This window comes from Anomalospiza imberbis, chromosome 2, assembly GCF_031753505.1.
Source record: "Anomalospiza imberbis isolate Cuckoo-Finch-1a 21T00152 chromosome 2, ASM3175350v1, whole genome shotgun sequence".
Classification (NCBI taxonomy): domain Eukaryota; kingdom Metazoa; phylum Chordata; class Aves; order Passeriformes; family Viduidae; genus Anomalospiza; species Anomalospiza imberbis.
Genome location: NC_089682.1, coordinates 6,634,191 through 6,704,575, shown reverse-complemented (window position 1 = coordinate 6,704,575; position 70,385 = coordinate 6,634,191). Strand labels below are relative to the sequence as shown.

The 70,385-nt window shown below is 44.9% G+C and overlaps 2 protein-coding genes and 2 long non-coding RNA genes across 22 annotated transcripts in view; 2 read left to right on the top strand and 2 right to left on the bottom strand.

Moving 5' to 3' along the window:
• The window catches only part of KDM6A (lysine demethylase 6A), a 150,648-nt gene extending 142,965 nt beyond the window's left edge, over positions 1-7,683 (top strand). For 8 of the 17 annotated variants that reach the window (XM_068179689.1, XM_068179685.1, XM_068179693.1 and 5 more), the window contains 2 exons: positions 1,909-2,035; positions 2,989-3,489. In XM_068179689.1, coding sequence (XP_068035790.1) covers positions 1,909-2,035; positions 2,989-3,285 — 424 coding nt within the window. In that variant the 3' untranslated portion in view covers positions 3,286-3,489. Of the gene's footprint in view, positions 1-1,908; positions 2,036-2,988; positions 3,538-5,425 lie in introns of those variants that run through there. The other 9 variants (XM_068179688.1, XM_068179696.1, XM_068179692.1 and 6 more) reach the window with 4 other exon arrangements.
• A 17,019-nt stretch (positions 7,684-24,702) lies between these two features.
• On the bottom strand, positions 24,703-41,150 carry DIPK2B (divergent protein kinase domain 2B). Its single transcript, XM_068179701.1, has 5 exons — positions 40,380-41,150; positions 35,334-35,598; positions 28,518-28,691; positions 26,631-26,919; positions 24,703-25,422 (listed from the first exon to the last, which is right to left on the bottom strand). The coding sequence occupies exons 1-5, from the start codon at positions 40,601-40,603 to the stop codon at positions 25,082-25,084; spliced, it is 1,293 nt and encodes a 430-aa protein (XP_068035802.1). The 5' UTR covers positions 40,604-41,150; the 3' UTR covers positions 24,703-25,081.
• A 3,788-nt stretch (positions 41,151-44,938) lies between these two features.
• On the bottom strand, positions 44,939-57,612 carry LOC137468216 (uncharacterized). Of its 3 annotated transcripts, XR_010995805.1 has the most exons (6): positions 56,458-57,612; positions 55,023-55,145; positions 53,862-53,963; positions 53,390-53,539; positions 48,069-48,170; positions 44,939-45,025 (listed from the first exon to the last, which is right to left on the bottom strand). It is a non-coding gene; the product is annotated as an uncharacterized lncRNA (long non-coding RNA). The 3 variants fall into 3 exon arrangements; XR_010995806.1 differs by lacking the exon at positions 56,458-57,612 and having other exon boundaries at positions 54,922-55,031; XR_010995807.1 differs by lacking the exons at positions 44,939-45,025; positions 48,069-48,170 and adding an exon at positions 52,583-52,938.
• Positions 57,613-65,546: 7,934 nt separating this feature from the next.
• Positions 65,547-69,327, top strand: LOC137468215 (uncharacterized). The gene is made up of 3 exons (XR_010995804.1): positions 65,547-65,912; positions 66,381-66,468; positions 68,194-69,327. It is a non-coding gene; the product is annotated as an uncharacterized lncRNA (long non-coding RNA).
• The last annotated feature ends 1,058 nt before the right edge of the window (positions 69,328-70,385 follow it).

Below are 70,385 nucleotides of genomic sequence, written 5' to 3'. Positions count from 1 at the left end.
TTGGCTTTTGTAAGGCTTCCCAGACTTCAGGAAATTGTGCTGCATATTCACAGTTTGTATCTTTTCTCTCATATTTAAATGCATGAAATAGTTAAAATTTACATTTTCAAGGTCCATTACTTGGACCTGAATTTTATCCAAGGAGGGAGAGTTCACCTTCAAGCTATTGTTTTCTGCTTTGTTTGCAAATTTGGCAAACATTGTAGCAGTGGGTTACATTCTGGGCAGGTTTTTTTTCACAACTGTAGCTTTGAAAATAACACTTTGGAAAGTCTTTGGAAGTCAGGAGTGGAGAACAATGGTGGCAGGTGTGCAGGTGTACTTGCAATTGCTCTTTGGGATGCCCAGAGACTTTTCCAGGTAACAACAGAAGAGAAGAATGGTACCTTTTAAGTTTATTTAAAATAATCAGGCTGTATTGTATAAACGAATGCTTTTCCAAAATTACTGAGCTTGTCAGGAGCACAATAACCTAACAGTCAAATGAATTAATACTTCATCTATCACCTATGGTTAGCCTTAACATCATAACTCACATTCACATCAAACTTCAAAAGAGTTAAAGGAGTTACAGCTTAATGAGCTGCATAATTTTCTTGAAATTGGGTACATGAAAATAAGATGTTGAACAGTGAAACACACTTTCAGTTTTGTGTTACCCTTACAGTGAGGGTGTTAGTGAAGCCATAGTGAAACCACTGTTTTTAGTGAAGATGAACAGTATGAGTGTAAAACAAAAGGAGAGTATTTCAGAATCCTGAGATTCTACCAACTACTTGGAAGCACATGAAAGAAATGTGATGGTTTTTTTTTTTTTTAAATAAAGAATGTATGTATTACATGTCTCAAGCTCTAATGGGAGAAGGTTCAAGTTAAAAACACTTGATAGAACTCTTGAGCACTTCATTTTCTGTCCAATGTTTGTTTTTACCCTTAATTTTTTTCAATCTTCCTTCTGCTTCTAATGAGCATGTAACAGAACCACCCTGTGGAGGAGAAAATTGAAGGCTGCAAAAGCTGCAGCTCAAATAAATAGGGTAGCTGAGAGCTAAAATTATTGTAAATAACATTGTAATTTAGAAATTCAGTGACCTATTTTGCCAGCTTTTTTTAAAGAACATACGTAGCTCATAAAATGCTGGAAAACAAGTTACATTTTCTTATAAGGAAGAGAACTGTATAAAATTGTGATGTAAAATTTTTTAGGTATTTTTTACCTTTACAGTGGGTATGACAGGGAAATGTGGGTTTTAAGTAGACATTTCAACAGTTATTCTCTTCATTCATAAAATAAGTGCTAGAAATATTTTTTGTGTCAATTTTTTTTTTTTTTCTTAATACCAACCTGTCTGTTCTTTTTCCTTCTGCCTGGGAGAAGATACATGTTCATAAATTCTATACCCACTGTGTATAAAGTGATTCCTGGCAGAATTTGGAGTTTGAGAAAATTCGGGATAATAAAGTTTAATACTGCCAAGAAAGTAACAGGAGTTTTAGGATGTTAAAAGAGTCCTTTGGATTAGGCTATGGTCACACAAAGTGTAAACAGCTATGCTGAACTTGGCAGTTCAAACTAACTTTTTGCTGACAAAATTATGGTTCAAAATGAAATACGTGAATTGCTTTTGAAAACGCATTGTTCTGTTGTACTTAAAAGAGCATTCATGTGTTTCAGTCAAAAATGAAGGGTGCAGCGTGTTTGCAGGGCAAGGGGCAGTCCTGAAAGAAGTCCATAAGCCAAGGTCTGACTTCACCCTAAGCCATGAGTCCAGTGATTGATTCTAGGCAGCTGTTTCTGAAATCCCAGAGGAAGAGCAAGCTCCAAGTACAGGGAAGAAACTGAAGCCTTCTTGAGTTTTGCCATCCAGTTGAACGTTGAACTGAACACACAACTGCTTTTGGTTGCAGGTACTGCCTGTTAAGAACTCTCAAACAGTGTCAGACACTGAGGGAAGCTCTGATTGCTGCAGGAAAGGAGATTGTCTGGCATGGACGAGCAAAGGATGAGCCAGCTCATTACTGTAGCATTTGTGAGGTCAGTAAAAATGTGTTGGGTCATCTACTCTTGTAATATTTGTTCAAATTTTGCCCTGTCTTTTGTTGTTGGTGATGTTTAAATTTTGCCTCTAAGCTGCGGCATCTGCTCTGTGCTATAAGCACATCTGTGTGATGCAGTACTGCCTCCCAGGAGCTCATCCAGATGTTTTTCTAGACATGGCTGTGTTTTGCTGAAGGCTCTCCCACAGCACTACTACACTTTTTTTTTTTTTCACTAGGTCAATTTTCAATTCTCAATTATTATAAAATGTTGTTATCCCTTCATGCATAAAATTTGATCTGCTAAGCTTCATTTTAAAGGAATATTGGTCTTCGTTTCAGAAGTCACCAACACACCCAGAAGAGGGAGAACTTAAGTCCTTTTTTCCTGCAGGATATACCTTTTTTCTGAATTTTTTCATTCTACTTACTGTTAATAGCTGGATAATAGCTGGATAATAGTTAGATAATAGTTGGATAATATTGGATAATAGTTTTCATGAAGCTTAAAAGAAAATAACATTTTCCTACCTCCTGAAAATGAGTTTCTAGTTATCCTCTGATGGAGCCTCTTGGGCAGGATGAGCAGGTGGCTCAGTAGTAAGGAAATAACTAACAAACGTCTTTAGCAGACAGTAAAAAGGAAAAATAAGTATAATTTTTTGAAATCATCACCTTACTATTCAGCAAATGAATCCTGCTTCAGTACTGACCCAAAGCTTTCCCGTGGTGCTGTTCATGCAGACATCCTAAGTGTAATATTAGTGATTTTACACTGCTTCACTTCTCTGCCCAAGCCTTAGGAGAATAGATTTCCCCTGAACAAATCTAATTTTTCTCTTTGCGTGCACAGGGTAAGCTTGTAAATCCTGAAGAAAACGCCGTTTTCATGGTTTTAAGTTTTTAAAAAATGAAATTGTAACGCTTGGCTTTCTGTTTCCTGTCTAATAGGTGGAAGTCTTTGATCTGCTTTTTGTCACTAGTGAGAGCAATTCTCGAAAGACCTATGTTGTACATTGCCAAGACTGTGCACGAAAGATAAGCACGAACCTGGAAAACTTTGTGGTGCTAGAACAGTACAAAATGGAGGACTTGATGCAAGTCTATGATCAATTTACATTAGTAAGTCAAATTAATAAGTGGGTGCATAAATACATTATTTGTAAAGCAGTGGTAGACTGTCTTGGTGCTCCGTTGTACGAGTACCATGGACTTTCTGATTCAAATGGAGGTTTGGGTTGTGTGTGATATTTGCAGAACAAAACCTGAAGAGTCAGAATTGTGTGAAATACTACAGTAACTTACTGCAGAACATAACCACTGAGTTTTCAGGAAAAGTATGATGTTACAATTCATAAAGTTGTGGCTTTAAAAATCCAATAGAGATCACCTGAAGACCATAACTGGATCAGATGGAGATGGGAAGAATCAGGACAGTGAAGCTTGGAGAAACTAGCACCAGGTTCAAGAGCATCTCTAATACATTGGTTGTGGTATGAAGTCAGTATAGCAGCAGAGCATCCTATGCACTCAGACCCTTCCTTCCCCTTCCCCACCCATCCCCTCCCAAATCAGCACTGTCCTTCTGCTTAGCAAGTGGATGCTCTCAAACAGTTCTGTCTCTTGGCTTGGGGCCTCCTTTGCATTTCAATTTAAAGCAAAAAGCCTCTTTGCCATTATAGCTCTGTGCTATATATGGCAGCCTGCTGCTTTGAACTGCGTCAGCACAACTGTCCTAACATTTCACCCAGGTTTCATTGTTCCAGGCAAAGATGGCTTTTTTGTAACCACAATGAAAGCGATGCTGGATGTATTTATAAGCCTTGGCTTTCTGTCGAAGGAGACAAACATTGGACTAAGTGTTATGGGAATTTCATGTTGGATTTAATATGACAGCCCAGTAAGGGCTGTGCCTTTTGATTCATTTCCAGGTGCTGCAGAAAATGTGTGTTTAGTTATTTAATGTATTGGTAGCATGCCAAGTTGTGACCTTCTGAGTTAAGGCCTCAAAGTTTGTCAGTAGAGGCTGGCGAGTGTGTTGGGACCATGTCCTCTGAATTTAATTCTCTTCATTAGTCCCACAGAGCCTGGGTTGGTTAAACTTCAGTTCATGCTTCTAGAAGGTCACTGTCATTATAGTTTGTGAAATGCTGCAATTTCAAAGTGATGATCTGTTACAGAAAAACATACAAATAAACACCTGTTCTCAGATACTTCATCCAGTTGAGTGGAAATGGGGAAGAATGTTTCTGTATGGAGATGAGAGGGAGGGAGGGATGTTTTGTTGTCTGTGCTTATACATTATATAGGTTACAAGTGATGATACTGTCTCTAGAACAAGGGTTCTCAACCTGCAATTAGCTCCTTCCCCCACCAAAACCTAAGGCTGGGGCCCTAAAGGACATTGATAATTGTTCTTCTAGGAAGTTGCTGTGCCATTCATTTCTTTCAAAGGGGATACACGCTCAGTTGGGAAGAGTCATAGCCCAGAAGTGACATCTGTCAGATGTAGGAGGAGAGTTAAGGTTTTTTGTAAATCACAGGATGAAGATAATCTCAACTGGCAAAGGTGAATTAGGCCAAAGAGAGACTGGGGTAAAGTGCCAGGAGCAGACATAGGGATGAGCCATGTTAGAGTTCCATAGCTGGGTACTCTGATATGATCTAAAGTGTCTTTAACTACTGGGAGGAGCTTTTTGAAGGGGTTCCACAGATAGCAGGAAAAGAAAAGGAAATGCCATCAGAAACTCAGTACTTTGATGGAAGGCCACAAAGTGCAATACTGGGAAGCAGTTAGGTCATTTTCTGGATCACGTCTCCTGGCAGGAACAAGACACCTCACTTCTTTCTTGAGGCACTTAGTCCCCATGTCAGAGAATGTGAGACCCTTTCCACAGAATATCTTAACCTCAGGGGGGTATGTTACTGCTCAGGTAGAGGGGAGGAGGGCAGATGAAGCCCTCAAAGACTTTGGAGAGCCACAAGTGGACCATCTCCCTATTGGTGAACAGGTTGAGAATCCCTGTTTCAGATTGTATACAGATATATCTACACTGAGGCCACATGGAGCTCTTTGCTGCCACAGTGGGTCTTGTGGCTGCTCACATCATATTAACACAGACATCCCCACAGAATACTCCAGTCTGCACTACAGGCAAAATCCTAATGCAGAATGTTCATAAAATACGTGTTGTCTTTCAGTAAAGTGGAAAAAACGTGCCACTCTTCTCTCAAAAAAGTCCTGAAGTGTAAAAAGGATAGCGTGTGTGACTTTTGAACTCTCATGGTTACAGTTTGTACAGAACTCCTGTACAGTTTGTACAGGTCTTAGTTAAACACAGAGTTTTGCACCCTTGTAGAAAAGGTAATTTAATGTTTTCTCTTTCAGGCTCCTCCATTGCCATCCTCCTCATCTTGACATTTTTTCATGGACATTAAATGAAAACTTTTCTGATATTCAGGAAGTGACCCAGTTCTGCACCACTGATTTTTGTAGCTATCCCGTAAGGCTGCTGGCTGAAAGCTGTGTCTATGCAACCTTCCAAGTGCGGAGTGTCAACCAACTGGACAGGAGAGAGCACTGCCTCCTACTCCAGAACTCAAAACAAATAAAGCTCATCCAGCTGTACTTCAAAAAAATAATTCCATGTTTTGTATATATCTGACAAAACTGGCAACATTATACAGACTACTGACTTGAAGACCACCTCTTTTGTATTTCTCTGTTTCTGGGCTGATGAGTTGGTTTCATCCATTTTTCCCCCTTCAGAATTTCCCTTGGAAAAAGTACTAGCTTAGCTGGTCATTTCTTTGTAAGGTAGTTAGAAATTTTAAGTCTTTCTTTGGGCAACTTTTTTTTCTTTTTTTTTCTTTTTTTTTTTTTTTTAATGTGAAGAGTTAGGTGATATAAATTTTTTACTGCTTTTATGTTTTTCTGTCTTGTTTTGAAACCATGACGGTTACACTTTTGGTTCCTAAATAAAATTTAAAACAATTAACAGCCAAGTCACAAAGATAAATGGGTTGCACATAGACTAAGGAATAAACTTCAGATTTGTGATTTTTGTTTCTAATCTTGATGTAAATTTACACTATTTATAAATACATATTTATTGCTTGAAAATATTTGTGAATGGAATGCTGTTATTTTTTCCAGATTACCTGCCATTGAAATTTTAAGGAGTTCTGTAATTTCAAACACTACTCCTATTACATTTTCTATATGTAAATAAAACTGCTTAGCATTGTACAGAAACTTTTATTAAAATTGTTTAATGTTTAAAGTTTTTCTATTGTTTGAGTTTTAAAAAGATTTTATGTACAGTGCCCAGTTTTTGTTCTTTTTTGAATCTGATTATATATATTTTATATATACTCTTGTGCTTGTGTATATATATAATATATATAGAAACTCAAATATAAATATGTGTATAAAGATTTAGAGACTAAATTTTTCTCGTTTTAAGTTTTACATCTATGGTAGATTTGAGGTGTCTACTGTAAAGTATTGCTTACAAAAGTATGATTATTTTTAAAGAAATATATGGTATGTATCCTCAAGACATAGAATGACCTTCAGACTGGTTTATTGTTAAATTGCACTTTTTGCAATAACAGACCAATAAATAGTTGCTGCCAAAATGTAGTAGTAGAAAATAAGTAACGGCTACATTTTAAAGCTCTTGAAGAAAATACCAACTTTGACAGGAAGTTTGGCACTAGTTTTAGAGGAGGAATGAAGAAGATTGAGTTTTGGTGGGGATGTTCTCTAGATTTCAACCAAATTGCAACTTATATATTACATTATGTTCTATTAACAATTTTAAAAGTTAAGACTGAATCATCTTGGCGTCATTGTTGACCCCTAAAAAAGACGTTGTTTTGTGGTATTCTATTGTATTTTCACATATTTTGTAATACGAATTCACTGGTAAATTTTTGAAGCACTAGGTTTATTTAGGACAAGTTTATAATATATCATTGTAACAGTTTGCAGTTTTAATGATGGTATTTATTTTAAGTTGCTCCTTTCTCATTAGCTTCTTGAAAATGCATTAAATCTAAATTTCAAAATTGATAGCTTTCTTATCGATCAGAGTTGACTGATGCGGAAGGTTCTGCATCGAACAGTTTCTCATAATTTCTCATTAGTGGGGTATGTTAGTGGTTGCATTGTTAAATTTTTTGTAATCAGTGTGAAGTGTTACAGGCACAGAGCATGCGGATAGTTCCTTTTGAACAAAAAGAATCGCCTCTTATGTTGTAGCTTCAAACGAAGGGTGTTTCAATGAAGAATCAGCACAGTTTATCTAACGCTGTTACAACAGTTTAACCACAGGTAGAGCTGACTTTCTTGCTAGTTCTTACTAGTTGGACAAAAGGGTGTAGAGATTAAAGAAAAACGTAAAAAAATGTTCTTGCCAGCAAAATTATCAACTAGCAGTTAGGAAGCCAGTATTTGCAGTTCTGTAAAGGTGTAAGTCTCAGCTCTTGATAACAAACTCTACAAATCCTTCTTTTTTTTTTTTACTTATGTATTTTATGCAGTCATAAATATTGTAATCTTGACAAACCATGCTGCAACTGAAAAGCTACTCCTTTAAAGTAGTCTTAAACCCAAATAAAAGCAAGATACACTTACCTCAACTAATGGTAAACAAAAGGTCCTCATTTCTCAGTGCTGTAAAAGAACATTGCTAATTAGGGAAACAGCTACTGTGCGCTAACCAGAAGGGCTTTGTACCTTTCCTCCCCCTTGGAAAAGAGGATATGGCATTACCAAGGAAGAATATTCATATTTTGCCAATGAGCAAGTAGACCAAAACAGTAGAGCATCAGGCAGCATTCCTTGTGCTGTGGGAAGGGTTGTCATGAATTGGAATTGCTGCAGGGCTTTAATATTTTGCAGTTTCCACACTTCTTAATCACACTCTGCTCCCAAGCGCTGGACAGTTTGGATCTATAAGCTGCTATGATTTAGAATGCTTTTGTTTCACTTTATTAAAAAAGCACAAGTTAATATTTCGTCAGTTGTACTTCTTAAGAAGCACTTTCTGCTTCTTCAGTTACGAAGCACATGATGCCAAGTGAAGCATTTGTAATCTGGGTGTTTCCAAGCATTAGGAGTTGGGCAGGGTGGGGGGAGGCTGGAGTCTGGAGCTGAACTTTCCAAGGAATCTTGGTCTTGGGGCCTTTCAGCTCCACAGCTGAGCCCTACTGCAAGTGATTCTGATCTGCTTGTAGCTACTAATTGTAGTAATAGTCAGATTTAAGATGAAAATGGCTAAAGATGTGGCATTTGTTGCAAGAGTTTTCATTAAGTTACAGGCTGAGAGAAAAATGATACTGCTACAAAATGGATAAAGCAAGAGATAAAAATAGGTGTTTAAAAAAATAAAGTTGAATTACAGATAAGAAGGAATTAGAAAGTAAGAGCAACATTTGCTACTGAGTTGTGGGTCTGAGAACTGTCCTTGAGGAGCTTGACAAAAAGGGGTCCTTAAATGAGGAAATAGTGGTGTGTTTCTGAGCTTAATTAAGTCCTTCCATAAATATATTCAACAGCATTTGATTTTAAAGCTTTCTTCTGGATACATAACTTGGGAGCAGTTTATCTTTGCTTCTTTTGAGAAGTCCTACCAGTGGATACAGTTTGGAAGTAGTGATGTTGGTATCTGTATACAAAGTATTTAGATAAAAATCACTAGAAAGTGCAAAGTATCTACTGACAGGAAATCCCAAAGCTTCCTGAATTTGTGTGGCAGAGAACTTGTTGATCCTAAAGACAAAGTACCCTGAATCTGTGCCTTGCTGTATGGAAGGACTTTCCAAGTAGCATTAGAGTGATGATGCTTTGCTTAAATGAGCACAGCTTGGCTAAGTTGAGCTGATTCTTGGGTCAAAGGTGGGCAAGGCTTGGTGACTTCACAGCTGGTGATTTCCTGGCCACAAATACATTTATTGGTTAATAAAGAGAAGGAATATGCAGGGGTTCAGCCAAGACCACAGGGAAGACGATACTTGTCCTTGGTTGCTGCCCTGATCCTGGGAAGGGTTTCAAACGTGGTACTTAGTGCAGGGTTTAGAAGGGAGGAGGGTGTTTAAACCTGAGCTTACCTAGGTCAGAACCATTTTGTGTGGAGCCAGAGCAGAGAGCCGTGATGGGGCCAGCAGATGAGTGTGGTAGGAAAGCTTCATGTGACATGGACTTGGCCATAAGAAGGCCATGGAACTGTTGGAGCAGGTTCAGAGAAGGGCCATGAAGTTGACAAGGACAGGAGCACACCTCCTGTGAAGATAGGAAAAGTTGGGGCTGTTCATCCTGGAGAAGAGAAGGTTGTGTGGGGAGCTCAGAGCACCTTCCAGTGTCTGAAGGGGCTACAGAGAAGCTGGAGAGGAACTTTTCTGCCAGAAACTGTAGTGACAGGAAGCGGGGGAGTGGTTACAAACTGAAAAAGAGGAATTTTAGCTCCGATATTAGGAAGAAATTCTCTCTTGTCAGGGTGGTGAGGCCCTGGCACAGGTTGCCCAGAGAAGCTGTGAATGCCCCATCACTGGCAGTGTTCAAGGCCAGGTTGGCTAGAAGCCTTGAGGAGCCTGGTCTGGTGGGAGGTGTCCCTGCCCATGGCTGGGTGGTGGGACTAGATGAGCTCTAAAGTCTATGATTTGAGTCTAAATATGATTCTGTGATCTTCCATGGCTGCTTTAGCCAGTGTGGGGACAGGCAGAGGAATCACTCCAGCTGAGAGTGCATGGAGGCAAGGCTGATGAATGTGAGGATTTACCTCGGGGACAGGTCAAAGCCAACCAGTGCTGCCTGTTCCCATTGTGCTGGTGCTGAGTGCAGGAAGGAGGGGTGCAGGTGGTGCCCACACAAGTTCAAGCACAGAATGAAGCTGAAGCTCAGCCCCAGGCAAGCTCCATGCAGGGCTGCTGCCTGAGAGCCCTGTGGAGGGGGGCACAGGGTGCCAGGGACAAGGTGCCAGCAAGGCAGCAATGCAGGGGGAGGGCACAGGGCAGCCTCATTGCAGGAAAACAAAGGCATTCCTCCAAAAAGAGGAGAGAGCAGGACATCTGGGGGAGGTGGAACATGACATTCCCTTGTTGGTACTGGAAACTCCATGCAAAGCTGAGAATGGAGGAGAGGGAGAGCAGCTGCTGGGCAGAGCCCCTGCGGTGACAGGGACATGGGCAGGGGTGCAGCACAGCTGTGTGTCTGGACTAGGAGCACAGGGACCATCCCGAGCCCCACAGGAGCTGTCCCCTGTCACCACAGGAGGGAAGAGCTGTCCTGTCAGCTGCTGTGCCCAGGAGGAGCAGTGCTGGCCTCTCCCATTGCAGTGGGGTAAAGGGAGCAGGGATGAGTTGTAGAGATGAGGGGCGAGGTGCCTTTATCCATATTTATTTTGGGAAGCCATAGAAACATTAAAGGGTTGGAAGATAGGAAGAGGCACCTCGCCGTGGCAGCAGCAGGGAGGGCTCAGCTCCCAGCCTCACTAGGGCAGCAGTGTCAGTGTTTTACTGCCAGTTCCTGCTGCCAGGGACCTTGTTCAAGAGTTAAAATGCAATTGCTGCTGCCCCTGCCTGGGGAACAGGCAGTGGGCATGCACAGCAGTTGGGGGACATGAAAATGGATTTATCATTGGAGTTCTCTGCCTCCCTCCTGTCCTGCCCCGAGCTCCTGACGGGCAGTGGTTGCTCTCTCACAGAAGGCAGCATACTCTGCTTTCTGTTAGGATGGAGTGCTGCTCTCAAATGACATCCCACAATTTTTTTCTCATAGAAGGTATTGTCAAGCCATAGGACAAAGCAATTTAAAAGTAACAAAATCCCAGGCAAAGGTTAATGGCTAATGGTTAAACAAATGGGCTAAAGCATTGACTCCCTAAATGCACAGAGCTGGAAGATTCTTGAAGGAGTCACACCCGAACAACTCAGCCATTGCCAGAGTCCATGGGAGCACTGAAACATGAGAGAGTTGGCTCCAAATACATGCAAAAACTTAAAATCATTGAAAGAGTCAGGAAGGGACACCACAAGAGAAGACTGAGAGAAGAAGTAGCCTAAGATGTGTGCAGTGATATGGCTGGGCTATCATTTAGTTCAGCCTTGTGGGCACAGAGAAGATGAACAGGCATAAAGGATGTTTTCACCCCTTTCTTCCTCTGTGCTTTTCATCACCAAATCAGTGGGAAACTGAGTAGTCCTTTGAGGAAAGTGGGCTTTTCTTGTGGCAGTGGTCAGTCAGCTGTGGCTGTCAATGCCATATGCTGAGTGCAACATGCAGTTCATGTCCTGGATGCTGCTGGAGCTTTAATCTGTTCAGTTTTAACATATATAAAATGTAGGGGCTTGGGGTTGTTTTGTTTCCCCAGGACATCACCACCAGTGGGCTGTCCTACAGACTGACCTTCAGAGCAGTAACTTGGAGGATTTTTGTGGCACCTGGAGAAGGCTGAGAGGTGGGCAGTGGGTGCAAACAGGGTTTGGTCACCTGTCTGCAAGCAAGGTTCAGGTGGGTGCAAAAATGACCTATTTAGGAACCAAAGTGGTCCTCAGGTAGGAGTGGACATTGGCTACTGGAGGGTAAGTGAGCCACCAGGAGCAGCCTCATTTGGGCTGTGATGAAATCCAAGGACAACAACTAGGAGCCAGTCACAGCTGCCACATGTTTGGGGTTTTTTTGGCGGTGCAGGGGGGAGTGAGTGTGAAGGACTTTTTAAGAGTAGCACGAGGCAGGGTACACAGTGCAATGTGGTAAGAGCATCTGCTGTGGTTCCAGTAGTTAAAGACCTCCTTAAAGGTCAAATGCCTTCGTAGCTGAAGATCTGCAACCATATTCCAGGGGCTCAGGAACTGCTGGCAGGCTCGGGGCAGACTTACAGCTTGGTATTTATGTATTTATGTGCAGGACTTGGTTTGGAGATGCCAGTGTTATCTCTGCTGTCCCAGATTAAATGGTGATTTAGGGATGTATCCATTGCAAACAGAGCAGCTCTCCCAGCTCCTGTGTTGGGCACCAGGAGGAAGGAGAAGCTGGGAGGAGCTGGCTCAGCTGGCACAGGAGAGCAAATTATTCCAGCCCTGCCACAGCACAGCAGCTGCTCGAGTCCCCTGGGCTGTGTGAACCTTTCAGGAGCACAGCAGCTCCTCACAGCTTTCCCTGAGGCCTGTTGGAGAGCCCAGGGCAGGGCTGGGTGCTCACCCACACCCCTTGGGAAGGGCAGACAGCAAGAGTTGGGAATGTGTTAAAGAGGGTTTAGGGTTGCTGCTCTTTAATACTCTGCCCATCTTGTTACCTCCTGAAGGTTCCCAGGCTGGTGCAACCCTGGAAGCCTCGTGAGAGCACCCAGAAAGGTTTGTTTTTAGGTGGCAAAGTGGTTGAAATTATGTTTGAGAAGGCAGAAGTGCCTGGGCAGCCCAGGGATGCTGATATGCAGCCATCAGATAAGGGTGAGGATACCAGATACCTGGCTGGGAGATTTAAAAATAAAAAATTGGTTTCAGTGACAGATTGATGGGGTATAATGTTACTGAGAAATAGCAGTGTGGGCTCAGCCCAGGGGTGCCCCATGGCACACATTTTGCATCAAAATACTGAGCTTTGGCTGAGAACCAGCCCACAACAGATCCTGGGCAGATGGACATCTTAGGAGAAAAATACCTCAGGTCCACATGGATTAGGTTTCCTTCACCATTATCCATTCCTTCACCATTCCATTCATTGCACTCAAATGCAATGAAATTTTGGTATTCCTAAACATGGATGAGGGAAATTGCTGTGTCTGTGTACACTGAACTCTGTGTTGTAAGCTCGTTATTCCAAGTCAAGTTGCAGCCTCACATTTAAACCCTGCTTCAGCATTGTCATTCTCAGGAGGAATTTCTTCACTGAAAGGGTTGTCAAGCAGTGGAAGGGGCTTCCCAGGATGGTGGTGGTGTCATCCTGAAGTGTTCAAGAAACAACATGGATGTGGCATTTAGGGCTGTGGTTTGATTGGTGTGGTGGTGTTGGGTCAAAAGTTGGACTTGATGATCTTGAAGGGCTTTTCCAACATTAATGATTCTGCAATTTTTTTTTGATCTTTCAGCTTCTACCCATGTGCTCCAGTCAGAAATTCTACAGAGTTGTCTCTGAGACAGATACAGACATTTCCCCTGTAAAAGAATAAAAAGATCGGGGGAAAAGTACCAGGTTTTGTGAGAACTGTCTCAGTGGTACAAGAATACCATTTTTTCAAAGGTAGCAAATGAAGAAGTAGAGAAGCAAATTCTGGCAGGGCAAAAGTTTGGGAAGGCAAAAAATTGTTTGACTGAGTGCTTGGTTAAGTCCCCTCAGTTCTGTTAACAGAGAAATGATGTGTGGGTCAGTAAGTGATGATACCTTTGAAAAGCTGCTTCAGCAGCTACAAAGTGAAAAGCAAAGGTGCAATGAGTTTTCCAGCACTGAGCAAAATGAGTTGGCAATTATCATAAGTGCAACTTCAGTTCCTAATTTTCAAAATCAGTGCAAAATGCTGTTTACAGAGCTCGATGGAGCCTCTAGCAATTAGGGCTGTGTTATGAAGAATGCCATGGCTAATGCTCTCTATGGCTTATTTACACAACCATGAGATGGGAGAACATAAGACAGCATATGAATGAAGTGCTGCTGTGTTTGAATAGGTATTTGATTGCCCTGTGTGTGCCAGGAGCTGCCTTTTTCAGCTCTCTCTGGTGTTTCTCCACCTCCCAGTCCTGCTGGCGCCTGCAGGGTAGGAGCCTCAGGCCCTGCCAGCACAGCCCATGGCTTCCTTCCCTCGGGTCGTGGCCACGAGATGTTTTGGGTGTGATGCTGGACCCCGCTGAGCTGTGCATTAATGTGGAAACTGCGCTAGAAAAATCAATTTGGCCTCCAGCACGGAAACATTCCCAGCCCCTGTGCTCGTGGGAAGGCTGGTCCCCTGCCCTCAAACCACCTCCGGTCCCCCAGCAGTCCATCCCAGGGGGCTGGGGGTCACAGGGGTGGCCACTGCAGAGGTGCTGGTTCCTGAAGGAGGGTGCTGGGCCAGCTCAGCACCTTCTTCCCTTGCTGCTCATCATCAGCCAGGACAATCGGTGCTGCCAGGAAAATGAGGAACGCGGTGTTTTCCCACACACGTCTCTGAGTTCTGCTGAGAAAGGGTCTTGGAAGGAATGAGGAGGTTTGTGCTGGTGGATTTTGGTACCTGGAGAGAGGATAGAGGGGTGGAGCACCTTGCTTCAGTGTTTCCTTTCCTCCCTGCCAGTGATTACCCACATTTGGTGTTTCTGCCCAGGGAGCCCCCGCACTGCAGGGACGGTGGGTGCAGGGCAGTAGTGGATAATGTGAGTTATAAAAGTGGGTTTTTCTGTGGCTGAGGAGAAGGGACGTGCATTTCTTCTCATCTTCCAGAAGCTGGGTGGTGTGACAGCTTTTGAAAAACTTGAATACACAGAAAAAAAAAATCTCACATAGAGAGGAAGTGCTGCTCACTGCTCTGTGTCTTTTTTTTTTTGCACCTCCTTCCTCTTCCAGTTTGTTTGGCAAGCTATCTTGCTTGAGATCTGCCAGAGAAGAAGCCCTCTTTCTCTCTATTCTGGCAAACCCCTTCACTTATTGAATGTCTCCTGTGCCTTATTTGTGTGCTCATTTTGGTGCTTTTCAGTGGCTGTGCTCATCCCTCCTTCTCAAAATACCTCTCTTTCTCTTCACATTTATCTCCATGCTGTCACTGGCAAACATCCCTAGTACAGCCTTTCTATTTCATTGACACACTCCTTGTGTCTCAGCCACGCTCGTCACCTCCTCTTGGTCGATTTAATGCTCAAAGGGGAGGAAAAATTTGGGTTTGAAGAATAGGTTGGCATTAGGAGAAACTTCCAGACCAAAGGATATCATAAAGCAATTAGCTCAATACTGTAGGTAAGCCTGTGCCTGTCACTGATAATGGCAAATCCACCACAAAAGATACAAGAAAAATAGTTCCTTTCAAAACAAGCTTTTATTTGTCTTGTTGCAAGGTGATTCATTTGTTTGGGCTGTCTGAGAAACCATTAAATGTCTTTAAAGTTTTAAAAACTGAAGGCATAATGTCCCTCCAATGCTCCTCCACCTTAGTCCCCATAACGGAAATGCTATTTTAAATGTTGGTTTGACTTGAATTACTTTGTGGTTCTTTACTTGTTTTTTTTCACATTTGCCTCTTGCCATGCTAAAATGCTCTGGATCATCACTTCCCTGCCACACAGGGAAGTGTGGAAATCTTTCCCCCCTCTGCTTCTCTCCTTTATCCCCCAGGGTTATTGACCAGTGGTTATTGGGTCAGCAGAGGGAAAAAACTGGTCTAATTGATAGAAAATGAACTAGAAAGAGTTGCATTTACATTTCTTTTGCAGTGAAACCTCGTTCACAGTTTCTGTTTTCCTTAATAGATTTGTTATACCTGTTTGGATGGCAGGTTCCCCTGAGCATAGTTCATCTCATCTGATGTGCAGAAGCACAGAAAACCTCGTGCCTTGGGGTCCTCTGCCCTGCCATGCTCCCTAAATTAAGCTGGAATTGGAGGCCCCAGTGCTGGTTTGGGTGATAACAACATTTCCTTGTTTCTTCTCTTTGTAATTGCTTTCATCTTCTCCGGGTGCACCACAGGGAAGTTTTTCCTCTGGCACCTCTCCAGCTGCAGTGACTTTGAGGGAAGAGTTTCTCTTCCCTGTCCCAAGCAGCTGAAGCAGCTCTTGTCCAAGAGGTGCCCCTGGAAAGCTCCTCTGCAGCCAAACCCCTGGATAGGGCAGTGACCTGGCCCCTGGCAGTGGGGACATCCCTGGGAGCAAGCAGGGCTGGAGCTGCACCATCCCAGCGTGGGGAAAGGTGTCCTCCTCCCTGGCTGCCTGTCCCTGCACAGAGCCCCACTGGCTGCTCACCAGCCCTCTCTCATTTCAGGTCAGAAAACGCTTCTGTGTCCATTTCTGGAGTGAGGAATTTTCTCTTGGGAAGGAGCCTGGGGTCTCTCTGGTCCTCTGAGAGAAATGACTCAACTTCAGTAAACATGAGGGAGTGAGGATGGTTAGAAGGCGTCACCACAGGTCTCCAGCTGGGTAATAATTAGCACTGACTCCATGATTGCAGAAGGCTGATCAATTGCTTTATTATATCATCTTATACTATATTATCATTGTATGACCAGCAGGAGCAGGGAGGTCATCCTTCCCCTGTTCTTGGCACTGGTGAGGCCACACCTTGAGTGCTGTGTCCAGTTCTGGCCCCTCAGTTTGGGAAGGACGTTGAGACACTTGAGCATGTCCAGAGGAGGCAACGAGGCTGGAGAGGGTCTGGGAACACAAACCCCATGAGCAATGTTTGAAGGGGCTGGGGTTGTTTAGCCTGGAGAAGAGGAGGCTTAGAGGTGACCTTATTGCTCTCTACAACTTCCTGAAGGGAGGCTGTAGACAGGTGGGGGTCGGTCTCTTCCCCCGGGCAGCACTGACAGAGCAAGAGGACACAGCCTCAAGCTACATCAGGGGTGGTATAGGTTGGGTATTAGGAAAAAATTTTCACTGAAAGAATAATCAAGTACTGGAATTGTCTTCCCAGGGAGGTGGTAGAATCACGATCTCTGGCTGTGTTTAAAAAAAGACTGGATGTGGCACTTGGTGCTGTAGTCTAGTTGAGGTGTTAGGGCATGGGTTGGACTTGATGATCTTAGAGGTCTCTTCCAACCTCATTAATCTGTGATTCTGTGATCATCTTATACTTTATTATATCATCTTATACTATATTATATCATCTTATACTATATTACACTAACAAGAACTATCACGAACTAACTAGAAAACCCACGACTCTCCCCTTAGAGTCCTGACACAGCTGTGGATCCAATAGGTCCATGAATCCAAACAACCATCACCAGAATCCAATGAAGCAATCACCTTGGGTAAACAATCTTCATCCCACATTCCACATGGGCACAAACACCGAGCAGCAGCAAGTGAGATAAGAAATGTTTTGATCATTCTTTTCTCTGCTTCTCTCACAGCCTTCCCTGGGAAAATGCTTAGGAAAGTCTGTGCCTGCTCTCTGTGGCCAGAGAGCTCCTGCTGTAAAAAGGGAAAACAGAAAGAGCTGGTTTGGGTAACACATCAAGACAACTTGGTGATGGTAGTTAATTTCTCCAAAAACCCAAGAAGGACACGAGAAGACAGGAGGAGGGACAGTTTCCTGAGCTTTTTCCTCCCAGTTTCACCTGGGAGGAAAGCAAATTCTCTGAGCCCAAGGTTTCCAAACCCTAAAAAGCAAGCAAAGAGCAGAACAACTGTCTTGGACCATTCTGACTCTGTGAGAGGAGAGAAACCTGTATCAATCCATGTACAGCCACTGAAAGCTGTTTCAGATGTTGAAATAAAAAGTCTCTCGAGGGTACCAGCCCTTGAAAATTAAACCAGATGCATTTTTGCCTGATAACTTGCTTTTGATTATGATGAAAGTTTGTTCTGAATGAACATTTCCAGGCATGCAAAGTGGCTAATCTGGCAAACCAGCACTTTAATAGATCTGGGATCTCAAAGCCCCCATGTGCCATTACACAGTGTTCCCTCCCTCCTACTCACAACTCTGATGTTAAAATGGTTTCTTTGGATCAGGATAAGGTTATTTCCTTCAAGTTGGGTTTGGTTTGGGGTTTTTATTCCCCAAAAGGAGATATCAGTGAAAAATTAGGGTGTTTCCTTGAGAAGACAGTGAGTCATTAGTAGCCATGTCGCAATAGCTTTATTCATAAATATCGTAAAATTATTCACATCTTTAATTTTACAGACACTACAAAACTTAAGATTCCTTTTCAACTGAGACAGGTAATTCCTTGGTCATGACAAGTGGGCACCTGACCACAACCTGGGACATCACCCTGGGAGCCCCAGTCCTTGTTCCTGCCATTCCTGTGGCATTTGGAGTTCCCTTGGGCTGGCACACTGGGCCAAATCTCCAGTGTTGTGTTTGGGGAGGAGTGTAAGAAACAAGATGAAGAAGGATCCTTGTCCTGCTGTGTCCTTGCACTCCCTACACTCCCTGACGTGGGGGATTCCTTGGCAATCGCCTCTCCTCAGGCTCATGACATATTTCAAGGCTGACCTCTCCTGGGAAAACCCTCCCACGATTGTGCCCCTCCAGTTATCCTGTTTTCCTCTGCACTGTGCTGAAACCCCAGCTCTTCCCAGGCTCCCTTGGCTGCGTGAGCTTCCTGGAGCCTCTGCTCTGCTCCTGGTTTTCTCCCCATGAAGAGCATCTGCCCTGGATGGAATCACACACACCCTGAGCAGAGCTCCTCACTTGCACTCATTGGGTGCTATTTCCACCCATTTTTCACCATCTTTACTGCAAAACAGCACCAAAGTCTTAGTGCACGACCCCCACCCTCCCTCATGTGCTCCTTGCTCTCTCAGAGGGGAGGTTGGGGTGAGGTTTACGTGATTTTAGTCTTAACAGAGTCTCTCCTATTTCTTCTTTGAAACACCGCCTGCGACTTCATTGCAAAATACTGATTTCTTCATTCCTTGGGCTGCCTTGCACTGAGATTTCCTGCTGGCCTCAGCAGCTCTCCTGGCAGACTCTCTGCCTCTGATGTGTTTCAGAAAGGGTTCATTGTCAGCCTCCACGCTGTTAGCAAGTCGCTCCTTGGATTTCTCTTCTGGGGCTGCCTTACTGTAGCCTTGCATCTAATTTGCCTAATTTCTGCATCTGATTCCTCCTTTTTGAAGGGTGCCTGTTTGGTTAGAATCGCTCCCTTGTGCTGCTGTTTAGCCACCTGGGGGGTGTGTGTGTATTTTTTATTTATTGTCAGTACACATTTACTGTGAACTTCTAATGTGGTGTCTTTAAAGAGATCCCACTGTTGCAGGGCTCTTCAAGAAAATCTTGGGCAGAGATCACAGCAGATCCCACTTTCCCATTGGGCTCCATATATGGCTTAAAAAAGATACGAAGCAGCTCACAGCTGCTCCTGCAACCTGCAAATCCAGCCTCCAAAAGTTTCCCTCTGAGTGAGTTCACTCCTCTGCCAGGGAGCCATCCCTCCATCCTTGTCCAGAAGCAGGAGGGGATTTGGGGGACTGCATCTGAGGGCCTTTGCTCCCACCCGCCTCAGGAGAAGCTGGCCAGTGTCTCAGAGTGTGCTCGTGGATCTGGGTCTGCAGCAGGGAAAAGAGGGAACCCGTGGTCACAGCTTTTCCAATAATTCCTATTTTTTGCCTCTGTAGTACTGAGAGTCCTCTGTCCTTTAGCTCAGTCTGTGTTTCTATCAAATTTATGAACAGTTCCTCTCATGAAATCCCATGAACGTGGACACCTCTGGGAATGACAGTCTTTTGAAGGCTCTGATCCACTTAGAAAAGTCCTGGGTTTTCCATGCCTTTTGACCTTTTATACTTCCTCTTTGATCTGCCAGTGCTGAGGGGTTTGACTTTTTTTTTTTTTTTTTTTTTTGATAAACATACACATTTTTTGGTGGCACCTCAAGGTCATATTTGTACTCCTGTCCTCCATTCAGAAGCTCCTTTTTCCTGCCCTCCTTCCCCAGTAATTTTATCTTGCTACACATGCCATCCTCCAGTCATGCAAAAGCTGTATTTTTAGACATCTCTGCTTGGCTCCAGCCTAGGGACGTGCAAACATAAAGTTCAGCCCTGCTTGGCCAGCCCTTCCCTGGGGTTGGCAACCCCAGAACTCCTGTTGGAATAAAAGTCAAACTGCTCGACTTCGGGGAGATTTTCCCCAAGTACTTTGACAGAACAAGTCAGCAGCTGTTTTTTTAGGTTTTCCTGGTCATTTTACTCACAGAATGCAACACGACCACTTCCTGCAGGTTTGTTTTTTTCTTTCACACCTTGTAGACACAAACTCCTGTCAATATTTGTCCCCAGACATTGCAGCCATTTGATGGAAAGCCTCCATCACCTCTGGCCCTGTTCCTCAGGCAACTGCTCCTGTCCCCTGGCACCTGGGAGGTTTTGATCCTGTGCATCCCTCGTGCAACAAAGGCAACCCATGGGGACCTCTGCCTGGTGGAAAGGGACAGGCAGAACAAGCAGTGCTGTGAGTGGAAACAGGAAGGGATAAGTAATTGATTTCCTGAAATCTGGACAATTGTTCCCATCCCTTCTCCACCTGCTGAAGGGATTTCCATTTTGAAGCACCAGCACGGATGCAGTGGCTCCTTTCAGTGGTGCCTGAAATGGTGACAAGTGCCCTGAATGGGTGCAGGGATGTTTAATCCCAGCACTTGCCCCCAGCAGCATCATTGTTCCAGCACCCTTGTCCTTAGCAGTGCCTGAACTGTACACAAATCCCTGCTTTGTTCTGCTTTGTAGAAATAGTGCAAACACAGAAAGGCACTTTATTTTCTCTCCATTTTCATCTTCAGGTGTTGGGGAAAAAAATGAATAAATGTTTGCATCTGTTCCAGCCAGAGCAGAGTGAACACCCAGAGGTGATTTTCTCTCTTACTTTTTCTGCACCAAGAATGTGAACAGAGGGAGGTTTCAGTCCCTGAGAAAAGTCCCTGAAGTGTCTTGATAATTTTTTTCAAAGCAAGAAGACCCACTATTTTCAGGCATCACTAGAGGAATGAATCTGACAAGCCCTTATCCAAAAAAATGTTTAAATTTTGAAAGGGGAAAAAAAACCTCCCGTGTGACTGACAAGGTCCTTTTCAAACACACAATATGCTGAACCTTGCATGACATTTCTGTGGGTGTTAAGTCTAAAGAGCTGTCTTTGCATGCAATGTAGCAAATGAACTGTGTAAGGCGAGGGCTGTAGCTCTGTGCATCCTTGCTGAGTAGTACTAGAGCATTGTAAAACCTGACAAGCTACTTCTTTCAAACCTGCATGTCCCCAGGGAACAGGCTGGTGTATTCTTGTTCTTCAAACACCTGAAAAGCTTCTTCTAGACTAACTATTGTCATTTATACTCTATGTTGCAAGGAATATTGTGGGGTTTTGTGGAAAAGCAGAAAGGTAGAATGATGCAAGTAAAGCTATGACTGTAGCAAAACTGTTTGAAGATCTTTATCAGGTGTCCCTCCTTAGTTTTCCACCAGTCTTTTCTTTCCTCTTCACTTTTTCTGGACTTTTGGATCATCCTCACCCTTCCTTGGGGTCCCTCATCAGTTGTTCAGGTCATCCTAAAACCCCACTGTCCCACTCTCGCTGAGACCATTCCCCTGTGGAGGAGAGCAGATGTCTGCCCATATTCTGTAATCCACAGGGTAGAAACAGTGCATGCCTCTCCCATCCCCCCAGCCTGGAGTAGCTCTTTCATTTAATTTTCTTTTCCCTTAAATTCCTGTTTGTGTTTTTGTAGTTTCAGGATGGCTACCAAGCTCCTTTCAGCTCTGAATTAGGGGAACAGAGGGTACAGTAGCAGACAGACTCACCTATTAATCAAATTAATGTGTCTTGGTGAGCCAATTCAGAACACCACAGAGCTGGTTCTTGTGATTTCATAACATCTCATGACACTCAATATTTTTGTTAAAGCTCTGCTTTCCAGATTCATGGGATGATGGTAAAAACTGAGGAAGAATTAGCAATAAAGCATCTAGAGCACCTGGCTGTAGAGAGTAATTGGCAAATGGGACCCAAGTGCATCCTAAAGTCTCAGCAAACCAGAAAGCAAATAAAAAGCACCTGCAAACAACTGATGTTGGCCGAGTTTGCTGGAAAGATGCATGAAATGTGCTTGACTGGCTGCTCGTGTGGACTGGAGCTGTTGAGAGGTGGTTTCAGGTTCTCCAAAATGCCACAATGTGTTCTGGGTAACCCTCTGTGAGAAGCTGGGAGCTGGCAGGAAAGGGTGTGTGTGCAAAGTGTGGCAAGAAGTTACCACCCACAAAAGCTATGGAGTGGGAAATCTGAATCTCCAGTCCCCCAGGACGTGTAGCATCCTCAACCCCCTGAGAACTGACAGAGTCAAAATGTGCTGCGAGTCAAAATAAGGCCAAAAATACAGTTTTACAAACCTCTTGACATGAAATCTCTAAAAATATGTGGGACATAGGGCGCTAAGAGAGACACCTGAAAAACATCTGGGCGTAAAGGCAGCTGCAAACTGCTCACAGAAAAAGGAGATGCTGAGGCTGACGGGGAGATTGGTGGAAGATCTCTCCTGCCATTCTTGTTCTGCTGTGGAAACAGCTGAAGTTGTAACCAGGAACAGTTTGCAAAGGCTCAAACAAAGCCACTGACAGAAATAACTTGAATACAGAGAGGAAAAAATTGCTTGAGAGTTCTTTTGGGAAGGATTAGGTTTTAAATAATTGCCATTTATAAGTTAATTTCACATCCTTCTGGAGCTTGGCCTACTAGGATTTTAAGGCTTGACTGAAGCTGGCAGACAGGGTGGGCACTGATTCCAGAGTTTGACTGCCAAGAAAAAGGAAAATATTAAGAGTAAAAATTTGCAATTCTGGAAAAAAAAAAAAAGAGGCCAGGGAAATATAAGGAAATGAGATTTAGTTTAGGAAAATTATTGTTCTCTGAGCCATGGACTGATTTTATGGCTGGCTTATTCGTCACAGTCTTACATGAGCCTGGCCTTTGTAATCAATGTCTGCAAAGAAACTGGTGGAGAACACAGCTCCCAATGCTTTAATAATTTGTAAATTCACAATTTCGTTATTTTTAATCATGAGTGGTTTTTTTATTTAAATTCGTATCAAGGTCTATTAAAAGCAGCAGGGAGACTCCTCTCAGCTCTAACAACTTTGAATCAAGCCCTGTAAAAATAGATGCTACGTGTCTCTAGGCTTCTGCTGCAGCCTTGCAAAATGAGTCCCAGCAGAGAAGTAAAACTACAGCTCTTCTGTTTCTGACCCCCAGCTCTTGGGGGCTGTGAGTTACCAGGGCCTGTGGGACACCTCTCTGTCCTTTTGCCCAATGCTGGGCTATTCCTGAGGGATCTGGGCTTACTCCTGACATTCTCTGCTGAGCACACGCATCCTCTTTGTGTTTCCTCTGTGTTTCCAGCACAGTGTGGGATAATCCCTGCAGGAAAAGGGGCCCAGAGCTAACACCCAGCTCTCAGGTAAACCCACTCCCCAAGAGATTGGAGATGCAGACAGATTCAAGAAAAATTGATGGAAACAGGCTGTTAGACAGCCTTGTGCATCTCAGTGAAGGACATGTTTTTCTTTCTGGAAGAGAGCCATGATGTAGAAATAGACTGAAAGCAGGAAAGAGGGCTGCAGCCATAGCTGAGGCTGTATATTTAAACCTCTTTGCTGTCTGACCATCTGGGCCTGCAGCTAAACTTAAACTTATTATTTTCAATGTTTCAACATCTTGAGAGGTAAAAGGTGCACTTGATACTTTATGCCAGGAAGAAAGGCAAAATAATTGTCCTGAGTCATCTTTCCCCCGTGTCAGACCTTTGTGTGTGGTTTTGGATGCCCAAGCTGTTTCATCAGCCTTCACCCACACCTGCCTGGAACCTCAGGCTGGGTGCTCTGTGTGCACAGAGCCCCTCACAGCCAACACAAAATCTGGATTTGCATTCCTTCTCTGTACAACACAAGTCAAAACAACCACTGGCAATGCAAATGCACTCATGTCTTTTTCTGCCTTTATATTTTTATCATTTTTTTTAACCATAGCTAGAAGAAGACTCTTTCCATGATTAAAATTCTTGTGGATGATCCAGAAAGCCTTATTTCTCACTTAGCTCAGTCAAATTTGCTCAGTGACTCCTGCATGCCTGGATCCCAAGAGAAACCCCAAACCCAGGTGAGGTCTGTCTGACCCCTACACATCAGGGAAAGTTTGGTGTGGGCTTCTGACACCTCACAGGGAGCTCACATGAGGGGTACTGACAGATTCTGGGTGAGAAAAGTTGTGTTTTGCCACTTTTGCAACCATCTCATGCAAAATGAGGCACCTGGATCTAGCCCTGGTTTGACAACTGCTGTGAAATATTTCTGGAACCACCCCAAATTTTAAGTGCCTGACTCACTCCTTTGGGGACTGGCTTACCAATTCCTCCTCTGGAAGGCAAATGGGTGAGGATGGCTGTAGGTCTTGCTGGTCAGAGCTTAGATCTCCCCAGCTCTTGGTGGGTGCCCCAGCACCTACACTGGAGTATTGAGTGTTTAGCAAGTCTTGTCAGGCTCAGTGTAAATTAATGTCTCATCCTCTGCCTGTGTTCCTTCTCGTTTTTAGGTAATTTTCCAATTTGAGTGGTTTTGTGCAAATGGTTCCTCCATTTAGAGAGAATAATGTGAAAATATCTGCTGAACAATCCCATCCCAGAGCTGGGATTTTTTCTCATCTTAAACCAAAGACCTGTATTAGTCTCCGACTGCTGTCCATTGACTTGGGAAAGACTAGAAGCAATTATATTTGGGGATTAGAGAAATTAAGTCTCAAGAGACATGGAACCTTTCAGCTTTTTAATGGTTTTGATTGTGTCTTTCTGTTCTGTGTGCCATCAAAGTAATAAAATTAAAATATTTTGTAAAAGTGAGCTGTGATGGGTAATGGTACAGAACTGATCTGGTCATTCAATTTATCTGTGATTCTTAGCACATTAAAAATAGCCACAGGGAAACTCTTAATTCCTTCCTTCCATCCATCCATCCATCCATCCATCCATCCATCCATCCATCCCATACTATTTATAGATCATCTCCATCAGAAAGAGTTTCTTGGCAATAAAGATCCTCTCTCTAGCTGGCTGTGAGCATCCTGCCTTGCTTTTCAACAAATGGCATGGGAAACTCTTCCAAGGCCAAAACACGTGAATGAGATTTATTAATCCTGTGGCCCCTTGTCAGTCATGACAATGTTAATAATCCATAAACCATACACCATGTCTATATCCCATGTAACAAATGCATCTCCGGGAGATGAATAATAAATCCCACGTGCACTCTGCTCCCTCTTACCCTGAGAACGCCCTGGATGTGGGGCAGCTCTTTCCTGCTATCCTGGCTCCTTCTCGCTTCCCGTGCTGGGAGGGGGCTGACACTGCCCCAGTCCTTGCCAGGAGTAGCTCCTGTGTCAGTATTTGTCACTGTATCTGCAGTCAGGGTAGCGGTAGGCGAAGCGGGAGTCGCAGGACCGCAGAGGTTTCAGGATCTCTGCCAGCTCCGCCATGGCCTCGCTGGCACCGCGGTCATCGCCGAGGCCGCGGGCGCAGCGCTGCAGGAAGGCGTCGATCCTCTCCTGCACGGGGGGCAGGAATTTCCCCATCAGCAGCTTTGGCAGAAGGTCTTGACACACCATGACGAGGCTGTGCTGCTCCCTGATGGAGCCACAGGACACAAATGCAGACTGGCAGTCCACAGTCAGGCAGCTGAAGATGTCTTTATACTCCTGTTGGCCATCGATCAGCTGGCTCCCTGTTGGGGACAATTAAACCGCTTGTAAGAAACATAATAGTGAGCTCCTGGACAGTCGGAGATATCTGTGCCTCTGTGTTAACATGGGGTTTGTTACTGTCTAAAGGATGTGACCACCTTTCACTACAAATTAGTCAGTGCTGAAGCTGTGTGTGTGCCAATTTTCTTGCTTTTGAAATATGTATATTTTTCTGAATGACAGAGCTCTTCAGAACTGCCTGTCAGAGGAACTGAAGATGAGTCTGTCAAGTCAAGCTGATACAGAAACAATGAGATTTGGAGTACAGATCTAAAATGTGGAGCTCCTACAAAAAACTACCACAAATAGCCAGACCTGTAATTTTTTTCATGTTAACCAAAATCATTGCCTTGCAACAACAGCTAATCTAGCTGAAATCAAGTTAACAGTCATAGCTGTTGGGATAAGAAAAGGAAATCCAGTGGAAAATTTTCTGACAGCTGCTTCTGAATATTCTGAATACTCAGCTGAATGTGTGAGCTGAGGAAAAACCTTTTGAAAATCTGAATATTCAAAATGAAACTTAAATTATTGGATGAATAGTCTTTGACTAGCTCTACTTGCAGGAGTAGAGCAATGTAACCTGTGAAAATTGAATACTAACCCTTGATTTTATGTAAAAGTTACAAAAAGGAAGATTTTGTTATTATTGTTATAAATAATAATTACCATTATTAGTCAATGTGATAAATGCATGTAAAAAGGGTCCAATTTAACCCACGACTTAGAACAAATGAAATTACAAAATTTCTGCTGGCAAGTATTGACATTTGCGTGGCAAAAGTTTGAAAAGGAAGTCTTCAAATGGGAGCATTCAGCACACCGTGCACACTGAAAGCTGCTGCCAGCTGCAGCGTGGTCACCAAACCACCGACTGCACAAACAAAATACCTGTCGCCTTCCCGACCCCGAGCCAGGATGGCAGGAGCCGCTGATGGCGAGTGTCTCCGTGAACTTCTCATCACTTAATTTAGTAAGTGGTGTTTGGTTAATTAAAAAAACCCCAAAAAAAACCCCAAAAACACCAAAAAAAACCCCCAAAACAAACCCAAAAAAACTCCCACCAAAAACGACCAAAAAAACCCCAAAAAAGCAGCAGTAGAGCCAAGGGCAGAAGGGGAAAGATTTGTCTGCCCTGCCTCCCGAGCCCTCCCGTGACAGATGCGTAGCCACGGAGCCCGCTGAGTACCTTCCTCCTTGTCGATGATGCCCAGCGTGCTGGCATCCCGGATGAACAGATGCCCGTTGCTGAACACGCCGAAGGTGCCAGCGTCCACGTGGGTGAAGTAGAAGAAGTAGTTGAGGTCGTTGGTGGCCATGGAGCGCAGCACGGCCAGGAGCTGCAGGGCCAGGTCTGCGGCCACCTCGGGGGCCGCGCCGAAGAAGTCGCGCAGGGGCCGGGTGCTGGCGCTGACCACCAGGCGCCCGCAGGAGCCCAGGTACCGCGGGAAGGGCCAGCCCTCCACGTCGGGGAAGATCTATGAGGAAGAGCAGGAATGGGGGGATTACCCCCGTCGTCTGCCCGTGGAGCCACCTCCCTCTCAGAGTGCCCTTTCTGGCTCCAAGCAGCGGGGTTGTGGTTTGGTTTCCAAGCCAGCCTGCAATCCTTCCTCGCCCCATCCAGCCCTAGCAGCTGGGAAAGGTACTTACTACCCCATCCTGGAGGAGTTAGGATGCTTTTTTCTTTTTCTTATGGTTCTTTTTTTGTAATGGAGGAAGAATCTGGTATTTTGAGACTTACTCTGTAAGAGAGACTAACTGGAAAGTCCAAGATAATAATAGTTTTCAGATTCATGAAAATTTTAGCCACAGAACAGCTAATTTTAGGTGTCTTTGATGGGTCCCTCATGAGCACTGAACAGATGAAGTCACAGCTTGGAGTTGAGGTAAGGCTAAAGCAGTTTTTGCTAATTGGTGAGAACTGCCAGGCTCATTTATAAGAGACTTTGCAGTCTCTTACAATGTGGTGGGTGTTTGCTCCAGTGGAGACACCCAGGCTGGGCTCCCTGCATCCCTGCAGCTTGTGCCAGAAGCACGGTTATCCCAGGTGGAAACCAAACTGTGTGACTGCTGAGCTATGCCAGCACAAAGCTTTCTGTCATTTGCATTAAAACTCATCTGTGTCCCCAGCACCTCAGACCCTGCCAAGCCATTATGAACTCATCCAGTTTCATGTTTAAGGTTACTTCTCCCTTCTGCTGTGAAGGCATTCTGGGCAACTGTGTAAAAATCTAGCTGTTTCTCTTTGGCATATTTTTCTCATCTTTTCAAGTTGTGTTCCCATGGCTTCAGAGTGCTAAGGGCCACAGCTTCATGTCCCAGTGACCCATAACTGGGGTGGCTGAATGACCCCCAGGAGCCTCCCAGAGTGCAAGCACCATTCCCCCTTCCTGAAACCATGCAGAGCCCTGCGAGTTGCTGAGTGCAGCAGTGGCATGGGGCCAGAGAGGGATGATGCTGCCACTGCCATCTTTTCTTCATGGAATCATGAAGGGTTGCAAGAACCAGCAGTGAGGACTAAAGGTGGGATGGGGAAAGGTGAGGATTCTCTCTTGGAAACATAAGATAAGAGAGGAGCTGCGTGCCAGGCAGGTCAGAAGGGGTCCGGGGGAAGGGTGTGAGGCCTCCCAGATCACCGCCTTCAAACCCAGAGTTTTGAAACCCAGAGCCAGTTACCAGCGGCAGGAGAATGGAAAACGCAGCACATGGAGCATGGGAAATCATGCTCTTTCTCTCCCAGAAACAGGCTGTGATTTAATGTAATGCATTAGCAGTGCAAACCTAACACTTTGAAGTGCTGGGGATGTGTAAAACCCTGGATTTCACAGTGCTCTAGTGCAATAACGCACCTGGGCTTCCCTGTCTCTCCCCATCCTCACAGACTGACGCAGGGAGCACCTCATGACCCTGCCTGGCTTCAGCCACCCAGCCCCACAGAAGAAACACGCTTTTTGAAGGCCAGGGAGCTGACAAAGGCCAGGGCTGGGACTCCTCTGCCCCCGAGGCTGGCACACATCTCACGCGAGGGTTTGCTTGTGAGGGGTGGTGTTTCAAGCTGGGGCAGGCTGGCGCGTACCTGTAGGAGGATGGGGTGTGAGTTCACTGCCAGGGTGTACAGCAGGCGCAGCTTGTCCCGGTCCGTCAGGTGATCCATGTAGATGCTGCCGGCGTCCGGCACCTCTGCGTAGCGCCGCACGATCCTGTCCAGGAGGCGCTGGGATGGGCAGCGCAGCATGGGGCTGGACAGGCCCTGTGAGAGGGGAAAACCCGGCAGGGATAGTCTAATTCCAGCCTGAGACATTGCAATGTGCTTGGGTCATGCTGGGGGTACGCACACACACACACCTCTGTGCTCTGCCCACTGCGCCTCTGCTTGCTGCGGCACAGCTCCGGAGGATGTGGGCACACAGGGCATCTCACCCTTCCTAGGAGAGGACCTGTGCCGTCCAAAAATGCCATTTCCCAACTCAGGTTTCAAGAATGGCCCCATTCCTGGGCACTGTAAACCTCATATTCCCCCAGCTTCACCACATCACCACACCATGGGACTCTTCCTTCTGCCTGGGTTTCCAGCCCTGGCATTCCTGGTGGAGGCCCTCCAGTTGTTACAACAGTGACTCACTTCCCTCGTTAAATAATCTTCGGATCACTTCGTTATTTGCTTAACCTGAGAGCAGCTTTCTTGGAAATACTATTTGCTAAGGTCAGTAAACATGTTTTAAAAATGTAAATAAACATTGTGTGTGAGTATAAGCACAGGATATGTTCTCTCTCTGATAAACTCATGCATTAACTATCAAAACCAAATAGCCTCTGTTTATTTTTTGTAAATACCAGCAACAAATAGAGAACTGTTGGGCTAATGGAGTCAATTATCACTGCATTTCACCCTTCAGATTTAGAGGTTTGGCTTGTAAAATTGCATGAGCAATCTGTGGCTGGGATAAATGGCATAGAAAATTATACTTTCATAGTAAAAAATGTCCTCTTTTTATTTTTCAGTTAGTCTTCCTTAGTAGCCAAGGAGAGTTTGTATATGGAGGGCTGCCCACAGTGGCACAGAAGCACTGCCCTGACATGCCTCTGCTGGGGAAGGGAATCAGGTTTTTTAAACCTCTTTATTAAAAATTATTCCAGTAGTCAAATTTGCTCTTTTGAGTTTTGTTTATAATTTGAAGGCTGGGAGATGTGCTTCAGAGGAAAGGGAGGTGGAGTTCATGTTGCTCCCTGCCATCCTTCATGCTGAGAGCAAAGATGTGACGCAGCATCTCCCCAGGTCATGTGGGAACTCTGAGGTAGCTCCTTCTCAGCCCCTCCTGTGCGAGCTGTTCATTTGGCATAAAACACTGAACCACCCAGCGTGACAAAGAAATAAAGGAACATGGAAAGGATGAGTAGGACACTTTCCCAGATGGAGGAGGAAAGGGGGAACTAGATGTCCCATGTCTCTTCCTCTGCATCCCTGTTGGCCTCGGTGAGATTCCAACCAGTCCTTCCTTGGCCATCATTTGCAAAAAAACAAGTCCAAAATGCCAATAGCTGGTCAAGACTACCTGAGAAACTCAATCACAACTAAAGTGTTCTTTCATGAACACCAAAATTCCTTTCCTCCCAAAAAAACCCCAAAAAAACCATTTGTCAAAAATAATCCTACTCAGTTCCTGTTGCAAGTCTTCATACACTCCTCTCCTCTGGTGCAGCCTTATCAGGAAAATATTTTCTGAATTAATTGTCTAAAACCATAGAAGAGGTTCAGGGGGAGGGATGGTTATGGATTTCTGTCTTGCAGCACTTGCAAGAACATTTTGGCTGACTCTGTCACTTTTAATTTGGAGAAGAAATAATAAAAAATGAGCAGAACAGAGCTGTGTAAAGTAAGAGATAAATGGTGGAGAAAGCCTCTTGCAGCTCCGTGTGTATGCAAATATTTGCAGCCAAAGTTAGAAAGCTTTGCTGCTTCCAGGAGTCTGCAATGAAAAAGTTGAGACCCTGAAGAGTACAGAGTGGGAACAAAAACCACAGTGGCAGAGAAGGCATCATGGTGTAATTAGGGTTTTTCTGAGGTCAGAGCTCACCCTCTTAACATAAATGTGGGCACGTGCTGCCCGTGGTGCTCACAGCTGCTGGTGTCCTGAAGAACTCTTCCAGGCACATCCATGGAGGAGTGGGAGCAGAGGAGCAGGGCTGGGTGCCGACACTTCCTACAGTTTAATGAAGCCTTGACCCACAAAAACTGGGCAATGGGGCCTTTTGATTTCAGCAGAGACAGTGAACAGCATAAAGCTCAGCACCTGCTTGATTGTTTCAGTGGAGAGGCATCTCACCTTCCTGCAGGCTGATGGAAACATCTCTACAGCAGAAAAGGAGCTGGAGTTGTAAAACTGTCAGACAAAAACTGTCAACGGAAGAAAAATTTGAAGAACATATACTTAAAACACTGGCGATACAAATTTATCTGAGAATATCTTAAGTCCTTTGCAGTGACTTATCACCCCAGAGAATAAGACCTGACAGACAGCCTGATGTATTGTTTGTGATTGATGTGGAAAGCTTCTTATTTACTTCGATTAAATACCCACATTTCTATATCTGATAGTGAGTAGTTCCTGCAAAGTCTACCTCCACACAGCTGTGAGTTTTTAAACCCTATTACACAGTACAGGATGCATTTTAAACTCCATGAGTTTATGCATATGTAGCACAGACACACCCAGAATTCACTTGGATGTAAAGACAACTTGTGGAAGACAACTTCTTGCTCTGTTTTCTTTTCAGTCAGTCCAAGGAGGGATGGCCCAGACCAGGAGCACAGCTGCCTCCTACCCCGTGAGCCACTACTGGGGTCCAGCTTCACCAAACTACCAGGTTCAGGATGGGTTCCAGGAGGAAACACTTGGATGTAGGTGTCAAAGCACCTACAACTCCTGGCGATGTGAATCCAAGGGTTTCCTTAACTCCCAAAAGAAAGAAGGTAAGAATGCCCTGAGAAACTCATCCCCACTGCCAGCAGGTTTATGGAAGTCTCTGATGATGAGGTACTGGGTCAAAGAGGTGGCAGGTCTAGGAGCTAGCTCTGGGAGCCCCAGAGTGCCCATCCTTCCCTAGGATGGACCACTGGACATGTGAGTGAGCTGCTGCCCCTGTGGAGCAAGAAGAGATGTGGACTAGACTCAGAGGCCACATAACCAGGGTGCTGGTGCATCTGCTGGGGGCAGGACGAGGTGCTGATCAGCAGTTGCTGGCCAGCAGTTGCTGGTCAGTAGTTGCTGGTCAGTAATTGCTGGTCAGTAGTCTCAAACAGTCCGTCCTAGAGAGAGGGTCTGCAAATGCTGGATTTTCAACTTGGTACTGCTTTCCTCTGTCTGCCTTCAGCATTTTCCAGGCTGTGCTTTGTAGTAGGGCTGTACATTTTCCCTGTGGGTGATCTGTGCTGAAACCAACCTGCTTTGTAGCCCCTCCAGCAGGAAAGCACCCAGAGTGGTTTGAGGTGATGAGCTCCTGGGCGAAGCAGTGGGTGTCTGGGGCTGCCAAGCAGGCTGAGCCCCAGCTAAATCCTGCTCATCTCTGAGGCAGGCTGGATTTTAAGACTGAAGACTTTGCTGCATCCAATAAAGATTTTCATTGTGGCTGGTGAAATAATCGCTGTGGCAGGCAGCTCAGCTGATGGCTGGGTCAGGCAGGGCAGGCAGCGTAAAGTGGAAAAACATCACTTCATGGTCTGTCATTTTGATTCAAGCACGTTGTGGTTACGTTGTCGTAATGCTCTGTCTATCACACAAAATTACCTGGGCCTATTAGCTTTCCCCAGTGCTGCTATACAGGATAAACTGCAGGGAAGGAAGAACAAGCAGTGTGAGACTGCAGCTCTGTGAAAAAGGCTGGGCATCGTGTCAGACCTTGAGAGAGGTGCTCTGTTAACACCTCTGAAAAGAGGGAGAGCGGGAGAGCGGAGCCATAAAAGCAGTTCTTTAGGTAAGTATTTGCAGAGATATATGGTAGCCCCAAAAACCCCTCTCCTGTGGCTCCTGCTGGGTTACCAACATATATCTGCACAGCAAACACTGCAGAGAGGCAGCGGTGCTGGGCTGGGTGCAGGCAGAGGTGCTGGTTTCCAGAGGGAGGAGGGCAGGTGGGATGGCCAGGGAGGAGAGGGATCCCCATCCCTGTGGAGCTGGATGGGCTGGGGAGGCCAGACTGTAACCTGTGGTGGCCCACACAGCAGGGCGGGATGGGTTCTCACACACAGACTCACACATACATGTATGTATGACTGAAATGTTGCTGCCACTGGCTGTTTTTCAGCTAAGACCACTGTGAGACCAGAAGCCATTTTGCAGAGCACATGCCTGATCTTAAAAAGTGATTGCTGCTGAAATTTGGTGATGAGGAAGTAGCTTCCAGGGTCTCTGGATCACTATATTTCTCTGTGTTTTCAAATCTAGATGCTGTTAGAAGGGATTTAAATTCCAATTTTTGTTTCTCTGATTGATATACAGAACCAAAGGACTGTGAAAACATGAGCAGAGCAATCCTGAGGCTGATGTGCAAAGGTCTGGGCCTCCCTGCAGCCTCCCATGCCCTTTCCAACTAAAAAGCTGCAGGGGTTGATGAAATGTCCCAGGGAGTTTGTCACTGGGCACGTCCCCCCAGGCTGGCCCTGAGGTCACTTCAGAGGTGCCCTGGAGCTGGCATCAGCTCAGCTCCCCACTGCTGCTGCACAGGGAAATTCCTGGGAGAAACTGGATAGGTGCAAGGGCAGGGTGCCCCAGGCAGGGTCTCTGCGTGGTGCTGTGTGTGCACATGTGCATCCATATATGTGTGTGTGCCCGTGTGTGCAACCCTGCCAGCTCAGCTGGCATTTCAGGCTCCGAGAGGACAGGGTAGGGAAAACTGTGGCACACGAAGGGCCTTTTAAGGAGAAGGATTTGGGCTCAGCTGATGATTTAGCTTTGCAGCAGGTCTGAGATACCACAGAGCCACATTTCTCCAGTTACTTTTTCACCCAGCTCAGCAAGTTGAAGTTTTAAGCTCTCGATTCCTTCTCTTTCCCTCAGCACTGCTGGGGAGTGGAGGGACAACACAGCAAGGCTGGAGGACCTGGCAGCCCAACTTGCCCTCCTGCAGGGCCCTGCAGTGCTGCCTGGAGCAACAGGGGTGGCCAGCAGGTGCCTGGGCACCTGCCAGCCTAAGGAATTGTCCCTGCCCACAAGCTCAGGTGAGGGATGCTCTGAGTGGAAGTGATACACCATGCCCTCTCTGTAGTGCCTCTGCCAAGGTTACTAAACAAAGTACAGTGTAGCTTTGCTCCAAGAATCTTTTCCCAGTCAGGCATGTGCTGCCCAGGAGGGTACTGACTTCAGGGTGACCTGCTGGGCTGGACTGTCGGTGATTTGGGTGAGTCCTTTTTGGGGCAGTCCAGGCATAACCCCAGTGTATCCCTCCCTCTCTCTCCTAAGGTGTGCTGCTCCACAGGCTAAGAGTAGAGGAAGAACAAAAGCAGCAGAGCTCTAGCACTCACCAGAGCTGAGTGGATGCAGTGAGCAGCTGCCTATATAGAAATATAAATGAAGTCACTTTTTCACAGTTGTTTCTCTCTTAGAATGGGAAGAAGTACTGGAATAATCCTTTGTCTCTCAGGTCTTGTTCAGTGTATATCCAACCCCCACCCTGGCCCCTGCCCTTTCCAGGGTTTATTGTGATGTTTTGCTGTTGTTTGCGTGGGGTGAGGGGGATGCCCTGTGTTGTAGCTGCCCATCTTCCTGGTGGTGGTGATCCACACTAACTGTTCCTGTCCTGGCTTCACCTGTGGCACCCCAGGACTGTGGGAGAAAGGGCAGTGTGCTTCTTTGTGCCTGAGATCATTTGCTATTGATGGCAGGAGAATGAGTAATCGAGGCTTTGGCTCTGACTGCCCATGCCCCTTGTCCTGCCAGCCACAAGAGAGACCCACACTGCCTTGGCCCCTGGCCCAAAGCAAAATCGCTTTCAAGGCACTGGCTGCCCTTGTGGGTATAAATTTCTGATGGAAAAAACCCCAAAACCCCACAATGCTGAGACATGATGGAAAACTAGAAAGAAAATGGCAGCAATCTCCCCACTGGAGCTGTTACCACATTTGTGTGCACAGCCTGTTGTTACCCCTGTGCCTGAAGCCACAGGGTGCTATGGCTTTCCACAGGACTTCAGCTTCAACCTGCACAAGGAGCCATGAGCTGATGCTCTCCCTGCTGGGGCCGAGCCCATCCCAGCCCTATACAGGCTGTGCCATGGCATTACCTGTCACCCTGTTCTTTGGAGAGTTTTAAAGTTCTTCTAAAAGTTCCTATGCCTTCTGATATTTACATATTTCAACTGAGTTTTCTCACGGATGTTCATGTAAATGATGATTGTTTTGTATTCTTCTTTGTGGGTGGAGAGAATTGATGGACTGTTGGTTTGACCAGTGTGCTTGGAGAGGTGGCAGTTTCACCCTCCAATCCACTGTCATTTTTACTATTGTATATATACTAGAGTCAGAAAATAAAATTGGCTTTTTTGGGTTATTTTCCTTTCCTTTTACATCTAGCCTACTTCTGTGAGTTATTTCGTGACACGGTGTGACAATTACCTGTGGCTGGCAAGGCTTGGCCTTCAACTATGGCACTCTTTTCCCATCAGATCGTCATTTTGCCTCCCCCCTTTGGCTGGTGGGCTTGGCTGGGGGCACACCAGGCTGCCCCATCTCCACCAACCGGGCAGGATGAGTGCCAGCCACCCCCCAGTCTCACCCTCCAACCAGCAAGTTACAACCACATCCCCACGAGACCCTTTTCACACCCCTAAACCTCACGGGCCTTGCTCTGCCCCGTGCCCCCCCAGCTGTGGTGGGGCACCGGAGCCGCCGGACACAGACCTGGACCAGGTCAGGCGTGAGGCGCTTGGCCCGCAGCCACTTCTGGAAGCGCTGGGTGCGGCGCAGGGCGCGCTCCAGGCTGCAGGTCTTGGTCTTGAGCAGGGAGGTGCAGATGCGCTTGTCCGCCCGGTCATGCTGGTACTTGGAGGTCAGCCGGGTGATGTCCACCAGCCGCCAGCTCTTGGCATCGTCCGTGTAGTTGCCCGAGTAGCTGAGCAGGGAGCTGGGGGGCAGCTTTAAATGAGAAGAAAGCCAGGTGTCAAACCTGCCAAACCAAAACGAGAGCCCCACGGAGAGCGGGTTAAAAGCCACACGGACACAGCGCCCGCCCCGCTGAGCTTCTCCAGGCCGGCCCCTGGGGCTTCCTGCCATCGCCTGGCAAAGGCCAAGTCACCCTGGCTGGGTGGCCCCAGGGTGAGCAGCCTGAAACCATCAGCTAAGGAAATGTGTTTTGGTAAAAAAGTCCTTCTTTGCTTCCCGCTAATACCATCCCTTGTCATGAATGCTGCCATGGAGTGAAGGGTGAAACACCCAAATGCGGTCTTTTGGGTAGAGGGAGGGAGGAAAAGGAAGGGGTTGCAGCATTTTAGTTAAGGAAAAATTCCTGGTGTTTTTAAATTTTCCTACCTATAGAGAAAGGGTCCCAAAAAAGGAGTACTTGACACTTTAAAGGATCCTCCTGATATTAAAACCTCCTGACAACAAATATATTTGAGAATATCAAAATGACCTCTTGTTTTGAGGTGGTGGCTTTTGTCCGTGCAGAGGTCTTCTTGTCTCCCCCAACACCCTTGACTGCATTTCAGCAGCTGGGATGAGTGACCTCCCTGACAGCAGCAGAGTTTGGGGTGTGATGGGGGGACAGGTGTGATGGGGGGACAGGATCTGTGTGCCCTGGGTGTGCAGCACCTCTGTAGCCATGGAGATCTTGCACTAATTTGCTCCCCCTCCACAGGCACAGGAGGGGAGCATATGGGCTGGGTAATTAGGTAACTTTTTTTTGTTTCAGCAGCCCCCTCAGCCCTGCCCACACGCGTGTCGTACACGCCGGAGCTGAGGAGCGCGGTGCCTGTTCTGGGAGGGTGTCTGTAACCTGCTCTTGGAAAACAGCCCAACTCTGACCTTTGGTTTGGCCAACATCCTGCCCTCACTGCCTCTGAACCCTCTTGCCCTGAGCTCCTCGTCCAAGTGCGTAGGAAAGCACGTCCTAATTTAATCTCACCCTAAATTAAAGCTGATAGTTCAGAAGTGAAACAGGAGAGCAGGAGGTTCCCTGCAGGATTAGCCTAGCTGGAGTTTTCAGACAGCTTACAAGACATTAACAAGTCTGAAAGCTGAAGCTGGTCTTTCCTTTCAAATTCCATTTGGGAAATTGGCACAGAGAAATTTGGGGAGGATTAATTTTCTATGATTTCAGGAGGATTAATTTTCTATGATTTCAGGCAAATAACTGACTCAGTGACACGAACCACCATCTGCAATCAGAGACTGATCAGATGATCCCTCCTGAAGGCAGGACCCCACTCCCTTTCCCCACCACAGACCCTGTGCAGCTGAGCTCCGGGGCAGGCACGGGTGCCCAGGATGGGTGAAACCCTGGTACTTCCCCTGCTTTGGCTTTCAACTCCTGCCATGTGCCTCCTTCCAAAAATTCACCATGGAGGCTGACTAGAAGTGGGGGAGCCTTGTGTGAATAGGTTGGTGGATTCCAGCATTTCAGTTGTTTGGGCATTTTGCCTGATACGAAACTGAAGATTCCCTACAATTAAGGCACCTGACATGATAATAAACACTTTGTTTGGGTTTTTTGTTTTGGTGGATTTGTTGGTATTTTGTTTTGGGTTTTTTTTGGTCTAGTTTTGAGCTAGGATTAAAGAAAAGAGAATAATTGCTGTGCCTCACTGTGATTGTTGTGCATCAGGACCTCTCCCAGTGCCTAATCTGCAAAGCGGGCACAGCGTTCCAGGCACGTACTGGGAAGAGATGGCTCTGGGCTGGCTTTCTCTTTCTTTCTTTTTTTTTTTTTTTTTTTTTTTTTTTAAGTTAAGCATAAATATGCCTTGTGACTTGACTCAAGCTCATGTGTTCAGGGGAGCTCGTATCAGGCAGAGAGCAGGAAAGTGCCACCTCCTGCATGCAAGCAGCACATGGATGTGTGAAATCCAGGGCTGAGCATTAATTTGAGGGTGGATGGAGTGATTCCCTCTGCAGATCTCTGTGGGGAGAGCCACCCTGGCCTGGGAACCCAGCATGGGCTGCAGCAAGTCTGTATTTGGCATCATTTCTGGGCAGCACAGCGCTGGCCTGGCACATTTGCTGGATACTTTCAAGATTCATCATTAAGTTGTGCTGTAACTGCTCCCTCTCTTACAGAGCTTTTTAGCTAAGGGCCAGCAAATCCTCTAAGACCTTCAGTAGGATCTATGTGAATAAGTGAGTCACAGATTACAGATTTTAGATCAACCCAGAACTAAGTGCTGAAGAAATCCAAACTAGTTTTTCTTTTTATTTTTTTCTTGAATAAAATGAAGGATTTTGTTTCAGCCAAAATAATTTTGCTTGCATTTGGAATTTTAGATTAAAAAAACCCCTAAGTCTTAAAACAAACAAACAAACAAAAGAAATAGCCTGTAAACCCCCTTCTAATTGAAGCATTCCAGCTTTTTCAGTCTTCTTTCACATTATTTTTGGACAAAGCTCAGGACCAGCATTGGCACAAGTCTTTGATTAGTTTTGGTCAGCTCAGTTCTGCGATATTTTGAAAATGTAATATTTTACAAAAACTTTCACTGCACTCTGCTCTCAGTAAATTTGGTAGACAGGCTTGGTATCCTCATTTACAGATGGATAAAGTTGGGCCAAGATAAGGGAAGTATAGAACATTAGAGCACAAGATGAGTCACCAGCCATTCTAGAAACAAAACTCACATCTTCTCACTGTGAATGCATGTCAGAGCCCCCAGAAATGATGGAGAATTAATGAAGCATGTTCTAATGTGAATTAACACAGAGAAGCCCAAGTGCCATCCACCTTTGCGAACACGTGAAAAGGTACAAGGGTGGATCAAAGAGCACAAGCACCCCTGAAATTTCCCTAGTTTCAGCTCCCACTTGCCAAAAAATAATCCCAGTTTTTCCGGAAATCAAGTGGGAGAAAAAGTTTTACCCATGCAAAGGAAAGCCTGAAGCTGAGTGACTGCTCAGGAGAACATTTTTAAGTTCCCCTGCCCGAAGAGCTCACAGCAGAACTTCACGTTATCACGTATGTGTGGGAAGCCAGCTGCAGGCTGGTGGGAGAGGAAAAGAAGTGTCTGGCTTAGGGAACCCCTCTGTGTCCCCTGAGGCAGAAGTATTGTGCTCCCATATGTTTGTGGCTCTGCACTCCTGGACCCCAGTGGGATCCTCTGCATGCCTGCACCCCGTTCCTGCTGTCCCCTGGAGGAAAGGCAGCACGGAGCCCTCCCGCCTTGGCTCACGTAGCACCTCTCTCCCACAGCCAGTGCACTGTGCAGCTGGAGCCCCACAGCCAGAGGCACTTCTGCTGTTTTTGGCAGGGCTAAGGGAACCTGCATGGCCCCAGCCTCCCCACTGGCCAAGTAGGAGTAACCAAAAGGGAGCCACTTTGTACCTGGCAGCAGGTCCCTAAAAACCCTACACAGGTGAGCTGTAAAGGGGCTGCAGCAGGTTGGGGCAGGGGGCAGGAGCCAGCTGCAGTGCCATCCTGCTGCAGGGAATAAAATGCAGAGCAGACACTACCCTGGATGCACCCCTGGCCCCTGCAGACCCATGCCAGCATGTCAGCCAGCTGAGCATGCTGGGCTGATCGCAAATCCACGCTGCATTTTGGGGCAGGAATCCAGGCTGGGCTGGGAGAAACCCAGCACTCAGCCCTGTGCACCTCACTCACTGCTCACCCTGGCACTGAGGACATGGAAAGCTAAAGGGCAAAGTGACAAGGACTGGGAGTGGGAGTGCTCTGGCTCAGCAGAGCCACAAGCTGCCTTTTTCCAGCAGCAGTGGAAGGATGGATATCTGGTATTACAAGTCCATCCCAGACAAACCATTATGGTTTTACTATGCTACGTTTTATAGGATAGTTTAAGATAAAAACGGTGATTTGTCTAACACTATACTACTTATATTATAACATTAAAAATACAATTTTACTATAATAATTTCTTCTCCCCCAGGCTTTTAGATCTATAAAAGAAAGTGCATATGGCTCTATAAATCATATCAGACCCAATAAACCCTTCCTCTGACAAGCACTGCCTTTAACTTTTTCCTCAAATACAAGTGGCAACATTTTCCCTGCTGTCATCAGCTACATTCTGCTTTTGAGCCTAAAAATGATTGGATTGGTCCAATGACCGCTTGGACAGTGTGTATCTCATCAACAGCGAGACAGATGCAATTTCTGCCTTCAAGTTCTCACACAAATCTCTCCAAAATGTACCAGTAATTTAGCTGTGTGCTATTTTCAAGCGTGTGGGTAACCTCATGTGCAGAAGTCCTCATGCCTCAGGCAGGTTTAGATCCCTTTTGATCTTAGTTAAAAGGCACGTGAAATTCTGCACATTCACGTTGTTGCACCTGGTACAAAATTATACAGCATGTTTGTATGTTTGTAGTTAACGTTCTCTGTTGGGAGCGTACAAAGCTAAACCCCCTTTTGCCTTTAGCCAGTTGCTCATAATAAAATACTTCCAGTAAATCTAAACAAGCTGATTCCTTCCTTCCCTCTTCCCTTCCCCCATCACTGCCTTGAATTTTTTTCAGACCCACTCTCAAGACAGAAATTTGTGCCTTTTACTCCTGCTTTCAAGTTATAATTCAGGGCTGAAGTCTAATCATGTTTTCGTGGCTTTAAAAAAGAGACAAAGCATCAGCTTACAGGCATTAATTAAAACACTAAGTGCTGTAATGGCAACTGGGTGCTAAGTTGCTCTTTGCACTGTTGTTCATGAAAATACTTGGAAATTCTAACAGGCATCTTTCAAATTACGATACAGAATGCTTTAAAAATTACTCTGCTGAGTTTCTGACCTTATCTCCTCTTTAAAGAACTTCTTGCATATGGATGTCCCAATGCAGGCGTTGCATTTATCAAGTCCCAGGAAAGTCCGGCCAAAACTGTAGCTGGGTTTGACGTGGGGCACAGACGGAGAAGCCGTTGCTGCTGTGGAAGGGTTACAGCCCAGAGCCAAAAGCAGGAGCAGCATCAATGGATCTGCAACTCTGGAGCAAAGGCAGCATATCCAGCGCCCCATCTACAGTAGTGGAGAGCTGTGCTTTTTGCAAGTTGTCCCTCTCTAGGATTTCGGTCTCTTTTTGGTGACTTCAGCCTGCAGTGGTGAGCCCCGAAACACAGCAAGACACTCTGGGTGCAGGAGACACTGCTGCAGTCCCCATCCTGCCAGCTGGTCACTGGCTCTATCGGCTTGAGGTTTGGGTGGGAAAGATATGCTGTAGGGTGGGGAGAAGGAAATACATGGAGGATGCAGATAACTTGGGTTGCCATGGTTATCTTTCCTTTCCTTGTTGCAGCTGCTTTGGCCCCTGCTGACCCTCCCATCAGCCGACTTGGAAAACAACATGAAGAAGTGCTCATCTGCTCTTGGTGCAGACAAATGAAGGATATCCTGTCGCTGGAGAAAAGGGCACATGTGGGACACTTAGTGAAAAAAACTGATTTGGAAGGAGTAGTAGCATGGCAGAAATGCACATTTTACCAGAAGCCAGACCTTTGGTGTTGCTTTATTCCTGGAGGTTTGTGATGGTGCATGACATGACTTCTTGGATGCTTCCTTGGCCCTTCTCATAAAAGCACTGGAAAGGCTGTCAGGTGGAATCATCACTGTTGTTTCTTGAAAACAGCATTGTTTAGCAGTGATTGCACCACAGAAAGCAGGATAGCCTGCAGCTTTCCCAAAACTTCCAGCTGATAGAGCAGCCTGACCTCTATGCTCCTCTTGGAAAATGAGGTTTTCAGCAAGACTTGTGTGCTTTGGAATGTCTTTTCTTGATGGTCCTGGCACTGGAAAGAAGCTAGAGAAAGGGATGTGGGTGAACTCAGGAGAATGTCAGAAGTTTCAAATAGACTTAGAGATTACTGCGATCACACCAAAAGCTGTTCTTGTTAGCACAGACTTGGAAGTTATGGAAACTGATGGCTACCCATCCTGGCCTGGGTACTGGGGACTAGCCAGGAGATCTGGCAGGCTGCTGCTCAGGGCCAGGAAAGCACACCTTGAAGGAGCAAGTGGTACTCTGGCTGCAGGCAGCACATGTTGCTGTGGTGGCACTGGGCCTGGGTCCTCTCTGTTCCCAGCTGTTGTGTCTTCAGTGACATGGGAGACTCTCCTGGGCCATATTTTACCATGGGAGCAGTGAGGAGCAGACTGAGGCTTTGGAGACTTCTTATCCCCCCAGCTGAACTACTCGCACCAGGTGGCCAAGCCATCTCCTAGCACATTTGCAATAGAAGAGAAGGTGCACTGCAACCATCCTTTATTATCCCCTCTGGCATTTAGCCTGATGGGACTAAGGGATGTGAGAGCCACAGGGGTGTGCGTTGGGCTCTGTGATTACCCCTCACTCTCTGAAGGGGCTGCTGGGTGATCCTAGCAGTGCAAGGCAGCTATTTATAGCACAGAAACTCATTAGTTGTGCCACCTGGGAGATCCAGGGTCTCTCCTTGGCTCCACGCCCTCATGGGAGGTTGCTTCACCTCCTGGTGCATCCCTACGCAGAAAGTAGAGATGGTGACGTTTGGGGTTTATCTAGAGAGCACAGCACTGACAGAGGAGGATAACGAGCCCTGCTGAGAAGAAAGGAGGATATAATGAGCCCTGCAGAAGCTGCAAAGCAGAGGGGCTGGGCAGTGCTAAAACACCAGCAAGTGCATTCAGCACAACTCTGCATTGAGCCATCACTGCATTTGGGCCAACACTCCGACGTAAAGCTCTTTGAAACATGTTGGTGGAAAGAGACAGAACCAGAGCTAAATAAATATTAGCTGTGTCCCGCTTCCAGAAGTTTCTCCCTGGCCTTTTCTATTGCTGGTACATTGTTCCTCTCCCCTCTGCAGGAATCAGCCCTGCCCACTGTTTCCTGCCAGTAGCTCTGCAAATTTGGCCATGTCCACATTGCTCCCTGCCCAGCTCTTCCCTGGATGGTACCAAAATTACACACCAGCAATCTGTCTTTATCTTCATTACGTAATATATAAACCACGTATCCTTCAGTTTCTTTACTAATTCAGTTGCCTGCCTTCTGTCTTCTATCCTCTGCTGTAATTTTAAGAGCAGACACACCCAGGCTCCCATCTCCTGGTGCCCCAGCCTCTGCTGCCCCACGGAAAGGGGAGGGCTTCAGCCTCTGGGGGTGGCAATTGAGCATTTTTCAATGCAAACCTCAGGGTCTGGCACAAAACCCAATACATGGGCAGTGGGCTTCCTGTGCTGTTAATGATGCCTCGATGTCTGTGCTGTTCTTGCACTTTTGTGTAGTTCAGGCACACTAAGGCAATGTTTATGTCCCCCTAGGAACAGCACGTGGAAGCATGCTTTTGTGTAGTGTATCACACCTGCATTGCCTTGAAGTGTTATAAAAGCAACTTTTTATTCAAAGAATGGGAGCTGGTCCATCATGGCCACCTCAAGCTTGCTGCTAGCATCTGTATTTACCCCCACAGTCTGAGCTCTTTCCTTCCCTCAAACATTTCTGCTCAGGCTGGGCAGTCCCTGAGCACAGATGATGTGTGTAGGAAACACTCATTCATGCTCACAGCACTGAAAAACCAAAGCTTAAAAATGACTAGATGTATATCTGAACTAGCCAGAGAGGCAGGTGAGAAACCACAGCTTGGTGAGTGTTGTCAGAGGGGCTGCACTCCTCAAAGTGGCCTCTCTTTTACTGAGGTCGTTCAGCAGGTAATGTCAAACCTGTATTTGTTTTCCTTTCCTTCTGGTGACATGGTACAGAGTTGTTGTGGTCAGGTGGAGAACAGCCAGGTCTGCAGAAGCCTTGTAGATCTTCTCCTTGTGCCAGGATGTGGGATTTTCAGGACATGCATCACTGTCCTGCAGGACATGCACTGTACCGCCCCATGCATCACCAAGGGCTGGCCCTAACAACCCAATGGGACCTTGACAAAACTTGTACAAGAGAGACTCCTATGCAACACCATTAACCATGTGAGAACATGGCCCTAACAGAAAAGCCTCGTTAGTGTTCTAAAAGTTATCATTTCTAAAAAATTCTAAAAGGGATCAATATGAATGTCTGCCCTATTGAAGTCAGACCAGTTGCAGAAAAGCTTTTGGAGTGGTTTCTACCAACAGAGGTAAAAGTTTTTGTCTAGCCTCTGGTCCCTCCTTTCCCCACATGCCATGAGGTGTGTGGAAACACACCTGGAAATACAATCCTACTTCTGGTCATAACCTTGTGGGCAGTGGAGCTCCTGGGTCCCAAAACCACCCAGTCCTTGCGGTTTGGGTGGGTATGGTTGTGATCTCCAACTGCTCAGAGAGGTGGGAGAGGACCTGCCGTCCCTTGCTGCTGGCTCTGGAGGAGATCAGGAGAACCCAAACTGATTTTTCCCAATTATTCGTGGGATGAAATACACCTTTTGCTTAACCCACCTCCTGGTTTCCACCCAATCCATCAATGCAATCCAGCTGCTCCCCACTGCCTCTTTCCACCCCAGTCTATTGCCCACCTTCCCTGGTCAATGCCAGCTACCCCCAGGGGTGGTTTCATGTCAGCAGAGCCTTGCAGCCTCCCTCTCCCCATCTCATTGCTGCTGCAGGCTGGTTCACTTGAAGCAAAATATGGTGCCAGTTCCATGCTGTGGATCAAACTGGGACACTGGAAATTACTTTGCAGAGCAGGAGACCTTTTAAATTAGTTAAAATTATTTTAATAGTTCAGGATAATCACCAATAAGTGTTTAAAAACATCCCAGGTGAAGCCGCAGAGGAGGAGAAGGTGCAGTGCTGCTCCTCAGCTGACATTGCCACCAGGGTCTTTGTTGTTATTGACCTGCACTTGCTCATGGGGATTTTGCTGCTTGGCCAACCTAAACCAGCAGATTTTGGGTGTCACATCATCTCATCTTCCTCTTCAGCCCAGGTTTGCAAAAGAGCCTGCTCAGCAAGGATGGGTTGCTGGGCAGGTTGAAGGAGGGCTGCATCTCACTGCCACGCACAGAAAGGAAACAATAGACAGGAAAAATCAAAGTTTTGCTGGAAGAGGAGAGGCTCCTGCTCTTCCTGAGGCCCTCAGTAATCCCTGCCTGGGTCATGCTGCCTGCAGGGCCCGGATAAGACCTTGGCTGCCACACAGAGCGGCTTCGCAGGACAGGGTGGAAAGCAGCTCAGGGTGTGGTGCAACCATGATTATTATTAATAGTATTTTTTCATTAATCACACACAAGATAATCATGAAACTATTGCCAAATAATCAGTACAGACGTGGTATCAAAATGCTTATCACTTCAATCCCAGTTCAGGCTGGATGTGTGGATTTATAGCTAGAGCAGCTTGACACATTTTCAGTTCTTTCAAAATGAAAAATGTGACTCTGAATGCTACAAAACTCACAGCACTTGGGAGGATGCGATCACTTCCTTTTACTCTGTTTTCCTCCCGATTGCATGATTATGAAAGAAACATCTGTTTTGAAGAGATCTGCAATAGAAAATTTTTGTTCCAGTTGGATTTTTAATGGACAACTGTTACAGAGTCTTGTTCTCCCCACCCTCTTTCTTTCCCTTTTTCGTTTGCTGAAAGATGAAAGAGAAAGGAAGAGGAGGAGAAAAAACTCAAACAAACAAACCCCACTGCCCAGACTACAAATACAGACAGAAAAAGGAGCTACTGAGGTGTGGATGGTGTGAAACACCACAGCTGAGCTGGCAGAGAATGTTTGCACTTCAGTTCTCTTTAAGAACATTTGATGTTGTTTGTATATGGATTTTTCTACATTTTGAATCAATCAAAATACTAAAAGAGGGATACAAATTTGACCTTTTTTTTTCCCTCACCAGGGAATAATTACTATTGTGTGATAATCTTGGATGTAATTAATCTGAAGCAACAATAAAGTATATTAATAATATATAAAAATAGGTATTGTTCTATATTTGCAGTATTTTTGGATTCTCCCTGACTCTGTTCTTCTGCTGCAGAAGAGGAAACCTGTTGTTCTTTGGGAAGTCTTTACATATTGGTAGGCAGCTGGAAGCAAAAGCCAGTGAGAAGAAAAGCCTCAGGCACTGCAGCCAACACATAAGGCCAGTTCTAGTTTGTGAGAGGCTGAAATATCAGTGCAAAAGGCCACTGAATGCTATCAGCTCCTCTGGTGTTTGCAGCATTTATGGAAGACCATGCCAAGCAGCAAAAACTGCGGAAGGGGATCCTGGATTTTGGTGCATCAGTATCCACAGACAGAAAATGAGATGCAGGAATCTCAAGCCTAAGGGAAAATGACAGTGAAAAGAATATTGGCTGCACACCAGAACGTGGTGTGCTGGTCACTCCCTGCACAAAGCTTGAGGGAAAGAGGCCAGGATGAGCTGCCTGGGAAGGGAGCAAAGCTCCTCCTCAAGGAGCAGCTGTCCTTGGTGGAGACTTTGCATGGGCTCCTTGACCACTGGTACAACCAAGCAGCTCCTTAGGTCCAGTCCAAGTCCACATGACTGCAGCTGCAACACCAGCGCCTGCCTCCTGATTTTTTTTTTTTTCAATTTTTTTTTTTGTGATACTGCAACAAAGAAACAAAGCATCACTTCCTAGGCTAAATAAATAAATAAATAAAAATCTCTTCCTATAGAAAAACAGAACTATTTTCACATCATACAGTTTTTCAGAGGGGAAAGACCTACCCATAATATTTTTCTTGGATATGTGCTATTTGTTCAGTATCCCAGTAGTTAAAAGGATTAAAAATAATGCAGACTTTCTGGTGTCATTCAGATTTTCTATCATCTTCCTCTGTGAGGCAGAAGCAGGACAAAACATGGTCTTCTAAAATAAAAATGGCATGGCAGGGAGACCCTTTTGGAATAGGTTGGCCAATGAACCACAGCTGTTAAAAAAAACAGCCTGCTTTCCAAGACCAAAGTGAAACACTTTTAAAATATGGGTTTGAAAAGATTCCTCCTGAATTAGTTACTTGGTAAATGAAAAAATCTTTAAAAAATATGCCCTGAAAGAATAAAACACGACAGATATTTGATCCAGTGGCAGACTGCTAAGCTATATATTTGTCAAACCACAATTTTCTTTCTAGACACCCACTGTTTGGCCCCATTTGTTTTCTGTCCATCAGACTGGAATCTCTCTTTTGATCAGTTGTATCAATCCAGCTGTCTGGATGGAAGGAGAATCAGTTTGGGAGAAAGATGTGGAGTGTGCTTTGAGTAGCCTTGGGAGCGGTTTTGACAATACCCAGTGCTAGGACTAGGGAATTTCAGTATGAATTTTAACAGTACAAGTGCACATTAGACAGTGATCTTTGTTTTTCCTACATACCAAAGGGAATACGTGCCCCATAGTCTTGAATGTTTTTGTAAGAATGCAGCTGACATTTGCAGGTGACAATTTTCCATATTCATAAACAATTTTTGATATCCAGGCATCGATTCCTGTTCAGGGATCAGAGCTGGTACAGACCAGATTCAGCTGTGTCCAGTGCAAATATGAAGAGGCTCTTTAAAACTGGCAAGTGTATTAATTGGAAGAAAAAAATGAATCAAGACATGAAAAGTTTTTATTTTCTTTGTATTTTTTCATCTCTCTTGAAACCTTGGCTTGTATTATCTTCTGGCTATAAATATGGTGTTTTAATATTTTGGTAACTAGATATGTGACCTAGGCCACCTCCATTCTCTTTAGCCATTTTCTCCCACCAGCTTCCTCCTTGCATTTTAGAAGAAATAACAATCAGTTGCAGGAGAATCCTCAAAAGCCCCCCAGGTTTAAGCAGATTTACTATCTGTAAAACTTTTTCTACATGCAAGCATTGGTCCAGCAGTGTAAAGCAGAAAAGCATGGCCATAAATTATAACTTTTTTGGCTTTTGGAGGACTCAGGTAGATGATTCAATGCTTTATTACATTGGGCTTTGCATGTCTGGATCCAGATTTTTAGGATAGGCACCAAAATCCCTGCTCATGAAGCAGGGTGAATAAATCAATTCCTTGAACGAGTTAATCTCAGATGAAGTTCAGCCACGCACTCAAAGAAAACCTGCATATCTCATGCTCCATGGTCAACCCCGGCCTGCCCAAACTCTGTAATACAGCCTGAAATACTCTGGCTCCACATTAAATTTCATGTGTTACCCAGCACCTGTGAAAGCCTGTGGCATGTGCTCTATGTGCTCTAGCACACTGTGAGATCAGAAGGGGGGGAAAAAGAAAGAAAAAATAAAAAGGTATGCCAAAATCTGAGTTCCAATGGGCTTTTAGCCAAAAAGAAGACCATGCATGTCTTCAGAGGAGAAATAATCTAGAAAACTCTAGAAAACGTAGAAAGCCGTAGTCAAGAAGTGCCATTTCATCAGACTGCTTCCCTCCATTGCCACTTTATTTCTTCTGCCTTTAACCTCCACGGAGTACAATCATGCAGTTTACTGTCCCTTACATCACACACTTCTTTTTCTTTAGCATCCTCACAGTAAATTGGGGATTACTTTGAAGATTCCTGTTAGGAAATGAAGTGCACACACACGCTCACATGCAAACACCTGCACAGGCCCCTGAGGGCATCTGTGCTGCTCCTCCTTGCATTCCCAGTGACTTTGTGCCTGTGTTTCTGGCAACAAATTAATCTGGAACTGGAAAATCAAGAAAGGGTTAATTAAAAAAAAAAAAACAAACCAACAAACTTTGCCTAGTTTGCAGGGATTTTGCATCGGTTTCCATGGAAATGGAAGTAGAACAAGCCAAGAGCAGTGGTGTAGCCAACTTCAGCTGCTGGCTTCTAGTTCTTGCTCCTGTTTCCATGGAAATAGATGCCAAATCAGCAAAAAATAAGGTAACTTGTTTTAAGATAGTAGAGTTTTAAAGGCTTGTCCTTATTTAACCTCAGTCAGGAAGATAGCTGGTGTGGGGAGGCAGCCAGCAGCTCAATGAAAACTTTCAGAAGCTCTTTCAGCAGCTGACTGCTTGGTGAACTCTGCAGAGAGTGAATTCACAGGGCAGCCACCAATCTTCAGAAACATTCTGCAACTTTCCTGCACTTTGCAAATAGAATACATTTTCCTCTTGGCATGGAGAGTCACAGCAGTCTGTGGGTGCCCAAGCTAACATCTCTCTGCAAGGCACCCCTGTAAGTGCCTCCTTAGGCTGCCTTTGCCTCCCAGAGTTCAGAAAGGGATGTGATCTTCCCAGCTGCAATATGCAAACTATTCCCATTCCAAAAGCAAAACGTTCTGTTTCTACCTATGGGGAGAGAAGCAAAGGAGGGTTAGCTGGGGGAATTCCTGGCTGTGTTTTACAACAAACACCCCACTTTCTTTTTTTCCTAATCCACGAAGGCAAAATTTCACTGAGATAAAAGAAGTTGGCCGTAACCTTGCTTATAGCAAAATGTGGATGGGAAAGCAGAACTGAATCCAACCAGAAAAAAAAAATCTGCTGTAATTTCAAGAACTGAAATTTCATCCAAAGCTCATTTTATTAAAACAAATGTTAATAGAAAGCTATTTCAAGGTTGTCTTTTGATCCTTAGCTCTTGCTGTGATGGAATTGTCTGTGGGGAAGAGTATTTCTTCGTGGGAAGTTGTGTGAAGACAGAGATGAGAATCCCATCCTAGGCCCCATTGTTCTTTGACTTGCACTTGAATTGTGATCGTTGCCAGCCATCCTCCACCTCTCTCTTTTCCCACAACCCATTGCTTACACGTGCTCCTTAGGCATCTCTTTAATGAGCTGCAAAGACACCCTTAGACAAGGGATCATATCACAGGCCGCTTTTGGCCCCTTTTTTGGTAGCAGAATATATCTGGAAGCCATAAGTGTGGGTATATGTTTAAAAAAAAATTCTTGGCTGGCATTTGTGGCGAAGTAAATGCAATTCTAATGAGGCATTCTTTCATTTGCAGCATTACATTTTTGCTTTTAGGGACATAAAGTCTGCTCTTGCAAGGGCACGTGCTTTGCTTCACACACGAAGAATATTCCCTTGGGCTACTGGGTGAGTAAATAAATGAAAAGTGCAGGCCAACCTAATTTTAAAGAAGTGAATCAGGTCTAGACTGGGGCCTCACCGTTGTTAATTTTAGGTATTACAAGGAATGTGTTCATTTTCTGACTGGTTTCTGTGGATCTTCTTTGAAGAAAACCCAAGAAACATCAAGCCCTTCAAGAAATTGCCAAAAAAGATAGACTTTTTTTTTTTTTTTTTTTTGCATAACGAACACTTAAACACAGGGGAGGTTTTTTTCTTTTCCTTTTTGACAGCACACATTGTCTTAAAAGTCATGAAACTTTCTCCAATTGCTCTATCAGACATTTATTGCTGCTGCTGCTATGATGTGATTTCTTTGAAGCTGTTTTTGAGCTGTTGGGATCCTGGTTGAGGGGGGCAACCCAGAGCTGTGTTACTCATGATCCTCCATGACACTTCACTAACATTTCCCCTGGAAAAGCTTTAGCCTTTTCTGTAATGGTAAAAAATAGATCAGGGAAGCAATGGAAAGTAAACTCACACATTTCAAGGGGGGATGTGGGAGGTGGAGCTGAGAGCACCACTGCTCCCCAGGTGTTTCTAATTCTGCTTTCAGTGTAATTTTTGGACTCTCCATTACACAACAGTTCATCATCCGCTTCCAGGAGGCTTCCAGGCCTCCAGGTCAGTAACCTGCACAAACGTCATCCCCTCTGGCTCTCCATGCTTAAATCACACCAGGAGTAAAAAACAGGAGCTCTCTGCCAACTCTTCTGCAAGCAGCTCAAAGCAGCATGGCACAACTCAAAGGATCATGAGAACAAGCTAGAGAACAACAAGCTGTGGAGCCAAAACTGAGATAAAGCAAAAAAAAAGAGAGAGAGAACAAGGTCTGACATGAGGTGTGTGCAGCAAAAAAATGACACATGCACTTTTCTGTGGGTTTCATAATGTTGGCAGATCCCTGGAGTGTGCTGACAGCTCTGTCCTGGAAATCCAGCTCCTCCAGCCCACCCAGCCCTGCTGCTGGCCCTGCCCTGGTGTTCCCAGGAGGCTGTGGCAGGTGGGCACAGAACAAGGTGTGGCAGGAGGGGTGGAGGGTTCTAAGCAAGCACAGGCTGTCCTCTGCTCTTCCTAAAGTGACTGCTCCCAGAGCACAGGCTGCTCCCTTCAGGAGGGAATATCTCAAGGGGAAGTGGAGCAGCAGCAGCCACCAGGTGCTTGCCATGGGTGCAGGGAGATGTCACACTGGGAAACTCCCTTCTCTGGGCTCTGGTCCAAAGTCACTGTACATGAAAACCTCCTCCCAGAGACACCTGGCAAAGCTGGATGATGATTGAATAACTTGTAAAACCACAATCACTCCATCCCTGCTGGTTCCCTGGGCTGGGCAGGGGGAGGTGGACAGACAGATTGCTGCTACCTCCTGGGGCTGACACCCCGGCGTGCTCCTGTCCTGATCCCTGAGCTTGGAGAGACATCCTCTCTTCCTGGCTCTGGTCTCAGGTTATCATCCATCTCAATTCCAGCTCCATCTCCAAGATCCTCCTTGCTCTCCCAGTGTTTTGGGGAGGCCAGGGTGGGCAGGCATGACACCTTGACCTGTGAGAACCCCTTCTGCTGAAGACAGAGGGTTAGCAAAGAGCAAATGTGAGCAGTGAAGCAGCACAACTGCCCTGCTCCAGAGCTCAGAGTTGGCTGGGACGTGACCTTTGTCCAGCCATCTCACCAGGGGACTCCCAATGCTTGGGAGTTTCCTCAGTGTCTGCAAAATTTCTCAGGTTAGTTTAAAGTCTAATTTGTCCTTCAATCACAGAGTCATGTCATTCTTTTTTTTTTTCTCCTCCTTCATCCATGACTAGATAAGGCTGCCTTGTGTGTGGCTTGCATTATGTACCTGTACAGATTTCTTTATTTTATTTTATTGTTTGTACTAATGATTTTAATCATGGAGGTTTTTGCTTTGGAAATGGAAGGCCTGTAGCTTTCACAGCACAGATGGGAGATAAAAGCACTATAATCACAGAGTGCGATCAATGAGACTTTTTCCAGGAAGATGCTAAAGGCATTATTTGGCATTAACAAAGAAAGGGATAATTAGAAAATAGGCAGAGAAGCCTTTATTCCTGTAATTAATTTCAAAGTTGGAAGTTCCCTAGTGCTTTTCTGTTCAAAAGTGACAGCATATGAGCCATTGCAAAGGAGATGTGTATTAATCATAAATCAGAAACAGGGAGGAAATTGAAACCTGTGTTTCCACTGACTTTAAAAAGAAAAAGCTGCTGCCTGGAGTTAATGTGTATTCTGACTGTATGTGAAGGAAAAACAATTATAAATAGTTATTGACACATTACATGAAAGGTAAGAGGAGGATGTAGCCAAACTTGGTTTCCTGGGAGACTGGGCAGTCTTCTCCAGAGGAAAAATAATACTCAGGAGTCACTTTGATAGCTTGAGGTTGTGCCTATGTTTGCAGCTGCTCTCTTCTGCACTAATTTTCTACAATTGCTACCAGCCCCATTGGTGGCCACAGTGATGGAAGAAGTGTTCAGCAAACTTCCTCTGCTTCCCTTCATTTTAACACTGTCAAAACTGTTTCTGAATGAGAAGTAAGTGGCTCTGCTTTAGGAATGCCAGCAGTCACAGCCGTCTTGCTTACAGCCTTCTTCCATCTGGATCTTCAGCTTTTTTACAGGCAAACTGAACATCTTCCCCTGGGGTAAGATCGAAAATTAGCAAAGGAAAAAGGCAGGCACAGCTTTCTGTATGGTTTTTTCCCTTCTGTCCCCTAGTCAGTGGCTGTTGTCCCCATCATCACATCCACAGGTATAACATGAATTGGTGCAAAGTGTCCAGCTGGTGAAGGCACCAGCCTTGCTACAAGGGGTGAGGCTGGAGACCTGTAGCACTGGTGTCTTTTACTCAGAAAGAGTGGATCCCCTTAAGACAGCTGATGTTGCACATAGAGCCATATATTTATTTTTTATTTTATTTTTTTTAATATGGACAGCTTTACAATTAGTTGTTTTTTTTTTTTAAATTTCAGTCTGGGTTGAACTGATATTGTTGGCTTTGTATCATGGCTGGCTTGGCTGATGACTGGTGAAGGTGAACATAACACTCGTGGTGCCTCCTCACACCATGAGGAACTCACAGCCTACACACACTTGCAAGTTCCCATTTGTGTAATTTTGGGGTTGATTGCAGAACAATCATTCAGTCAGCTGTAATGTAGCATATGTGTATTTATATATACCATCAATCACATAGTAAAATTTTGCATGTGCACACACACACACACACTCTTTGTAATGATTTTTTCACTTATTTGCTCATGAGGTTGGGTTAGGTCTCTTCGCGTACATTCCTCACCATCTTTCTCTAGCTCTAGACCTGCAGGCAGGTGAACTTGGCATCTTACTTTACAACTGGATCAAAAAAAAATGCATAAAGGTAAGAGGATTACATACAGGTTCTATATGGTTTTATTTTTTCAGAGTTCATTTAAGGACAATCTTTCTTTTAGGTCCCATTCCTCAAGTTTCTTTGCTTAAAGCAGAGAAATATGTACATAAGCTTATCACAGAGCTATACCCAGCATTTCACAATGTGCAGTTGGCATTTGCTGATGGCAGCACTGGTGGAGCTCTCTGTGTTTCCCAATGCATGGAGAGAGTGTTTGAAACAACAGTTTTCTTTTCTATTACTTGTTAATTTCCATATTCTGTTCTCATTGCATGAGCTCCAACACTTTGCTCTCAAGCAAGTGATGCTATTTAAGTTCTCCTGGAAATACTTCTTAGACATGCAGGAACAGAAAAAAATGATCTGCATGTCCCTGGCAGAAATATCTTCTGAAACCGCTAATGGTTTTCTTACCTCACAGCAATATCCCCGGAATGTTCCTGCATTTACCACTCCAAATCACTGCACTGATGGCTTAACTCAAGACAGACAAGCTGTTCTTCTCCTTCCAATGAAATGATTTTCTCCTGATGCGTGTCCTTCAGTCCCATTTTTGAACACAACCTGGAAAAATCACCCCAATCACTGTCAGTAGTTAGTCTTTGGCCAGTGGTTGTAAAGCAAATCTTCTTTTTCTTTAATCCCTTTATCTCTTCAGAGAAAAAAGTTTAATAACTTTGACAGAAAAAACTTTAAAGTTTTAATTGTATGAATCATTTTAGAAGGTAGCACTAATTACTTTTGATTTATAATTATGAATCAAGTTTGTAGAAAGGCATACATATGAATGTCAAGTATCTAAAATACCTTAAGAAGGTACAGAATAAGACAAAGGAAAAAGGCTCCAAAATGACATTTTTCCAGAACATTTAGATTTCTTACTAACACAGGCAAAAATACTTGCTTAGAATACAACTTAAAGATATGACAGGACACAATGTCATCCTTTTACAACCCACGTAAGATATGTTATGATGCACTGCAATGACTGCAAAACAGAAAACTTTGAAGACAACTTAGTAATACCTTGATTAATGCAAATTTTATAAAACATTCAAAAGGATATTAACATGCACTCAAATTTCATCCCTCGTTGGCAAATGTAAATGTAACATTTGGCTAAATAATTGTCAAAATTTCCACATTCAAAACCTTTCAGTAACTGATTAGACTGTGGAATTAACTTTTGTGTAAATCTTCTTGAACCTTTTGATTAGCTTCCCAATTTTCACTGGGAATTTATAATAAAAATTACAGCAGCAGGCTTAAAATTATTTGAACATGCCTAGAGCAAAGAGCCAACTAAATTGAAATCTTTTTAGTTATTGGAGTATTCCTGCTCTTCGCTCTTCTAGAAGACAGAGAAACATTTTAGCTTGTCCTAGAAAGGAGTCCAGCTTGACTGCAGGCAATTCCAGCCCTATGAAGAGACCCAAAATAGGCACCTGGCTCATTCCCAAGCCATAGTTTCCAAGTGAACCAGCTCCCAGCTCAGTCTCAGCGATCTCTCACTCACACAGAGACAGACTCTGCCGCGCCATTCATGCTCAGCAGTGTGTTAGTCCTCAATTAATAACACAGGCTACACCCAGAATCAGGCTGTGAACAGGTTTAACACTACCTAGATCTCCAAAATGGCCTTTCTTTGTGGAGACAGACCTTATTTGCTCTAACCCCTTGACTGTGCCTGTCCTATTTGGGCTCTGTTGGACTACTAAAAAAATCCTCTCTTTCAGCCCAAGTCATCCCAGCGCTGCCCTGGCCAGCAGCACAAGGAGATCTGTGTGGGATGCACAGTCCATGGGCTGTCCCAAGGTGCTCCCACCCCATTCAGAAGAAATGACACATCTTCACCAACTATTGGCAAGGTGTTTTGGACTTCCGAGCAAGAAAAAAAAATTAAATTCGTGGTTTTCTTTGCTGTGAAAGGGAAATTAGTTCCTTACCCACTCCTCCTTCCAGACTGGGATATGACTCAGATCCTGATAGTTTAAGGATGATCAGAGCCGATGCTGGATTTCTTTTGTGAGATGTGTCGTAGCTGTACTAAATGCTGCATTCTGCTCCTGCTGGAAAACAAGCAGGACTTCTTCCTGTAGTTGGAGGTAGATTGCTTTTCATCTGGACTTCAGTCAAATTCACAGTTTTATGACTTCCCATCTAATGCAATCTAAAATTCTTGTAAAAATACCAAAAGGAGCATACTTGTGCAACTTTGATAGTTCTGATAACTGGGGGATGTACATCATGGGTGATCCTTTCAGAAAGGTTTACATTTCTGCTCGGTTTCCAAATGAAAGATATCACAAGGAAACTTGGGGTTATTTGTGGTGCTAACAATGCATATTTTTGAGGGTCTCTGGTTTCCTGTGGCGCCTCATCCTTAGGGCACTTCATTGTGAACGTGCTGGCACACATCCTTTTCCCAAGCCCAAAGCCACCTGGCAGCTACAGCAGGAAGACTGAAAAGCAACATCCCACTTTCAATGGTAAATTCTCAACCTATGCATGATTTGTTGTAGCAATCTACCCATTTGCCTTCCTGCGGGGATAAATTACTGGTGTCTGGACTATGCTGCAGAAGGAGAAAGATTTCATAATAACCCTACAGCTTGTACTTCAAAGCATGAAGGTTTGTCCTTTATTTTAAAGCATGGGAATAGCAAAAGCAATATTCTCCCCATGTCGACTTACTTAAAATAGTTTTGAAACCATAGTCTTTTTCCCCTCTGAATTTGCCTTTAACTTAAACATACAAACATGCCTCTTATAGAAAAAATATTAAAACAATAATTATTCATTTTCAGTACCCGGCTTAAAATACTTTGGAAGTTCATTGATTTTTCAGAAGGCTGGAACTGGGCACAGTCTGAACAACAGGTATTTCCTGAGGCATTTCCAAGAGTGTATCCCAAAGCACAACACTCACTAGTGTTGTTTGCTTTTGAAAATCGTGACTGTGGGTGACATTTCTGTTGGCTGGATCCCTTAACTCCAGGTAATACACAGCAGAAATTAACTGCCCCTCTGTACACATGCTCATGCCTTTTTAAAATGATATTTTAAATGTAAATAACTCCCTGAATACGCGAGGTTCAAACAGCACATAGTTCTTATACGTAGGAAGCCTCAAGATGGCACTCTTGAACTGCAGAGTTTTTCAGGGAGGCTGATTATGAGTTTCTTGCAAGGGGAAAAAAAAAAGAGAAAGAAATGCAATGGTGAGTGTGAACCTGTGCAGGAATAACCGGAGGAAATATCAAGTAGAACAGCAATATCAGACTAAGGCATGAAAACCTATCAGAGTTCACATGGCAAAATGTACTTGAAAGCATGGGTTATTATAAAAAATAGGGTTGATAAACCCCCCAAATTTTGTGAATAAATCCACAGTTTTTTGAAGCTTCATCCAGTTTTTTATCTTGCTCACCATCCCCTATTCACTACTTCCTTTTCTCTCGCTGAAGGTGTTTTGATGTTACCTCATGAATATCCTGGGGCCAGCTGAGGTGTTGCTCGTGTTGGGTAGATGTGAGGCAGGACACACTTGTGTAGGATATTTATGCCAGAGGCATGTGAATAAGGGATGGTGAGCAGGAAAAAAACATGGTGAAACTTTGGTCTGCAGACCACAGGTAGAATTCCATGACCTGCAGAGGTTGTGCCTCTCAGTTCCTCCTTCCATCGCCGCCCTCCATGGAGCAGAGGCTGTGCTGTATCTGTCACAGGAGACCCTGATGGCTCCTTCCTGGATGCTCCTGCTTCCTCCTGCAGCACAGGGACAGAGGGAGGAGGCCCTGATACCCCCAGCTTCGGAGGGGAGGGAAGGACACCTACCTGCCCTTCATTTGGAACTCACCTACTCTTATAGCATCATTCCCTGCAAGCGGGCTCCTGGGTGGGATTCCTCCATGGGTGTGTGTCAGCATTGCCTGGGGGTTGGACAATCCTGCTGTGCCGTGGCTCCCAGGCAGTTCTGGAGCAGCTGGCTCCAGCCAGGCAGTGTGGTGGGTGGGAAAGTGCTGGCACCAGCAGGTCATCAGCCATGTCCCATTGGGGAAGGGGGGCCCAGACATGTGTGAAAGAGGAGCTGGGAAGGAGGGCATCAGCTCCCAGGCCTCCTAGAGCCTTTCTCTCCCTCCTCCTCTTCATCCTCCTCTTCCTTCATAAGAGGAGTTTTTGTGGGAATCAGGGAAGTGCAGTAGGAAGCAGCCATGGGAGGGAGGATGAAGATCATGGTGGACCTACCCTGGCTTACAAAGACTTTTTGGTGTTCTTCTGCCATGGCATTTGCCTTCCCTGGCCCAGCACTTTTCCTCAGTTGTTGCTTCTCTCCCTGTTGACCTTGGTGACTGTGTCCTGGCAGGTCAAGGTCACAGCTGGCACCATCCCAGCCCACCAGCCAGCCTGCCTTGCTTGCCCCACTGGAGCCACCACGCTGGAGCCAGCTGTGGATCGCTCTTACGAAATCATCTGCTGACTCACCCTTCCCTTGCTTGCCTAAGTGAAATCATGCCTGCCTTTAAAAATCTCATTGCAGCATTACATGACACTTTTATCCACTTCTTTCACTGTCATGAACTGCTTCAGATAAGCAGCTGTGAGGTTTTTGGGAATGATAATGTGGGTTTTTTTCTTTGCTCCAGGGCCTCTGAAATAGGCATTACTTCTTCTCTGTTTGCTGATATAAATACAAATCTGTTGAATCACTGAGGTTGCTCCTGGAGATGCTGGGAACTTGCTTTCTCCATCACAAGGTGGACTCAGACATATCTCTCTGGGCCAGGTTTGGTTTAAGGACCAGCACTGTGAGGATTTTCAGTTGCTGTGCCAAGACTGGAGGCATTATTTACATGCATCCTATTTTGCAGAGCCAGTCATGCATTGAATCCGTGTCCATGTCCATTAGCTACCCAAAGCAAGAGCCTGATGAGTGATGGGCTTTAGAGATGGACAGACAGGTAAAAACATGAGTGGAATTTTGCTTAGGTTGAGCCAAACCAAACATTTTTTCTTGGTTTTTTTTTTTCCTCTTTTTGCTACATTTTGATCCGTATGAGTTTTGTGTTTGCTTCTGATTTCATTACTTTTTGATTCAATGTTGGTTTAGATTCTGATTCACCTGACATTAAAAAAAAATTCTGCTTTATAAAATAGTATATTCATTTTTAACTGAGAAAAACCCATTGAAGATTTTTATGGCCATACCAACCACACCTGTTGAAAATAAGTTGAAGGTTCTGATTTTTCCCAAATTTAAGAAAAAGAAAGTTGCTTTTTCTGAAGTAAAATATTTCAATCTGACTTAAAGGAAAATACTACCTAATTTTTCTTCTTTAGGAAGACCTACTTGCCAATCATGATAAATCTTATTTATTTCATCTTGTGATGATTATTGAACAGTATTGAAACCATGCTTTGGCAAGTGATATACTACTGTACCTGGGTTTTTCAAACACAGCCATGCCATGGGGCAAGAAGGCAGTTTAGGACTTGGTGTTGTATCTCTCCTTGTGAGGTGCTGCATCTCTCATTTTCCTATAGCTTTCTTCTGTCATTTGAATTGCTGCGTATGCTTGGTCCTGTGACATCTCTATAATGTTTTCTACAGCTTAAGCAGAGCCTCAAAAGCACTAAAAGCTGTGTAGAACTCATACAAATGTGCAATTCATCAGTTCAGAAAGGTACAAATAAGGACATTTAACAGACCAGCATGTGAAAATCATCAATTTTCTATCCATCCTGTAACACTGGTCATTTTCAGACCTCAGGTATTTAAATATCTCCTATTTCTTTCTGATGTAAATAAATTCAGAAATTTTTTTTTCACATATAACACCCCTCAAAAATGAAAACGATCTTTGAGCTTTGTACTAGAATTTTTTACTTTCTTAGCTGCAAGATGAAAACTAATGCTCCCCTCTGTCTTAGGTTGGAATACTGATTTGTAGAACTTCTTAGTGGAGGACATGGTAGATATTTTTAAATCATACTTGCTCTTTAATGTGGAGAGCCATCTCTGGGAAAAGTTTGCAAGATCAAGCCCACAGTTATCATTTAGTCAAACTGCATAATTCTTAGGTCTTTTAATCTTTTCTCATAAATCAATCCTCCAATCCCCTTAGTCGTATTTGTTGCTCGTCTCTGAATTCCTTCCAATTTTGCAATTTACATTATAATTAGGGCTTAGTGAAACTGATGAGAAAGTGATTTTTGGGGCCAATTTTTATGCTGCTTGTAAATATTCAAAATCTGGCTTTCCACAGGCTCGTGAGGGCCCCCCAAACTGCGTGACAATGGCAGGGACCTGAGGAACTCCCACTCCTGGGGCAAGGACAGATGTTTTGCCAGATTCTCCCACTTTGGCTTGCCACTAATTAGTGTTCATTATCCCATTGATTTTCCTGGGACTGTAACTGCCTACAGCAGAGCTCACAGTGAATAAGGACGGGAGGATCTGCCCCAGCCTGCACCCAGGATCACTAAACCACTCCCTGGTTTGACTCAAGGTGAGCAGGTGGGCTCAAGCAGGGCAGGGGTTGGGACTGGGCTCTTTGGGGGAGCAAAAGGCATCAGGCAGAGATGTTTTCTGCAGGAATGCCTGTGCTGGTGGGTGACAGTGCTGGGCAAAGCACATCACCTGGGTGGTTTTGGCTGCCATGCCACGCTCTGCAGGCAGATGGGACAAATGGTGAAGTTAGAGCTTACACCCCGTGGCTGCTGTCCCTTCTGGCCCTTGGATCTGCCATGGCTCTGCTCACCTCTGCTCCATCCAGTCACTGTCTGGAAGAGTGCATGGGCAAATCCAGAGGCACTGAAGGTGGTTTGCTGATCATAGACCTGAAGAAGATGTACAACTGGCAGAAGAGCAGCCACTGCCACCACAGCCACCTCCCCTGCTGCTGCTGCCTGGCTGCAGGACATCTGCCCGCAGCCAGAGCTTGCCCCAGCACTGAGCAGATCCTTCATGCTGGGGAGAGAACGTGGCCACCACAAAGACCTGATGGATTTAACCTTTCTCATCCAGTACAGCCCACTGGGGTGTGTGCTTGTCCATGGCTGGAGGGGAGGCTCAGGGTAAGGCCATCTGTGAGCCTTTGTAGAAGAAGCCTGTGCTGAGAGTCCTTGCTGTCCCTCTCAGATCAGCTGCCATTTACTCATCTCAAGGACACAGAATTGCTTTCTTAAACTCTTTTTCAACCTATAGTTCTTATTTGCTTATATGATAGCTACAGTGGATTGGAAATCTGCTGCACTGGCAACAGGCTGAAGACTCCTGTGAGAGTCTTAGCTCAAATGAAAGCTAGAGAAAAACCATTAGAAAATGAATAGCTGAACCCCTGCCTACCTGTTTTCTGCCTTTGGCCACACCATCCATACTGTCCTCTTGCTTCTACCTCCTCTGAGTGCACAAATGACAAGCCACCAGTGCATGTTTTGAGTCTCAGTCACACAGGTTAACCAGAACCTTTTAAATGGAGAATATTCAGACCAGACCCTTAGAACAAATTTCTCCTGTATGCACCTTTGTAACCACTTCCACCAAAATAATTTCTTATTCTCTACACAAGGTGCAGAAGCTTACAGAGATCCTCCCTCAACGGGGTAGGCATATGGAAAACAGCAGCCAAAATAATGACTGCAAAGTCAAAATTTCAGGGTTTTAAGTCCTTTAACAACTTTCTTTGACTTTCAGAAGAAAGGTTTGAATTCACAAAGCTGCTTGGCGGTGCTCTGATGAATTTAAACAGGTGGTTTAGGATGAAGAAAGCATGAAATGGCAAATCACTCACCTCTTTTGTTATTTCTTCCCAAGGACTAGAATTAGTACTGGTGCTTTCTGGACTGAACCAAGGTGCTATGTAATCAGCTGCAAAATTACTGGAAGCAACTTTAGAAATAGCCCCTATGTGCCAATTTGCTGTAGCTGTGCCTTTCTTCTGAGGGACTATCTTAATCTCTGGAAACTTTCATGCAACAACACAGACAGGGTTGCAGGTGCTGTGATGGGGAAGGAGAATCTCAAAAATGAGGAATTAAGGTAAGCAAGACAGATATGAGTCTGCAGAAAACCTGGGACCATAACTCCATGACATGTGAAGTGTTCCTGAGGCTGATACTGAAAACTCAGTGTAAATCATTGTGGTGTTCCTGTAACAGAGGAAGAGGATGATGCCAGATATCCCCGTTTCAATACCAAGCACATCATTCCTGGTGCCATGAATTAGTAACATTTAGAAAGAGCCATGATTTTTTATTCTGTCACTTTCAGGGTCAGGAAGAGACTGAGATGCATCTTGACATTCAAGAAGAGCCGATCTGTTGGTCAGAGCTGGATCTTTCACAGGATATTATGGCTGAATAGAGATGAGTCTCATAACCCCTCTGGTTCCACCTCTCCAGGCAGAACTGTCTCGCTCAAATCAGCCAGTCCAAAGATCACCTTAACTATAATATCAAACCCAGACTGGGAGATCTGAGCAGCTCAAACCATGACATGACAATTTTTTATCAGATGAACAGTCAATGATGTACCACATCAGCACCCCCAGCTGGAAGCTGTATTGGTGATATGCAATATCTGAACACACCAAACACTGAAGCCTTTGAAATTACAAAATGCTCAAATGCTCTTGAGAAGCTCCTGGCCAGCAGCTCAAGCCACAGAATCACAGAATGGTTGAGGTTGGAGGGGACATGGAGGTAATTTGGTTCAATCCTTCTGCTCAAGAAGGATCACGTAGAACCAGTTGCTCATGGCCCTGTCCAGGCAACTTTTGAATATCTCCAGGGATGGAGACTCCACAACATCCCTGGGCAAGCTGTGCCAGTGCTCTGTCACCCCCACAGTGAAAAAGTGTTTCTTGCTGCTGAGGCAGAGCCTCCTGTGTTTCAGTTTGTGCCACTGCCTCTGGTCCTGTCACTGGACATCGCTGAGAAGAGCCTGGCCCTGTCCTCTTTTCACTCTCCCTTTGGGTATTTGTATACATTGATGAGATCCCCTCTGAGCCTTCTTATCTCCGGGCTGAGCAGTCCCATCTCTCTCAGTCTTTCCCCACAGAAGAAATGCTCCAGTTCCTTAAACATCCTTGCCATGGCTTTTTGCTGAAGTCTCTCCAACATGCCAGGTTCTGAGGAGAGTGGAAGGATCACCTCCCTCCACCTGCTGGCAGTGCTTTTTCCAGCCCAGGATACCTTTAGTTGCTTTTGCTGAAGGGCATGTTGCTGCCTTATCTTCAACCCAGTGTTCACTGAGACCCCTGGGGCTTCTCTGTAAAGCTGCTCCACCTACACTTCTTGTCACTGGTCACCATCCTTCAGGCCAGACTGTTCAGCAGGATTTTAGTTTTAGACTGTCTGCTCATCCAGTCCACACTTTATCAACTTGACGATAAGGATCTTACATGGGAGAGTGTCAAAAGCCTTACTTTAGTCTAGGCAATGTCCACTGCTCTCCCCTCACCTACCAGGCCTGTCATTTCATCACCAAAGTTCAACCATACTTTCCCCTTGGTGAAGCCACTCCCGGTGACTTTCTTGTCTTTCTTATGTCTGGAGATGATGTATGGTAATATCTGCCTTACCAAGGCTGGAGGTGAGGCTGACTGACTGGAGTTCCATGGCTCTTCCTTCTTGTTCAGAGAAATAGTTGTTCAGATTTGTAAATGATCACCTTTTTTTAGGCCTAAAAATACCAGTGTTTCTAACTGTGTTCACTGAGAACAGGAATTAGACTAAGCCATGTCAAACTAGTCCTGTGGGGTGTCTCTAGAATCTCCCCATAACATAAGGCTCCTAAACAGGTACATTCAACACCTTGCTACCCGGTGTAGCTTGCAGCCCAAACACAGAGCATGGGGAGTGAGGTGCAGGCAGAGAGCAGTGAATTGAAGTGGCTTCCAAGAGGTAACGTTAGAGGGTTGGTGGAAAAGTTGCAGTGGGAACTCAGGGGCAGAGCTGAATATGCTGAAAAAACAGCATTGGCACTGAGCAATGATGATCACTGTGTCAAAGACGATCTCTATTTTTTTCTCCCTGTGTGGTATGAAGGCACCAATGCTGAAAGAATTGTCTCAAAACCAGCTTTTCAAATGGTGAGCTTGACTAGAGAGGTGGTCCCAAGACATCAAAAACTGCTTGCAAACTTTTGCATTCATATATGAAAATTGGGAACTACCCTTGCTCACTCAACCCTTTTCCCCCAAACTGAATTATTCCCAGCTATTTCACCACTTCTCACATTTTTTTTTCTTTCTCATGGCAGATTGGTCTCTTCTGCCCTTCAGACAGCATTTATGACAGATGTGCTTACCATGTCCCATGGAGTTTTTCCACTGAGATGTGTTTGTCACAAACGTCATCACAGGTTAGGAAAAAATAATCTGGAAGAAATTTTTAAAAGCTTTTGTACACCGCTCTTCAGAGGTAGGTTCTTTTCTCCACGTGCTGCTTAACTCTTTCAAGGTCAGATCACCCATGTGTCCAGACATGCTGGTTCTGGCACTGACCCGTCCCTTCCCTGTCAGAGGATGGTGGGAGCTGCTTCTCCCTGCCCCAGGTCATAGTGAACTTAGACAGTTGTGGGGTTCAGAGCAGGTCAGGGGATCAGCACCTACTGCTGCTGTTGGAGAAGCCAGTGTTATTGAAATGGCAGATGAAAAGCAAGGGGTGGACTTTTTCTCTCTCTCATGCTGTCTTGTTTTCTTTGAGTTCAAGTTCTGCTATGTGGCTAATCAAGGGAGGGAGTAGCAGAGAGATCATCTGAACAAACAGAGCCCAATACTCAATTTGGATGATGACAATGAAAATGCCTTATCTTGCTTTAGTGGCCAAGTGACCAACCCCTACTGCCCAGCCTTCTGTGCACCGCGGATGAGCCACCGTGCGCTGGTGTGCTCAAAGCCACGGCAGAGGTCTCGCCCTCGCAGCTGCCTTTGAGAACAACTCCAGCAGGGAGAGGATGAGTGTGTGTGCGTGTGTGTGTTTGCCTGCAGGCAATGAGGGAATGAGCCTGGAAGGAGCTCCTGCAGCGAACGGGGGAGTTTCTCTTTCTGGCAAAAAGTTTGGATTCTTCGCCAAAGCTTGTCACCACCTCCCAAAGCACCGGCCTGCTCTCTCTCCCATGCTGGTATTTGGCTCCTGCCTTCTTTCCTCAGCTGCCGAGAAGTTCCTCCTGGTTTTGGCAAAGGAGAGGAAGCCCTGGCCTGGAGCTTGGCACCCTCCTGAGCTGGAAGAGAAGTTGCTCAGGTGGCCAGGGTGCTTTGGATCTCCCAGCCCTGCTGTCACACACTGTGCCACAGGGCTCCTCGGTTCCCATGGGAATGTGAAAACCTCCTTGGGTCTTTAAATCCATTTCCTTCTGGCCAGGGCTGGTGTCTGCTCAGCTGCTCTCAGCAGCCCCTGGCCAAGAGGTGCAGGAGCTGCTCAGGGGCAGAACCTGAGGACGATGGATGAGCTCAGGGCAGTGCTGAAAGCGCTTCTCAGCCCTTGGAGGCAGAGTCTGAAGGGATGAGGGAGCCAGTTCGAGCTCTGTAAACAGGAGGGAACAACTTTCAATGTTTAAAATATAATTAACCTTAGAAGTGTGTGTTCTGAATTGTCCTGAGAATTGGATGGAGTTCTGGGTGAGGTTTTTTATTCTTTAAATTAGGAGCTATTGTGAGGTAGGGTAAGTTATAAGTAAGTGTGTACACTCTCTTTCTTTAGAAAGGACCATACATGGCCTCAGAGAATGAACATAATTTTATTAGTAAATTAAGTATTCTTCCCTTTGAAGTATGTTTTCCTAACCTCTACCCCCCTGTCACATTAAGGCATTGATTTTAGCTCTTTCAAAACTTATGTATGCATAGATACAGACATTTTCTCTCTCCTTTTCTCCTTTTGTCATTTGGTAATACCGGAGTTACTCAGTGAAAATCCTCTGGGAGATATTCCAGGAGAAATGAAGGCGTTTCAATCAAACAAAAAAGTGAATGCAAATCACATTTTGAACAGAGTACAGCTGTCCAGTAGAAACAATGATTTCCTCCCTGCATATATCTTGAAAAAACTGATCTGTGCTTTTCATGCAGGGATGTAATATCAGAAATTTGAAGTTACATATTGTTAGGTTGGGTTTTTTTCCCATTTGTTTTGTGGAGAAGAGGTATTCCTCATGGAAAATTTTCAGAGGCGTGATCAATACACAGAATGAATTGTCTGTTGTTAGTTCTAAACTGCAAACCTGGAGACAGTCCATTTTTGTACTCCAGGGTGCTCTAACAAGCATCATGGCTGAATCATAATAAACATTTGATTTTCCTATCAAAAACACATGTACCCACACAAACAAACATATTTCACTCTACTTCCAGTGTCTTTGACAGCATAAAATTGAAATACCTGAGGCAATTTGTAAAGCAGATATAATGCAAAATCCATAACCAGATCACTAGAATTCAAATATCTAAGTCTTTAAGAAATAGAAAAAAGCCAAGCAACATGCAGTTGCATAAATGCTCCATTCCCTGCTTTCCTTATATTCAGAAAGAGCTCATAAAAAATCCTCTGCCATCTGCTATATCCCCACCTATAAGGCATACTTGCAAATTCTTTTGATGTGCAGATCATTACTTGGGATTAAATTTTCATATATGCATGCCAGTCTCTTCTTCCCATTCTGCTTCCATGCTCCTGCTTAGGTACCAGGTGTGCCCAGTTGGTGGAGGCCTGCTTTTGTGATGCTCAATCTTGTAGGGACAGCTGTGGAAAGACTGGAAGAGCACTGTCTCCATTCACAGCCACTCAAGGCTGATGGAGATTATCACTTCCCCCAAAAAGCCTGGCTGGAGCTGATCTGCCTGCCCAGAGAGAGAGGGAGGTGGGGAATCCTGGCAGGTTCCTGCTGCTCTCTTAGAAAAGGCTTCTTTCAGTTACTGTCCTATCCCCTTTCTCTGTAAGAAATATACATAAGTGTAATAACTAGCTGTTAGTTGGTGTTGAGTCATTTACCCAAGAAGTACAAGAAAAATTATTTCTATTATGACAAAAACCTCCATTATTTAGACCAGCCTCAATTAAAGCATCCTGCTGGCCAGGACTGTGTATTTCTCTGCTGTAAACACCACTCATATTTGCAGCTCTGTTTTGCCATGGGAAACTCTTCATTTTGATCTTGTTACAAAAGTTTTTACTCCCCAGATTGCGGATACAGAAAAGGGAGGACTGCAATCCATAAGGGTACAAACACTTGCTGCTTGTTTCTAAATCTTACCTAGGAGGAAGATTTTTGCTTAAATGCGCCTGAAATCTGACATTTCAGAGCAGAGTCTTTTGTAAACTGGATGGAACTGAATATGTTAGACTTACAATCTGGAAGCTGCTAAATCTACAGTGGATGTACTTCTCTGGTGTGCGTTCCCAGATTTACAGACAGTCCTCAGAAAGAGAACTTGATGGAACCACTGAAGGTGATGGTAGCAGCACCTAGAGATCCTCAGTACCAACACAAGGTAATTCAAAGTCCTTAGAGTTGCAGTTTAAGCTGATGAAGACAGGAGAAAGGCTGACAAAGAAAAATGAAGTTTTTTTCCTCAAGACACCAAACCTTAGTGGCAGACCCAGGTTTTAATCCCAGTTTTTGTGACTTCAAGTCCAGTGTCCAATGATGTGTCCTGCTGCCCCCCCACACTTGTGGAATACATTTCTTCATATATCTGCACCTCTTGCTCTGCCTATATAGACACATCTATATTTAACTTACAGAGTTCTCTGTATAGATGGATAATTCTCTATTCATTTACTAATTTATCATACATACCACATTCCAAACAATGTAAATATTTAAAACACTTCATTTGAAATGCTCTCTGTTTATTTTGCTCTTTTAGAAATATCCAGAATGTCACACACTTTCCCTTCCTGTTTTGGAAAGGAATCCTTTCTTGCCTGCAGAGAAAGAGGCAGCGATATTGAAATTTCCACAAAGAGAGTTTGTCCCCTGAGTGTTCTTGCAGGCATTTGTGCTGAAGAGATGTTAACATAAGCAGCATTTTACATGAAATATATTCCCAGTGCTGCTTGATGCTGCAACTCCCCATGTTTGTCAGCCCTCCAAGGAACCCAACAGCACAAATAAGAAAGGCAGGACTTAATATTTAGATTTTTTTTTCCAAGCTTAAGAAATAACACTTCAAGCTTTTTCTTTTATATGCGTAAAGATTTGCTTTGGGATCACTTTTAACAAGTTTTTTAGTCCTGTGTGGCCAGAGCTGTCTTTGCTTGTGATGAGGATCCAGGCAGGTGGATGATGACCCCCACCCCTGTCCTATCCTAAGTACTAACCCAATCAAATACTTCACTGCGGGGTGAGCCACCATCCCAAAAGGAGCAGGAGGCTTTTTCATTGTACCTGGCAGTCAGAAGCTCCTCTTCTAGGGACAGGAGCATCTGAGGCTGGGACATGATCCTTCCCTGACAGCAGAGTGCTTCCCAGGTGACCCCAGGTGTTATGTAAATGCTGATTTTTATTGCTATGAGCACGGGAAGAGATTAACCACACCAGCTGGCAAGGGATTTGAAGTGAAGCCTCCTTCCCCACCTCTGATCTCAGATCAAAAGTTCCAGCCCTGCCTGCCACACCCTGCTCCTGCAGGAGGGCGATGCCAGGGGCACCCAGATGGCAGGGCCACCACAGGGACCCGGCTCTCGCAGGGCACTGCCAGCTCCTGCTGACACCTGCTGTGGGTCGAGGAGGAGAAGGAAGAATAGGAGAAGGAGGAGGAGTAGGAGGAGGTGGGAAAGGCAGGGAAGAAGGACAGAAAACACCATACCAGGACATGCTTTGCACAGATGTTAAAACCCAGGAGCATCTTTACTAATTGCAGCAAACTTGGCAGAAATTAAGCCTAATAGGCCTCCTTCGTGTGATTGTGTGACTAAACACCAGATGCCCTAAAGGCACAAACTGACAAAGCTGTGGAAATCTTCAATAAAGTGTCTCTGATCCTTCAGAAAGGGAGAAGATGTCACAAGGCAGCCTCCCCAGAAGACATCCCCCTGGGGATCAGAAGGATGGGGTGGGGATGGAGGTGTTGCAGCTTTGTATTATAAAACCCAGCACCAAAATCAAATTTTATGACAAAGATGCTCTTGAGAGTGCATTTTCATGGAGTCATAATTTTTTTCTGGAAAAGTGGCAAAACTCCAAATACTTCCTTCCTATTTTGCTCTCCCAGCACAGCACTTCTGCCCGCTGTCATGAAAAGAACCGGATACTTTGCAAACGGCCTTGGTGCGTCATGGGATTTATCCAAGAGTGTTGTAAACCACATGGCCCTTCTCTCTCCAGCCTTATCTTTGAAATGTCTCAAGAGACATCTTATTTTTATGACTGCTCAAGGACTGTAAGCCCGAGGAGCTGCTTTTGGGAATGCATATGATCCCTGTCACATCAAATGACTGCATCGTAATGTCAGCGCTGTCTGTGCAACATAAAGTAGCTGCTGAGTCCCAGCTTTCCCATCTGCAGCTCCTCAAAATCCAGGATTTTAGGTCTGAAATTCCTATTCCAGTATTTTCAATAATTTGAGACTGTTTATTAAGAGGTCTAATGTGTAATATTTTACTTCCATGTGTTCTGTGGTCAGGAAAACATAAAGAGTTTGCTCTTGAGAAATTTTTATCTGCATTTGTGGTTAATGTGCATGATTGCCTGAGGGAACAGCGTGGTACTGTGCCAATGATTCTTCTTGTTCCAAAGAACAGTAAAACTTTACAATTTTAAATCACTGGCACAATACCTTTTTAGGTTATTTCAGAAATACCAGCTATCAGTTTCAATAAAGTTGCAGCATTTTGTTTTGATCTTTAAATTTATTGCTAGCATGAGAATAGTAATCTGCAATATACCTGCAGGTCAAAATGAAGAAATTAACCTTGTTGGAATGAAACTTTAAAGGTTTTATGCTCTGTTTTAACATGCTACAAAATAGGGTTTTTTTGGGTTTTTAAGGCACCATTTGCTGATGGACAAATTCCATGGGAAGATGTGTGACTATCATTAATTATCAGGACAAATCTGGGAATTTGAGGATGTTCATAATAGGAAAATAAGGAAAAGTTACTGCACATATGAGTGTAAGTTGGAGGGCTTGTGACAGCAGTTCTGTGTTTCAGAACATGAAATCAGAGGGTGTTTCTCCAGGCTTCTTTTGTGAAGCTGACATCTGATTCAGCCTCCTTGACCCCTCAATGGACTTGAATCTGGTGGAGCACATCACTAAGCATCAGAGGAGGAAATAAATACTATTGGTAAAGACATATTCCTCTTTGGTGATGTTCACTGTCAGGCTTTTGAATTTGTCCTGGCTCTCCTTGACAAAGAATTAACTGACAAAAATGATACTGCAGTGTCAAGAGATAACTGGTTGATCTCATCCTCCAAACTGCCTCACCTATTTCTCACTGTGAGCTTGGTTACTCATTTCAGACATCCATTTATTTCTGTTTCACAGACCTATATTTTGCTGCCATATGTCCCTGGAAACCTTGACGTCAGAGACGAATGCTCTTGTACCTGAGTCCAAATGTTAGAGGTTCATCAAGTGTGTCTCTAATGGTTGCTTTTTTCATGCTGCTACCCAGGGTTTTGGTCCCAAGCGGAAAGAAATATAATCTAGGGAAAGAGAGCAGCCTGGGAGGATGACTGGGTGACTTCACAGGAATACTTATTTTCTGGAATATGAAAACACATTGGTAGTGTAGGAGAAGCAGCAGGCTGAATGACTGGGATTTTTTATATTAATGACTAAGTGTGCATCATTCCAAAGGTCATTCATTTCATGTACCCCACAACTATGCAAGCCTAAGTCTGCCTGGCGGTGACTAGTGGTGACACTTCTTGTTTGTCTCCATCATCTGAGCTTGTGACTGTGGTGAGAAGGCCTGGGCTCTATGATTTTATAGCTGCTGATGTAATTATTGCACAGTTAATAGTCATGGCTCCCCAGGGCCTGCAGAAATTGCAGCAGATGGGAAAAGTGGCTTCTAGAACAGTCAGCTCTGTAACCCCTCTGCCTTCCTCACCAACAGGCAGCAGGGTTTGGGTGAGCACATATCTGGTGAAGGAGCAGGAGGATGTTGTGTCTGGGCTCATAAAGACCCTCATAGATTTAAGGCAAGACAGCAAAAGGTGAGTTCATATGTCACCTAAAATAAAAAAAAACAAACAAAAAAAAACCCAAAAAAACAAACAAACAAACAAAAAAACCCCACCACAAAAACAAACCAACCCAAAACCTTGCAACAATGTTAAAAAGGTAAAATAAAAAGCAGGTCTTCATTGGAAGCTTCCAGGTGCTCCCATGGTCATGGGCACACCTGGCATCAGATTTCTATAACTTTTTATAAGTTTAACAAATGAGCATAT

Bases quoted from the DNA above. Each gene is read 5' to 3' on its own strand.
- DIPK2B (XM_068179701.1), bottom strand. From the start codon at position 40,603: ATGGGGCGCTGGATATGCTGCCTTTGCTCCAGAGTTGCAGATCCATTG. The intron at 35,599-40,379 runs GTCAGAAACTCA...TTGGTTTGGCAG, and splicing joins TTCTTTAAAGAGGAGATAAG to GTTTGACACCTGGCTTTCTT. The intron at 28,692-35,333 runs GTCTGTGTCCGG...CCCCTCTCACAG, and splicing joins TCACGCCTGACCTGGTCCAG to GGCCTGTCCAGCCCCATGCT.